This window comes from Bos taurus, chromosome X, assembly GCF_002263795.3.
Source record: "Bos taurus isolate L1 Dominette 01449 registration number 42190680 breed Hereford chromosome X, ARS-UCD2.0, whole genome shotgun sequence".
In the NCBI taxonomy this organism is placed as follows: Eukaryota; Metazoa; Chordata; class Mammalia; order Artiodactyla; family Bovidae; genus Bos; species Bos taurus.
The window spans coordinates 91,959,805-92,030,968 of NC_037357.1; the positions used below are offsets into that span (position 1 = coordinate 91,959,805).

At 45.3% G+C, this 71,164-nt stretch overlaps 3 protein-coding genes across 4 annotated transcripts; 2 read left to right on the top strand and 1 right to left on the bottom strand.

The window, feature by feature from the left end:
- The first annotated feature begins 859 nt into the window (after positions 1-859).
- Positions 860-5,819, top strand: TSR2 (TSR2 ribosome maturation factor). The gene is made up of 5 exons (NM_001035097.3): positions 860-958; positions 1,122-1,212; positions 3,793-3,884; positions 4,442-4,615; positions 4,842-5,819. Exons 1-5 carry the CDS (start codon positions 878-880, stop codon positions 4,974-4,976), a joined length of 573 nt encoding a protein of 190 aa, NP_001030269.1. The 5' UTR covers positions 860-877; the 3' UTR covers positions 4,977-5,819.
- Positions 5,779-44,072, bottom strand: FGD1 (FYVE, RhoGEF and PH domain containing 1). 2 transcript variants are annotated; one of them, XM_005228195.5, is made up of 18 exons: positions 42,964-44,072; positions 25,482-25,655; positions 24,999-25,176; positions 24,435-24,651; positions 23,060-23,149; positions 22,235-22,383; positions 20,179-20,335; positions 19,935-20,073; positions 15,426-15,484; positions 15,146-15,292; positions 14,652-14,744; positions 14,400-14,479; positions 10,372-10,402; positions 9,764-9,865; positions 9,279-9,404; positions 8,940-9,101; positions 7,223-7,366; positions 5,779-6,716 (listed from the first exon to the last, which is right to left on the bottom strand). In XM_005228195.5, the coding sequence occupies exons 1-18, from the start codon at positions 43,268-43,270 to the stop codon at positions 6,411-6,413; spliced, it is 2,661 nt and encodes an 886-aa protein (XP_005228252.1). In that variant the 5' UTR covers positions 43,271-44,072; the 3' UTR covers positions 5,779-6,410.
- Positions 44,073-66,276: 22,204 nt separating this feature from the next.
- Positions 66,277-67,820, top strand: LOC781001 (ras-related protein Rab-21; the record flags this gene model as incomplete). The annotated part of the gene is made up of 1 exon (XM_005228239.3): positions 66,277-67,820. A coding segment is annotated over one exon (840 nt), but the record flags the coding sequence as incomplete, so codon positions are not given.
- Positions 67,821-71,164: the final 3,344 nt, after the last annotated feature.

Here is a 71,164-nt window from a genome sequence, read left to right on the forward strand (position 1 = left end):
GATTTTCTCTATTGTTTTTCTACTTTCTGTTACATTTATTTCCTCTCCAATTTTATTTTCTTCCTTCCTTCTGCTTGCTTTGGGATTACTCTATTCTTTTTCTAGTTTCTGAAGGTGGCGTATCAGGTTATTCATTTAAGATTTTTCTTTTTTAATAGGGATGTTTATATCTATAAGATTCCATTTAAGCATTGCTTTAGCTGCACCTCATGAATTTTGGTGTGCTGTGCCTTAGTTTCAAGTTATTTCAAGATGTCTCGTTTTCCGTTGTGATTTTTTTTTTCTTTTACTCATTTGTTATTTAGAAGTGTGTTAAAATACACATATTTGTGAATTCCACAAACGCCTTTCTGTTATTGAATTCTAATTTCACCCCACTGTGGTTGAAAAACCATCTTTATATGGTTTTAATCCTTTTAAACTTATTGAGGGCTGCTTTAGGACATAACATATGGTCTGTCCTGGAACACGTTCCACTTGCACTTCAGAAAAATGTGTATTCTGCTGCCGTTGGGTGGAGTGTTCTGGATACATTATTAAATGCAGATTTGTAGGCATTGCTATCTGAGGTTGCTGTCCAAGGGCCTGAAATCTGCATCCTTAGTAAGTTCCCCACATCTTCTCTACGCAGTACCCTGTGTCCCGAATTCATGGACCTAGGGGTCCTCCACTCCTGGTTTCCTTAGATTTAATTATAGGTGAGCAACAGTGTTGGTGTCATCGATTCCTCGACAGACTTTTCTATTGCTCTTGTCTTGCTACCAGGTCAGCGGAAAGGCGAATCTGCATTCTCAGGCTCGGCTTTCGACTCCTTCTGTCTGGGCGGTACTGCGCAGGTATTGGCCCGCCTGGGCGTCACGTGGTCCGCGGCCGGATGATGGCGGACGCTGCTGAAGATTCGCGAGCGCTCTTCGGGGCGGCAGTCCGTGCGGCGCTGGAGGCCTGGCCCGCCTTGCAGGTGAGCGGAGTCGCGGCTGGGATAAAGGTTAGCGACCGGGAGAGAACAGGAGTTGGTTTAGCGAGCCGCCTGGGGCTTGGTTGGGCGGCATAAACAGCGGAATTCTGCGCCACTGCAGGCGGGCTCCCAGACTGACGTGATGGGCTTGGGTCTGTATTCGCAGATCGCTGTGGAGAACGGCTTCGGAGGTGTGTATAGCCAAGAGAAGGCTGAGTGGCTCGGGGGTGCAGTGGAGGAGTATTTCTTCCGCAATGGTGAGTGAATGTAAGGCTCTGGGACTTGTTTCTGTGGGGGCGTGAGGAGGAGGCGGCTGCCGATTCTAGTGAATCCACACTTCTTGAGCAATTGTCGGTTGGTACCTGAGGGCGAGGTGGAATGAACGCAGGCTTTGAAGTCAGAATCCTGAGTTCGAATGCCTCGTTGGCCGTGCCATTGACTCAGGGTATCATGCTGGACAACTATTGTCGCCCTGCCTCGATACTCAGTTTCCTAATTTGTAAAATGGATGTAAAAGTATCCACCAGCGTGATCCTATATATTAGTCGCATCATGTAATTTAAAATTTTTCAGCCGCCACATTAATAAAGTAAAAAGAAGCAGATGAAATGAACTGCTCACCTCAATAGATCCAAAATATTTCAACATGTAGTCAGTATAAAACGCTGTTAATGAGATGTTTTACATCCTTTTTTAGTATTAAATTTTCAAAATCTGGTGGGTATTTTGCAGTTTTAGCACGTCTCATTGTTTTTTTGCCTAGCCACATTTTAAGTGCTCAGTAACCACATTTGACTATTTGGACAGCAGAGATCTACATCTTTGATGCGTCTTGAGGGTCGTATAAGAACAAAGGGTCCTACAGGGAGTCTTTTACGAAATAAGGTTTTTTACAGTATTCTTCATTTAGTTTTTTAGTCTTGGAGGTGACATTAGGCAGAGTCCTTTCTCTCAAGGAAATTTACCATCTAGTGAGAGATCCAGATAAGTAAATAGGCATTTGCAGACAGGGTGATAGGTGTTCTAATAATGAGGAGCTCAGGATGCTTGGGTAATGTGAGCTGGGGGAGAAGCCGTCTTTCGGAGATCTTTAGGGAGTGGTGGGGATTGGGCTGAATCTTAAGGGATGAGAAGGAGTTAACAAGGAGGGGAGGCAGAGAGAGCAACACTCAGAAATAAGTCCTGTGGTATGAGGAGATTATGTGTTATATTTGGATAGTGGCAGGGAGCTCAGTGTTAGAATAGGGATGTGTGTGTGTGCTTGTGGGTATGTGGAAGGGAGGAATGGTGGAAAATGAAGATGGGAGATGGGGAAGCCCCTGGAAAAAGAGTGAGACATGGAAGGACTTATGTGCCTTTGATTTTTGTCCTTTAGGCCAGCGTTTGCCAGAATGCATGGTTTGGAAGACTAGTTCTATTAGATGTTCTGTGAAGAAAAAGCTTCTCCAGTCAAATTATATAAGGAAAGCTCTTTTCTTCAGCTCTTACTTAAGAGTCACAGTAATCATTAACATATTAAAGGCTTGGATAAGGACAAGAACCACCGAAAAGAAACCTGTTTACCTTTGTTTCCCTTTAGTTTTTTTTTTGAATAACTTCCCTTAAAATCCAGGAGGCCAGTTATTTTTCAAAAGCAGAATATGAAACACTGCAGTTAGGTGATTAAAAATTCATGAGCAGGATCTAATAGGATGGGGTTTTCTGGCTAGAAAGTTCAGAAAGTAGTCAGTATGGAGCATGGACTTTAGAGGGAAAGACTAAGGAGAGGGCTGTGTTTGTCTAGAGAACGACGAGGCCTGAATTAGGGCATTAGTTATGGGAAAGAAGGGATGGCTCTAAGGAAATTGTTTGACTGTAGAGGGGGAGGGAAAATGGGGCAGGTTTCTAGTTTCTAGTCACTGGGTGGCTTAGGTGCCTTTCATGGACTAGAAGAACACTGGAGAATGAAAATTAGGTTTGGAGGGTAAGATGATTAATCTGGCTTTGGATATGGAGGGTCTGAAGCACCTGTGGAACAGGTGGAGTGTAGCCTGGGTTGGAGACTGATTTGGGGGGTATTTGAATGGTAGGGAAAGCGAAGAGGGTGAATGAGCTCTCCCAGAGGGAAGAGAGAGCAAGGAGCTTTGTGGAAGACTTTCTTATTTTCTAATTCAGAAAAAGCAGAGCATGGGCCCCTAAGGTAACTGAAGCTGAGAGAGGAAGTCTCAGCTAAAGTCATACAATAGGACATTGAGGTCAAGGCTGTGATGATTTCATCATGGCAAGTACTGAACATCTGTTTCTTCTTACCTATCCCATTGGTGTGTGGCCTCCTGTGTCAGTGGAACCACAGTTGTGAAGTCTTTACATTTCAAAAACTTCAGCCCTTGAGTAATGGAAATGAACATGGATTTCCATTGTTCCAAACAAACAATGCCTGTGCTAGGCATTGTTTGGGTGACTTCTCATAACAGACCTTCAAGGAGGTTACCATTAACCTCACTTTGCAGAAGAGAAAACAGTCTTGGAGATGAGTAACTCACATGCTCAAGGTCATGTGGGGAGGAGGCTGGTTAAAATAGGCCAGCTGAAAAGAGGGTGAGTGTGGATGGAATGCTCCAGGAATAGAGGACTTGGTAGAGTGCAGGTTGGAAATTAGGTATTTAATGTTTGTTTTTTTTTCTTTTTAAAAATCATGTTAAAACCTGGAATGTAGAACACTTTAGCAAATAAAAAGCTCATTCAATCTTAATCCACCAATCAAATGTGGATCCACCAAGTAGGTACTTAAGAGTAGTGGGCAAGGGTGATGAAGTTGGCTGGTCTTTGACCAGAGGACTTTATCCTTTCATACTCAGCTGACTTGGAGCTAGATGAGGTGGAGGACTTCCTCGGGGAGCTAATGATGAACGAGTTTGATACAGTTGTGGAGGATGGGAGTCTGCCCCAGGTGAGCATGTCATGGATACAACTACCATCTTCCTGCCTGCAGCCTTTCTTCTCCCTAGCTGTCTGTTTTAGATGAACACTTTTGGCTGTAACCATTCTTTTCTTGAGTCCTGTGCAAGAACTTGCTATGACCCCCGTTGCCTAAAGGAAAATTTAGTCTTCCCAGGCCTTTCAAATCCTGCTTGTGTTATTTCTCTCCATGTATCATTCTCAGTCAGGTCTGTTTGTCACCTCCATCTCAGGGGCACACCATGCAGGTACATTTCCAAATGTTCTGGTTAAATCACTACTCCTGCTAGGATTGCTTTCCCTTTTTACGTCTTCTGTCTTTCAAACCCAGTTCTAGTGCCTTCTGTGGTAGGAGGGCCTCCTTCAACACTTCAGGCCCTTAATGAGCCCTTCATATGTGGTTGCTTCAGTAGTGAACTCCTTGGGGAGGAAAGATCCCCATTCTCTTCTGGAAAATTCCAGACCCCTCCCCACTCTTGTTGCAAACACGAGCTGGTTGTATTGTAGGTTCTCTAGAAAATCGAAGTTGGTTGAATGTTTTCTTGGTAGGTGAGCCAGCAGCTGCAGACCATGTTCCACCACTTCCAGAAGGGTGATAGGGCTGCTCTGAAGGAGATGGCCTCTCTCATCACCCAAAGAAAGTGCAAGGTCAGAGCCACTGCACTGCCGACAGCTGGAGAGACCGATGAGGATGATGATGCAAACAGCGTGGAGGAGATGGAGGTGAAAGGGGTGCAACTCTTGGGTGTGGAGATGTAGATATTTTCAGTCTTATGGGAGATCAGCTAATTTCGCAGGGAAGTGATGGGGGGTGGTGGTTGTATTATCCATAAAGGGCAGGAAATTTTCCCAAGGTCTCATGGCCAGTCCTGGCAAAGCTAGGAGAGCCTGGGTCTCCATTGGCCATAGCTGGGGGTTTATTTAGCTCTCTCTTGTATTTCTCCCCTAGGTTGCAGCTACGAATGATGGGGCAGCTACAGATGGGGTCTGCCCCCAGCCTGAACCCTCTGGTCCAGACTCCCAGACTATTAAGGAAGAGGATATAGTGGAGGATGGCTGGACCATTGTCCGGAGAAAGAAGTGAATGGGGCTGGAAATGGTCTGGGTCCTTGTATGTTAGTTGTTTGGGATTTGTTTGTAGGGTTTTTGTTGGAGGGTTGCAGACCTGTGGACTGGTTATCCCATATCCACCCTCTCCCCATTCCCTTGTCCAGCTCCTTCCAGGGGAAGAAGAGCCCAAGGGTCCTTGGACTTGGGGTGGTCTGAGTGATGAGGCCTGATTTCCTAGCAAAGTGCCTCTTGGGTGCAACCAGTGTGAAGAGGGAGGGATGAGTGGGTGTGGGAATGACTGGAGGAGAAGCTAAATGCTGGTTGATAGTAGGCAGGTGAATGTGTGAAGGGGGAGAGCCAGCAGGAGAACCAATATTCCTGCTGGGTAAGGAGTGGTGAGATGAGCTTGCAAATAGAAGAGAGATCAGTTGAAGATATGAAAGTAGCTGTGGTACCTGCTCTCCCCCAACCCCCACACAGAACAGCTCTGTGCTCCTGAACCTCCCAGGGATATTTCCTTCCTGCAGCCCAGGGTCTGGCCCTAGGTTCCTTCAGGATGTCTAAGACCTTGTCTAGGCAGTGAGTTCAGGGGACCTGGGCTTTGTTTTCTGTCTCCTCCAACCTCTTTCCAAACACCTCATCCCATTGAAGTCACCTCAATAAATAATACCTTATTGTTTAATTTGTGGCTTGACCTGTGAGTAGTTTTGGAAGCATCGTTCTGGGAGCTGAGCTTCGGAGCTCAACAAGGGAGCAGTTTCTGGGCCTACCCCAACAACCTGTTACTTTGGACAAACAAACAGATGGACAAATGGAGCACAGCTGCGCTCTGAAAGTTTCTGTAAGCTTGAAATAAACTGTATTTTTCTTTAAAAAACAAAACAGAGTATTCTTTGTCCTCCCCCGTGTTCCCCTGTCCTGCCCAGTGGCCCTGCCATGGGTCTAGACGATAAAATACTGGGTAGCCCTGGGGGCCAGGTAGAAGCTGTAAGCCATGGGAGAGGCAGGAGGGGTCTGGTCACCACCCCACATAGCATCATACATATGAAGACACTAGTTGAAGGGGCAGGGGTGGGCCAGGGCCATGGGGTCTGTGGCAGAGCTGGCACTTGAATCCAGATCTCCTGCCTCTGGTGCTTTGGAGGGAATTGGGTGGAGGCAGGATCTGTAGGGTATTGAGGGGTTGGGGGAAAATGGCCTAATTCAGGAAGGTCTAGCAACAGCCCCCACCCTCCCTGGGGGGACAGGGTTTAAAAAAAATTAACCACACTGTACGAATATTTTTTTTAAAAGCCCAGGTTTTGTGAAAAGATGAATTAAAAAAACCCGAGACCCAGCATTCAGGATTGAAAGTGCCCATGATGGGAGTTCAAGTATTGACTGAGCTGGGAGGGTGGGGGCTGGGGCCCTTAATTGGACATGGGCAGCTAGAGTGTAGGGCAGGGGGTCCCAGTTACCCACAAACCCCCTAGGTCTTATCTCGGGTCTGGGGGGCTTCGGAGGGTTCAGCAGTGGCTCCTGAAGCTGCCACTGGCACCTCTTCCATCTCCCTGTCCTCAGACAGTGTGGGCCCTGGGCAGAACGTGTCCCCACGGCCTGCCCGGCCAAGCACAGCCATCCAGCGCCGCTGTAGCTCCTCTGTCTCAGGACTGAAGTACCAGCTCAGGTGGCTCTGGGTGATCTTGAAGACATGCCGTCTGTCAGGCCGCTCCCCAGCCTCAGGAGGCCCCACCTCAAAGCCAATGAGGGGCAGGCTGCGCTGCGCTTTCACATCCTGGGGGACAGGGACAGAGCTAGGGTCACCTTGGGGTTGGGCTTCTCACTGGTTTTACATCTTCTAAACCCCTCTTTTTCTTTCCCTGCTCAAGAACCTTAAATGGTTTAACTGAGCAATAGGAAAATGAACTGGGGCTAGAACTGCAGGCTGATTCAAATACCTCTTTCCTTCCACACCCCAAGCCAGCTAGGCTAGTTTAGAGCCTATAATGTTTTCAGGCCTTTGCCCTCTTCTCCATCTTGCTCACTCCAAATTGGATTAAGCAGTATCTCGTCTCCACTCCAGCTTCCTTCCCCCATAACTCACCCGACTTATCCTTACATACGTTGATCCATAATCACTCCTTGTCTCGAGCCTGTCTTTGTCTCATAAGGGTGGGGGCTTCTGATTTCCCCTTAGGTTCACACTATCCTCCAAGGCCAAGGAGAGGTGAAGGACTGAGAGGAAAGGAGAGTAGCCTGGCTTTGCCAGGTGGCTGAAAGGACCAGGAGTAGGATACATACCTGAGGGGCTCCGTAGATGTACAGCACCAAGGGTTCGTTCTCAGGGACCACAAACCATGCCTTGTGCCAGCCTTTTCCACCCTTCTCCATGTAGTGTAGGAAGCTGCAGATGACACTGTTCTCCGCAGCCACTGAGGCCTGTTTCTGTGACCAGAGACATGAGGGGCATCAATATTGATAGGAGGCCTACCTTGGCTCCAGCACCCCCTCAGCATAGGGATTGCTATTCACATGTCTCAGGAGAATATTGAAGCTCAGGTGGCAGGAGTGATTTGCCCACTGTCAACCCAGTGAGGGAGAAGGCAATGGCACCCCACTCCAGTACTCTTGCCTGGAAAATCCCATGGACGGAGGAGCCTGGTAGGCTGCAGTCCATGGGGTTGCTAAGAGTCGGACATGACTGAACGACTTCACTTTCACTTTTCCTTTCATGGAGAAGGAAATGGCAACCCACTCTAGTGTTCTTGCCTGGAGAATCCCTAGGACGGGGGAGCCTGGTGGGCTGCTGTCTATGGGGTCGCACAGAGTCAGACAGGACTGAAGCGACTTAGCAGCAGCAGCAGCAACCCAGTGAGAGTTGAAATTCAAAGCCAGGCTTATCTGCTGGATTCGGGCCATGGCTACTGCCTCTAAGGCTTGGTGGGAGGGGTGTGTAACTCTCAGTGGAAGCCCCTAAATGTCAGTCAGGCATTCTTCCATCAGTCCATTTATTCCTCAAGTCATTTATGCATTTACACTTCATCTTTTTTTCAGTCTTCCATCACATGCATTCCCTATACTCAGTGAGAAGCAACTTAGCACCGTGGTTAAGGGGTTGGGTGGGTGGGTGGGTAAGGTAGTCAGGCTCAGAATCCCAGCCCTAGATGGAAATGTTGACTTGGAAGGAGAGCATATAGGGCTGTTCTGAGGATTAAATTAGTTACTATATGTAAAGTGCTTAGAAGAGTGCCTGGCATGGAGTTAGCTTTCTTTAAGTGTTAAATAAATACCTCAATTTAGTTACAAAGCATAAGTTTATGTATGTGCATGTATCTAGAAAGATAGGAAGCATAAGCATTAATGGTGGTAATCTCTGGGTCGAAGGAATTTGTAGTAGTAGTTTAGTCACTAAGTGATGTCCAACTCTTTTGCGACCCCATGGACTGTAGCCCACCATGCTCCTCTGTCCGTGGGATTTCCCAGGTGAAAATACTGGAGTGGTTTGCCGTTTCCTTCTCCAGGGGATCTTTCCAACTCAGGGATTGAACCTGTGTCTCCTGCATTGGCAGGTAGATTCTTTACCACTGAGTTACCAGGGAAGCCCTGGGTTAAAGGAATATGGTATTTTTATTATTTTTGGTTATGATGTCTAACTTTCTTCAATGCACATATCCATTGTAATAAGAAAAGGTATTTTGTTAGTCAAAAGAAAATCCCAGCTCTGCCACTCACTGTGTAACTTGGGCAAATATACCTCCCTGGGCCTCAGTTTCCTCCTTTGTAAAACAAGAATAGGAAAAGCATTGATAGATAAGTTACTGTGAAGATTAAACATCTAAAGCACTTAAATAAAAATTACTCTTTGATTCACTTTTGTACTCATTTTATTCACTCGAAGCCTGGGGTCACTTGTTCAGCGCATGCACATGGTATTACAATTTCAGAGATGCCCAGGCCTTAGTCACCACTGCGTGAGTGGCTGGTGCCCCTGTGGTCAGTTGAGGGGCCTGGGTCTTACCTCCAGGATGGACCTCCGGCGCTGGGGTGTATGCTGGCTGCAGGCTGGGCTGCTCCCGGGTACCCCATGCAAGGCCACGTAGCAGTCAGTGCACACACGGTTGGAACGGTTGTTGTCATAGACAAGGCGAGCCCGAAACTCGGAGCACTTCCCACAAACCACCTGGGGTGGCAAGTGGGTAAGAACAGCCTGATTCCAGTGGGTCTTCCCCTTCAGTGTACCAACTCCCACAGTGAACTTCACAACCTCCCCCCACTTAGAGGGTGCCCTCTTAGAAGTGGGCCTTTGGGTTGCCAGCCTGTCTGTTCCATAGCTCTGCCCCTGCCTCTCAACACTTACATGTCCACAGGCCTTGCAGTGGTGCCTGCGTTTTGTGATGGAATTGAAGGGCTCCTGGCAGCGCATGCACATGGTGACTTCCTTTTCTCGGATGGGCGTAGGTGCCCGCTTTCCAAGATCCACATTCTGGAGAGAGGGCCAGGTCTCCAGTCAGAGAGTCAAACTCAGACTCCCCAGCCCAGTCCATCCAGCCCTCGCCCAGGCTTGGATCATCATTGGTAGGCAACTGACAGATTCTGAAGACCTGCCTTTGAGTCCTGGCTCTGCTCTACTTCACTGTGCTATTGAAAACCTGTCACTTGTACCAATACTTTTCGGGCATTAGTTTCCCCAATAATTTCTCTATGACCCTACCAACAGAAGCCTGTGCTTCTGCAGTCATCTACTGCCTCTCTGGGAAGAGGAGAGGAGTATCTCAAGGTAAGGTGGGCACCTGGAGGTCTGGAGGGGATCCTGGTGCAGAAGGAGGGGATGTGGACTCTTACCGGAGAGTTGGGGGGTGTGTCTTCATCTTCCCTGTTTGTGGAGTTTAACAGCTTGAAGGTCTCCAGCGTCTGTTCGTGCTTCAGGAGGGTAGAGTTGATGGCCTGGGAGAGGTATAAGAAATAAGAGGTCAAAACCCAACTATCTATTTCCACCCTTACCTCACTGTCCTATAAACTAGCTTGGAGTCAGAAAAGTTGGATTCTAGACCCAGCTCTATACCTTGCTAGATGTATGACCTTGGGTAAGTCCCTTCCCAAAATCCAGGTCTCAGTTCTTATATTTGTGAAATGGGGGAAGGGGATTGATCAGTGGCTGAAAAGCCACAGAAGGCCTTCCTGACAAATGTCTGGGGTTAAATGTTTTACAGGGCTTAACTCACTGAGGTTACACCTTCAGAGGAGCCAGCTTTCTAAAGAACTGGGTAGTTTCTCCTTAACCTCTGGACCTCAGTTTGCTTATCTGTAAAATGGGGATGGTAAAATTTATTGGAAGGCAGATGTCCAGGCCCATTATGGTCAGATGTGAATATTAGGGTTGAGCCCCCCACCCCCAGAAGACCTGTTAATACTCTTCCAGCCCCCTACCACAAAGCCTTCTTAGATGTTACCTGGACCCAGTCTTTCTTCTCTTCCTCAGTCCTTGGGTAGGGAAGGTGGTGGGGGCAGGGGGAAAGAAAGATGTTGGGTTAGGCAGGCCAACCAAAAGCAATTGGAGTGGTAAAGAGCAGATGTTTTGGAGTTGGAAAGATCTGAGTTTGACCTTCTTGCTCCTTCACTTACCACTTATGTGACCTTTAGGCAAGTCATATAACCTGAGTTTACTTATTGAACAGTTATTAATACTTTCCAGACCCTGTGTTAGGAGCCTGGGCCTCAGAGCAGACCCTACATCAAGGAAGGAGCTCACGGGGGCAGACATGGACAATACAGGGGAATCAGTGCTGTGACAAAGGGAAAATGGGGCTGAGGAGCCCAGGAAACCTGTCCCATCCTGGAGTTTGGGTGGGGGCTACTAAAGATGTTTTCCTCAAGGAGGTGCTAGCCCTCAAGTAGAGGGGGTTAGGTTGAAGTGTGTGAATTAGCATATAGAATGTACAGGAAACCATGAACAGTTCCCTGTTTGTGCTAGAATGTCAAGTTTGAGAAAGGAGGGCAGTTTATTTTTCTTCACTTGTAAGAATGGATGATAATTATCGGCCTGGGTTCTGAGCAGTAACTGGAAAGTGAAAGTTGTTCAGTCATGTCTGACTCTTTGTGACCCCATGGACTATACAGTCCATGGAATTCTCCAGGGCAGAATACTGGAGAATTTCCCTTCTCCAGGGGATCTTCCTGATCCAGGAATCGAACTGGGGTCTCCTGCATTGCAGGCAGATTCTTTACCAACTGAGCTATTAAAGCAGTAACTGAGGTGATGTGTAAAGTGCCCAGCACAATCCTTGATACACTAGGTGCTCAGTCAGTGTGTTGCTCCTTCCCTTTGCCTTCCTTCCTCAACTCTCCTGTCTGCCCTGGTGCAGGCCCATTAACAGCTCACTAGGAGTAGGAGCCAGCCTCTTGGCTGACTCCCACCTGGCCTCCTCTAATCTCCTTCCACAGTTACACTCCAGTGAAAGCCACTCAATCATGTCCGACTCTTTGTGACCCCATGGACTATACAGTCCATGGAGTTCTCCAGGCCAGAATACTAGAATGGGTAGCCTTTTCCTTCTCCAGTGGATCTTCCCAACCCAAGGATCGAACCCAGGTCTCCCGCATTGCAGGTGGATTCTTTACCTGCTGAGCCACAAAGGAAGCCTTTGTTGATAGACTCTAGACATCAAAAGTATTTTTCTAATATGAAAATATGACTGTATCCTTAGGATCATTTCATGAAAAATCAAGGATGTGAGTCAATATTTAGCTACAAGAATATCCACTGCAATGCTGTTTTATTGTCATGAAAAATTAGAAGCAGTCTATGTGTCCAACAACAGGGGCTCAGGTTTTAAAAAAAGAAATGATAGTATATATCACTACTTCCACACAACATAAGTGAAAAAGCTGTTTATAATATGTTAACTCAAAGCAACATATATAAAATAAACATAGCATTCCCTTTTTGTTTAAAAACACATGTGCCATGAGTGTTTACATTTGTCAGAACTCATCGGTGGTACACTTAAGACCTGTGCATTTCACTCTGAAAATTTGCCTCAAGAAAAAGGAGGAGACCTTAAACAAATATTGAATGCTAGTTAATGATATGCATGCCAAAGTCTTTAGGGGTGAGGTGTATGATATCTGCAATTTACTTGGTGAAATGCATTAAAAAAATTGGATTGGTAGGTGGATGAAATGATAGATTTATGATCAAGTAAATATACCACAATATTAACACTTGAATCTACATGGTGAGCTTGGGTGTTCACTGTATTTAAACTTTCCTTTATTTTGGAAAATACTCATAATAAAATATGGAAAGGAAACATTGTGTGTTTCTGTGTGTGTATACATATGCAAATAGAGGAGAAGTCAGAAAGACTTTCTGCCAACACATCAGCACTGACTGTCTCTGGGTGGTATGGTTCTAGGGGATTTTACTTTATTCTGATTGTACTCTTTTTTACAAATTCTTTTTTATTTATCTATATTTTCTAACTTCTTTGCACTAAACAATATTGCATTTGATGTTTAAGAGCCACAATAGTGTTTTTGGCAGTTCATACTTAAGTATATAGGGGTGAAGAGTCATGTCTGTAATTTACTTTAAAATGGTTCAGCAAAATATTTATATGGCAAAAATATATACTGATTCCTAAGTCAGTGGTTCTAAACCCTGGTGCCAAGTTGAATCATACGAGCAACATCACCTTCTTTGTTCCTGCTGGCAGAGCAAAGTGAAAGTAAAAGTCACTCAGTGGTATCTAACTCTTTGCAACCCCATGGACTGTAGTCCATGAATTCTCCAGGCCCTGGTGCACATAATATTAAAATCATTTGGGGAGCTTTTGAAACTCCCCATCTTCAGGCTATACCCCAGACAAATTAAACCAAAGTCTCCAGGGGTGGGTCCCAGACATCAGTATTTTTTAAAGCTCCTCAGTTGATTCCTATGTCACCAAAGTTGAGAATCAGTTAAGTGGTGGGCATATGAGTGTTTGTATTTCTACTTTTGTGGTTATTTGAAAATTTTCATTAAAAACAACTTTTTAAAGGGCAAAAAAGCAACTGCAAAGCAAACTCTCCATGCCTTCCCTCTGCTACTAGGAGAAAACCCTACACTGCTCGGTGCACCCTTCTGGGCCCAGTATCCCTCTTCAGCCCTCTCCTTCCCATCCTAGCTGATGACCTGTCCCAGTCACTTAGGCTCTGTTGAGCCCTGACTGGGCCCCACATCTGCCCTCCCCTGGCGGTGCCTGTTGTCACGTTTGTTCTCACTTTTCTGGCTTCAGGCCTCTGAGATGCTTAGTCTCTCAGAGCATCAAACCCAACTCCCTTCTCTCATCTTCCAGGACACCCTCTAGCCCACATTCATCTCCTTCTCCTGCCTCCATGCAGTCCCAGCAATGAGAGTTCTGACTCTGATTTCTTAATTCTTTGCTGCCTCTCAGAAGTAGATCATCTACCCACGTGCATTCACTCTCCAGCCCTGACCATGGCCTCGATACCCTATCACCAATTCCAGCTCTGCTTCTTTCTAGCTGTGGGATCTTGGGAAAGGTGTATAACTCTTCTGTGCCTCAGTTTCCTCATCTGTAAAATGGGGTTGATAGTAACAGAGGCTACTTCAAGGGTTTTGAGAGTTCAACTATTAAATTTAAACTTAAGTTAAAGTTAACTTAAAACTGTGCCTCTGGCACAAGAGCAAGTCTTCATTAAATGTGAACTATTATTATAATCATTCAAGTAGAGAATGGATATGAAGGCCCCTTTGTTAAATGGCTGGAAATTATTCTAAAATTTGTTCTTTAAAGATTTTTTATTATGCAAGATTTCAAGCATACAGAAAAGTAGATAGGATAACACAAATACATTAAATATATATTCACTAAATAGATGCAAATTTAAAAAATATTTTGCTATATCTTATACATATGTGTGTGTGTGTGTGTGTGTGTATATATATATATATATATATAGGCTGATATAAATCATTTAAAAATAAGTTACAGATATCATCATACTAAATCATCATACATCACCAAAAAAAAAAAAAAAGGCCATTCCCCTATATCCTCGTATACCATTATCACACCTGAGAAAGTTAGCAATAATGCCCTGGTAGCTAATGCCCAGTTCATGTTTAGGATTTTCCCTACTGTCTTGAAAATGTCTCTTAGGGCTGTTTTTCTCAAACAAGACTCCTATCATGGACCAGGCATTGCATTTGGTTGTTATTTCTCTTAAATCTCTCAATCCACAATAAACTATTTGTGCTCCTGTTACTCATGTTTGGATTACTATCTCATTCTTCCCTCTCCTCTAACAAAACCCATCAGAAGAGCAAGCATCTTTGGGGAAAGGGACCCATCCTTTCTCTGGAATACTCTCTTCTCTAGGGAGGTAGCCAGTGCCCTGGCACTAGGTCTAGAATGCCTCAGCATATCTGAAGGCAACAGGAGGCTGGAGAGAAGATATAGGCAAGGGCAAGTACCTGGCCTGGAGCTCCAGGGAGCGCTGCTTTCCTGACACCAGGAAGGTCCGAGGCAGATTGAGGTTGGAACTTTCCTTCAGCTGGATGGAGAGAGAAAAGGGCTTGGTGAACTACTGAGCTCACCTACTGAGCTCCACAGGGCCCTTGCCCTCTGCACACATGCACACACTTGGGGTCAGAGTCAGAACATCTTTGTTTCTCCCAGCACCAAGGTCCCACGCCAGGTTCCCCTTCCCACCTCCCGGTGCTCACCTCCATGCCATCTACATCAATGCGTGCCCGCACGCTAAACTTCTGGCCAAGGAGCCGCAGCCTGGGCACACAGTAAAGGAGGCGGTCGTTGAACTAGGAAGGAAAAGGTTTTGGATGTATGTGTGGAGGCCCCACAAGGCCTATGGCTCAGCTCCTTTCCCTTATAGGACTCCTGAAGCTTTACTGCTGGGGACTCAAAGCAATAGATGGGGAAAACAGACCAGATTGGGCACAAAGGTTGCAAGGAAAGAGCCTAGGCATGGGAGTCACTTCCTAGTTGGTTGGCCTTGGGCAAGTCAGTTCTCTCTAAGTCTTAGTTACATAATCTGTAAAGTTGAGAAAAAAAATGCCCAGTATAGGTGGTAAAAATACAGTGCATTAGTAGAGGAAGGAATGGAGAGCAGGAAGTACAGCCTTGGGTGAGTACCGGGTCAATGTGGCATGGCAGGGTAGGGGTGGTGTAGCCCACTTGCACCCCTACCCCTGGCACTTACTAGTATGAGGTATCGGTCTTGAGTGGTCCCATTCTTTGCTGACAGCTTAAGGATGTGGCCTTCTTTTATGAGCTCTTTGGTGGGGCTGACAATGTCTTCCTCACCTCCTAGCAACTCGTATACCTTCAGCAGCTTGTGCATTCGCTCCTGGTAGTGAGTAAAGGGCAAGGTTTGAGGTTCCGGCCTCTCCTCAGATGTCCACAAGTTGCAAGCCTCCCACTCCCCAGGATGGAGATAGGTGGCTGGCCAAGGAAAGGCAGGGGCTAGAAGGGCCACTCACCATTTTGCGGATGGCAGCATTAGAGTGCTCTGCTGCTGTGGCTATCAGCTCCAGAGACTCTGCAGACAGAGTGGGAGGTCAGATAGGGGCTAGCAGAAAAAAGGCTTTGGGAGCTTTTCTGCTCCCTGAATACCTCCTCCTGGCCTGACCACACCCTCCCCATTCCAGAAAGTGCCAGCCTCAAAGATGTCCATAGCAACATCACTTAAAATCAGAAAACGACTCGATTAATGCCACAGTAGTAGCAGAACCACAGGACATGAAATAGCTGGCAGCCAATAAAATGCAAGCTTAAGATTATTATTACCACTAACAAAATAACTGTAATAGTTACATCTGTAACTGGAAGGACATATACCCATGTTTAACAAATTATCTCAGGAGCTTCCCTGGTGGCTCAGTGGTAAAGAATCTGCCTGCCAATGCAGGGTTTTATGGGTTTGATCCCTGTTCCGAGAAGATCCCATGTCAGAGGACAACTAGGCCCATGTGCCATAGCTATTGACTTGTGCTCTAGAGCGGTTAGCTGCAACTACTAAAGCCCACGCACCTAGAGCCCATGCTTTGCAACAAGAAAAACCACTGTAACTAGAAGCCTGAGCACTGCAGCTAGAGAGTAGCTCCTGTTCACCACTAGAGAAAGCCCACCTGCAGCAAGGAAGACCCAGTGCAGCAAAAAATAAATAAATAATTAAAAAAAAAAGTTGTCTCTGCAGCAAAAGAGACACAGATATATAGAACAGTCTTTTGGACTCTGTGGGATAAGGCGAGGGTGGGATGATTTGAGAGAATAACATTGAAATATGTATATTATCATATGTGAAACAGATCGCCAGTCCAGGTTCGATGCATGAGACAGGATGCTCAGGGCTGGTGCACTGGGATGACCCAGAGGGATGGGATGGGGAGGGAGGTGGGAGAGGGGTTCAGGATAGGGAACACATGTACACCCATGGCTGATTCATGTCAATGTATGGCACAAACCACTACAATATTGTAAAGTAACTAGCCTCCAATTAAATAAATTAAAAAAAAAGTTGTCTCTGGATGATGGGACTATGGGTGATTTCACTGTCTTCTTTTTCCAAATTTTTGACAAAGAATACGTATTAACTTTTATAATCAGAAAACAAGTCATATAAAGAAACAGAGACAGTTCTATTCTTTGTCTCAATAATTCTGATGATAGGAATCTATACTAAGAAAATACGTGTTCTGTGTACAAATACACTTTGTTGCAGTGGTGTTTACAGTAATGTCAAACCAGAAATAATGCAACTGTAGGGGTTCAGTTAAACAGAGTAATGTGCATTCATATAACACAATACTAAACAACCTTTGCAAATGATGCTTTTGTAGGATTTTTCGTGATCTGTGAAATGCTCAGGGTATTTTAGGAAAAGGAAAGGATACAAACTTGTGTATACCACATGATTTCAATGCCACAAATATATGTATAAAAAATACCAGTAAGGAATTATGTCAAAATGTTCCTCACTCTTATTCTCTTATTTGTATCATAGATGATTTTCTTCCTTGCCTCTTTCAGCTTTCCTGTATTTCCATACTTCCTATTGTGACTAGGTATCAGAAAAAAATACGAAATAAATCCCTATGCATCTCCACACACTAATGAATCTTGTCCATGCTTGAGGCCCAGCTGCACTGTACCCCACTCTTGTTTGCATGGTGCTGGATTTTCCCATTCAGAAAATATGCACAGGTGCTTCTGAAGAGAGTCCACATGGTTGACCAAGCAAGTGTTATTTTCCCAGGAGGCTGTCTCTCAATGACCAAGTCTTGGTGCTCAAGATCTGTGATCCCTAACCCAGTTCAGGCCTTTCAGGTGCCAGTCTCCAAGTTCCCAGCCCTTTTCCACCCTAGCTGTCAGAGGGCGCGTTTTTACACACAGCTTGCTGTCACTCCTCTGTTCAAATCTGTCAGTGGTTCTCCTATGCCTGCAGGGTAAAGACCCAGTCCTTTAGCCTGGCATTCTAAGCCCTTGGTCAACAGAGGCGTCTGTTGACCTCTCCAGCCTTCTCCACTTGCACCTCCCTAAACATGTCCTGTCTTGCTTCATCTGGCCAACTCAGTCTTCTGGATTCAGCTCACCTCCTCCAAAAAGCCTTCCCTCAGTACCCAGGCTGGGTTAGGACACTGTCTGGGTTCCCACCTTCCCCTTTGCTCCCTTCTGTCCTGCCAGTCACACTATGTATTCACCATGTATTTACCTATCTGTATCCCTCAGCAGACGAGGAGCTCCCTAGGATGGGGAAAAGGTTCTACCACCTTTTCCTGGGCTCCTGAATAGATGCTTTGCCTAGCATTCTTCAACCCTCATAACAACCTTATGTGCCTTGTTTGTCCAATGAGGAAACTGAGAATCAGAGAGAAGAGGTGCAACCCTAGGCTGTGTGCCCCAGGAGGCAGCAGAGCTGACATTAGTGCTGCCCTTTCTTCCACACATTCTGCATGGAGTATGCTGGGTCGTGGAGGTGGGCAGTGCCCAGGAAAGGGGGCAGGAAGAAGACTCTGGCAAGCTGTGGTCATATAAGCTCAGGCCTGTAGAGGCCACTGGGCTCAGACTAATTTGCTATCAGGAACTCTGTCTGGAGGTATCCTGTGTGAGGGTATAGATGGGCTTTTCCAGGGGTCCAGTGGGTACAGGCTCTGTCTGGTGATTCAGTGTGGGGATTTCAGTCCAGGATTTCTTTTGGGGGTTCAGGCTAGGGAGTGTGGTTTGGGGAGCTTTGTCTAGGAGCTTGGTAGTTTGATCTGGAAGCTCTGATGGGGCCTGGTCTGGGCTGGGCAGTCTAGGATCTTGGTTAGAGTTCAGTCTTGGGCTCGGGGGTTGCTGCTCAGGCCAGGAGTTCCAGCTGGCCTGGTTTGGGGAACTCAGTCTAGGGTCCAGGCTCCAGAGTTCAGTCTGGGAAATATAAAGTAGGAAAGTCACTGTGAAATCAGAGATACAATTCAGTGGGGCTCAGATCTGGAGGCACTTTCTGGGGCTCTACCTGGGGATTTTAGTTTGAGGGGTAAAAAAAAAATAGGGAGGTCAACTTAAGATCTTGGACTGGGGAGCCTAGTGAGCACATCTCAGGCTGGCTGTCCTTCAGAAATTCTCATTCTGAGCACCTCAGAAAACTGGACTGGGAAGTTTTCTGAGAGGCTCATCTTTGGGCTCAGTGTGGGGAGTTCAGCTGGCCAAACTCAAGCTCTGAAGTTTATTCTAGGAACTCATATAGGGCTGAGATTGGTATAAAACAGGAAACTAAGTTAGGTGAACTCAATCTGAGGGCTGATTTTAGGAACTCTGTACCTGCTATTGCTTCTGCCTGGGACATGCTCCTCCCTACTCAGCACATGGCTCTCCTCTTCTTATTATTCAGATTTGATTCAAATATCCTCTCTTCTAAGAGGTCACCCAGTCTAAGGTTGGCCCCCCCCAGTCATTTTCACATCACCCTCTCATTCTCTGAATCACACATAGCACCTATCTAATGTTCTCCTGTGTATTTATGACTTTTGTCTACTGTCTATCTCCCCGACTAGAATACACATTCCCTGAGTGAGATCAAGGACCTTGTCTGTCTTGTTCACCTTCCATATCCCCTGTGCCTAGGACAATGCACAGAGCACCAAGGTACTCAGTAAATAGATGAAGGAATGATCTATTATGTTAATGAAGGAATAAATGGAAATAACAGTCTGGGGAGAGAAAGCTGGGAAGACTCTGGGGAGCACTCTTGGGGTATAACCCTGAGGAGTGGGTCTCATATTGAAAGAATCAGAATGAAATCCTTGCTAGTGGTTCAATGTGTGAGTACTTGTCTAGGGAGGTGGTATTTTAGCCTAGAGATCCAAATCTGGGAGGCAGAAAATACGGAGTCCAGTCTGGGGTACTCAGTACTAGGGAGGTGATTTTATGGGGTTCTGATGAAAGACTTGGAGGTTCTTTTGGGAGGGTTATTCTGGGTAGTGACTGGTGGGTATGGAATGAAGCTCTAAATGTGGAGAATGGAAAGTCAGGGGCTTGATGAGACACGTCTCTTTCTGGGGAGCTCAGCAGTGGAGATTCAGTAAAGAAAACTTGGCGTGAGAGGGTCAGTCTGGGCTCTTAGCCTGTTGGCTCAGTCCCTGAGGGTTTAAGCTCAGCTTCATTTTGGATTGGGGACAACTTCATTTGAGAACCAGTCAAGGGGTCAGCCTTGGGGTCTTAACCTAGGGAAGAGATCCCTTTAGGGGATCTTTCTGAGTACACCCATCAAACTCTGGAGTTCCAGTTGGAAACTTCAGGCTGGGGGACTCATGAATGTCCTGTCTAGGTGCTCAGGCAGAGACCTCAACCTGGAGGTTCATCTTGGGGTCTCATTCCAGACACTCAAGGTGGGCTTTTCAGTTTGGAGGTCCTACTCTGAGATCTCAATTACATGGCAATGGAAGGCTGACCCTGTTAGTTGTCTTTGGCGGGGGTAGGGTGGGGAGGAGGGCCCAGTTGTATGTACTCACTTTGGGCGTCCTTGCTGTCCGGGGAGCCATGGGGCAGCTTTAACAGATAGTCCTTGAGAAGCAGCTCATAACGGGGGATGCGCTGCACGGGCTCCAGCATGTGGTGCTGCAATGTCAGGTTGCCACAGGCTTCCTCCTTCTGTGACAGGCAGAAGCAGGAGGGTTCAGGTCTGGCCAAAAACCCCTGACCAGGTCCCCACAGACTTGTCCATCTCAGCTGGTCCCATCCAGCTTCACTGCTTACCTGCACCTCATGGATGATCACTTTAAACTGGGTGGAGCGCTCTGTCCAGGTGTTGACCAGCTCCACAGCTCGGTCAAAGTTCTTCACATACTCGCCATACATTTTGAGGAAGGGTGCCAGCTTCTGCAGGATGTCTCCGATGCGTGGGTAGCGGTCCCTGGGGTGGAAACAGGGGCTGACCTGGTCCTGCTGATCCTTGTCCCACACAGTGCCCCCACTCTACAGGCTATTCTTATCCCAGTCCTGGAAATCTACTTCTCAGCCAGTCTGTTCCTTTGGAAATGCTGCTTATATTATAGAATAAGTAGGCTGAAAGGCTCAGCATGACCTAAGACCACAGCCTGGGCCCACCCACCCCAACTCTGCCCTGCCCTGAGCACAAGGGAAGACTCGTCCTGGGATACCTGAAAGGGCCACTTCATACACTGCCTATTGATTCTGTGCCCAGCCTTGTACTGGGTTATTCTGGTGACACAAATAAGCCACACTTAGCTGATCCCTGAGAAGGTCATGGTCTGGTAGGGGAGTCAAAGTAACCAGACCTGGTTGCACTCCTCAAGAGTCACAGTCTATTGGAGGACACACAGAACCAGACCTTCATTGGTCACAGTCTGCTGGGGGAGACAACAAGAAGTGGCCTTGGTTCAGCCCTCAGTGGTCATAGTAGTTGGGGAGATGTAGGAAGTGACTTCATGTAGCATGAAGATGCACTTTATCCTGTGGGTGTGGGGAGCATGGAGATGATTTAATCAGGAAGTAAAATGGTCTGGTCTGATTGTTGTTCAGAAAGACCATTATGGAAGGTGGTATAGACACTAAAGGATGAATTGGAAGAGGCGAGCCTGGAAGCCAGGAGACTGCCTATGAACCTTGCCTTTCTACCCCAGGACTCAGCTCAGATCTCACCTCTTCAATGAATCCTTTGTTAACCCCTAAGCTAGTTTTGGTCCCTTTGATTCCCACAGCCTCCCATTCTCAGCTCTATCATAGTACTGATGTGAAAGTGAAACACGGCTGCTCAGTCGTGTTTGTGACCCCATGAACTATAGCCCACCAGTCCTCTGTCCATGGAATTGTTCAGGCAAGAATACTGGAATGGGTAGCCATTCCCTTCTCCAGGGGATCTTCCTGACACAGGGATTGAACCCAGGTATCCTGAATTGCAGGCAGATTCTTTACCATCTAAGCCACCAGGGAATAACAACAACAACAATCATAGCACTGATTAAAAAATGGCTCACATTCACTTCAGTTCAATTCAGTCACTCAGTCGTGTCCGACTCTTTGCGACCCCACGGACCGCAGCACGCCAGGCCTCCCTGTCCATCACCAACTCCCGGAGTCTACCCAAACTCATGTCCATTGAGTTGGTGATGCCATCCAACCATGTCATCCTTTGTCGTCCCCTTCTCCTTCTGCCTTCAATCTTTCCCAGCATCAGGGTCTTTTCAAATGAGTCAGCTCTTCGCATCAGGTGGCCAAAGTATTGGAGTTTCAGCTTCAACATCAGTCCTTCCAATGAACACTCAGGACTGATCTCCTTCAGAATGGACTGGTTGGATCTCCTTGCAGTCCAAGGGACTCTCAAGAGTCTTCTCCAACACCACAGTTCAAAACTTAGCACTTAACTATATACTGGGTACTATTTTAAGCTCTCTACATGTATCAACTCATTCAGTCCTTAAAATAACCCTACAAGGTAGGCCATTATTATTACCCTCATTTCACAGCTGAGGAAACTAAAGCGCAGTAACTTAAGAAACTTGCTTAACATTACAAATTTAGCAAGTGGCAGAATTGGAATTTGACCCCAACCAATTTGGCTCCTAACCTTATACTTTTTAGGGCTTTGCTATTCTGTTGTAATTTTCTGAGTCCTGATCTTGTTTCATTCTAGATTGAGAGGGCCTGGAAAGCAGAGTTCAGGCCTGATTCTTTTTGTGAAAGGCGATGAGGGGAGAGGGCAGGTAGGAACAAACTCTAGTGCACACATTGGGCCTGGGCTCAGCAGGCAAGTGGACAGGAAGATGGGCAGCCTAGATCTGGGGCCCCTCACCATTCCTCCATGCGCTTCTCTAGCTCAGGCAGCAGGAACTGCTGGTGGAAGCAATAGATGGAGCAGATGTTAGAGAAGATGCCGTGGACGACGTCAGCTGGGAAGGAACTGCGGTTCCGAGCTTCTTCTAGCAGCCGAGCGCAGAACACCTGTGGGGCAGGGCATGTGTGCTCAGCCCAGTGGGGCCTGGGGCTTGGCTGGGAAAGGAGCAGCTTGCAGGTGAGGGCAGTGTTTGTGGGCAGCTCTATGGAGCTTTGGGATCAGCACTGATCTTGATACTGAGGAGTGAGGGAATGGAGTGAGGCTTGTGTGTGGGGTTGATTTCAGGTTGTCAAGGTTAGGATCTAGAGGTAGACATTGGAACAATTAAGTCAGGATCAAGGTCAAGGTAAGAATTTGACTCAGGGTCAGAGAGAAGGTTGGAATTAGATCCATTCATTTAACAAATATTTTTGAGTGTCTACTGTGTGCCAGGCAGTGAACAGACAAAAATTCCTACCCCTAGGGATTCTAGTGGATTTGGGGGTCAGGAATAGGGCCAGGTTTAGAATGAGGGTCAGAGTCTGGTTCACAGCCAGGTTAATTCAGGATCTGGATTAGAGTTGTAGTTAGGGCTTAGGAATGAGGGTTGATACAAAGATCAAGCTTAGGGTGATGAATCAGAGTTGGCTTTAGGGGGACAGGATGGGGGTCAAGGTCAGAGAGGAGCCTTACCACCTCTAGATTCTGGCCCCACTGATAGGGTTAGGCTCAGGCCCTCTCACTTCCTCTTTGGCACCCACCTACCAGATCCTGGTGCCCTGGTGCCCTTGCAGGACCATTCACCTGATCCAGGAGATGGAGCCTGGAAACATAAGCCTTCTCAGTTTGCAGGAGTTCATTGGCAATGTGGAACACCTTCTGCTGCACAGTCAACTGAAGAGAGAAGAGGCAACTGCTGGTCTATCATCCTGTACCCTAACCTTCACCCAAACCCCTAGAATTCTCAGAATACCATAAATGCTGCTCTATACCTAATGCCACTTAAAGATAACTGTACCTCCCATCCCTGAAGCCATAAGCCCCACAGCTTCACTCCAACTCCCCTGTGTGTCATAAAGGCCACCCCTCAATTCTGATACTGTGTACTTCTCATTCAGCCACTCATTCACCAGGCCACCTGCTCCCTCTATTCACTCTGCATAGTGTAGTGGGTAAGGTGTGGGCTAGAAAGTCAGACTTCCTAGCTAGGTTCAAATTGTAGCTCTGCCATTTACTAGCTTGAATAAGTTGTATAAATGTTCTGTATTTAAGTTTCTTCATCTACATATACAGATAATAATAGGACCTAAGTCCATTTTTAATTTAGTCAACTAAATGATTTAATGTAAGTGAAACATAGCACGCTATGGATTAAGTAGACTATAAATGTCAGTTATTCACCCACTCAGTTCATTGTCAGTAAAGGCTTGCTGAGTACCTGGGGTGCGAGGAAAACCCAAAAGAATAAAAGTGTATAAAACTCATTGCCTGTTGGCCTTCTTGCCTGTTTACTGGACACACATTTGCTGAGTCCCAGACCTTGGCTCCCACATCTGAGCTGGGTTCTGGTGACACAGGTATTCTGGCTACGACCTAATTAAGTGCAAGGATACCTCAGAAGCAGTGTTAGGCTGCTGGGGCACAGAAAGGGATTCCTGCTGCCAAGAGCTTTTGTCCCACAGCCTCAGGCTCCTAGGGGGCTCTAAGTTCTTGTGCCCTTCCAGAGGCCAGCTGTCTGGAAGTCTCTCTGGATGTGACTTTCCATTTTACAAATAAGGAAACTAACATTATGGTGGGGCAGCAGAGACTTGCCCAACCTCACATAGCTACTGAATCTGGGGATTGTCCAGCTGGAGCAGGACTCTAAAGATCCCCAACCAGAATGCCCATCTTTAAGATGGAAAAACTGAGGCCCAGCTGGTGGTTCTCAGATGAGGGTACAATTTTCCTCATGGGCACTTGGAACTGTGAATGGTCATTTTTGTAGTTACAGTGATGCAGGGACACGGTACAGGTCTGCTACTGATATTTAGTACCAGGGAACCAGGGAAGCCAAACATTCCAAGTGGAAACAATGCCCTATTTTGAGAAATACTGAGCTGGGGAAAGAATCAAGTGTAAAACCCAGGCTTCTGGTTTCTCCACACAGTCCTGCCTCTCAGTGAACGTGGGTCAATACCTCCACGGACTCCTGTCTCTCCACCAGGGGTGCTGGGACTTCTCTGTCCTTCTCATCCTCCTCCTCGTCGTCCTCCTCCTCCAGGTCACTATCAACCTCCTGGGAGCTGGGCCGGTGGGGGTCGGCCAAGGCAACAGGGACACTGGCCAGGGCAGGGGGCCCAGGGCAGAGGCCGTGGCTAGGGGGCCCGTCATCACTGATGAAGCAGGTCTCCTCGCTGTTGGATGGTGAGCTGATGCTGTCAATGCCGCTGTCCCGATTGGGTACCTTCTCGCCATCCCGGGGCCCAGGAGCCAGCAGGAACAGGCAGCGGGATGCCTCGCCCTCGGGGAGCTGGGGCACTGGTGGCTGTGGGGGTGGCTGTGGCAACATGGCTGGCTCTGTGGGACTTGGGCTGGGGCCAGGGGCTGGCCTATCCGAGGCAACAATCACAGGCTCTCTGAGGTGGGTGGTAGACACACATGGAGGCAGGGCATGAGCTTGACTGAGAGGCCTGTCTTACAACTGTCCTTTCTATTCCAGGCCCACCCTCCCCCCACAGGGTCCCCTGGGAGCTGGACTCACCTTTCAAATTTCTCAATCAGTGAGGATACTGCTGCAGAACTGGGGCTGGCCTCTGTCCTGGAGGCCAGGCCCTTGGCTACTCGGGGGTCTGCAGGCAGTGGGCGTGATGGTGGGGGTGGGATGGGCTCAGGTGGTGGGGGCATCCGGGGCATCTGCAGGTAGCTGGGCTTCGGGGGGACTAGAGAGATGGATGGGATAAAGAGGGGAGATCCCAATAGGCTGAGTTTGAAGTTGGCTGTTGCAGCCAGGCCACAAGCCCCTCCACAAACCCCCGGTCTGCACCTTTGCCTGAGACAGGCACAGAACTGGCCTGAGGTGAGATGCCAGTATGTGCTCATTAGCTTTAGGTCATAGCCCTCTGCTCCTAGACTGTGGTGCTTCCTGTCCTTCTAACAAGCCTTCTCCTTGGCCACTGGCAAACCCTTCCCTTCCTCTGTCCCCTCTCCTGGGACATTTCTTTATCCCCTCTCTGGAACCACTTACCCTGTGGCTTTGGGCCCGGTGCCCGCTTCAGTGGCGAAGGACGCTGGCTGGGGGTTTCAGTGGGGGGGCCTGGGTCTGAGCGAAGTCGCTGGGGACCTTCTGGATGAGGCTCAAGGCCCTGGCCAGGGTCAAGGGACAAACTTTTAACCAAGATCCGGTTTCCCTGGTGCATCCCTGCAGAAAGGGAGAAACTGTGTGTTAAGCAACTGATTATCCCAAAGGAGACTGGAAAGTTGTATGTCTTAGCAGGTACCTGTGGTATCGAGTTCCTCTGAACCCCTCTCCTGGCTACATTGTCTTTCTGGGAAACCTTTACTCCAGCAGTCAGATGGGGAGCCAGGCCCAGGGTTGTGGCTAGCTGTTTTCATTAATAGACAAGAGTTCTTTGTGGTTAGTACATTGATTTCTTGTATGTCAGCAGGCATCATTACTAGGGAGTTTAACCAGGCTGGGGGCAGGCACGAGAAGCCTACGGTTTGTGTACATGCTTGCACCGTTTTTTATATAGTCATAGTGAGATGCTGAGCCTAAACCGTTCTTCACATTTTCTCTTCAGTTCCTGAGGATATCTGGACTCCCTTTTCTACAATTTTATATAGCTGAAAATAATGAAATTATATTTCATGAATAAAAGTTTTGCTTCTTAAAATCCAAGCTTCTCACTAATCTGTACTATCCTCCTCTATTTCCACACCTACACACACCCACACACAGCCAGCACACAGAGTTCAGGTTACAGGAACATCTTTAGGACACCAGGCAAAAAAATTCAGTAAAGTGAGGCCTTTCTGCATTGTCCCTCTTCCTTCACTGTGGGGTCCCTAAACCCACCTCTGTCTTTGGTCCTGGGGGAGATGATGGTCACCCTGAGGTGAGAAGATTCAGTCTGGGAGGTGTGAGGGGACCTCTGCACCCAGAGATGACACATTATAAGGCAAAGAGTGTGGCAGGGATCTGTGTGTGGCAGGTCTCAGATGATAGAGAAGTCAGGGAGGAAGCAGAGTAGAGAGGGCAAGCCCCGGATGGCAGTTTGATGAGCTGGGTGACCAGCCTGTGGGCAGAAGAGAGCTATGAAAGACCATCGTGTAGGGAAGGATGCAGCAAATAGGTGTCAGGACAAGAGAGGGAGTGGCAGCCAAGAGCCCCCAGAACTCACACCCACACATGGTGCCAATTTTGCCATGCCACAGTCACATGACCTCTCATAGCCACCGAGAGTCTGTTACCCTGTGTCACAGTTTCATACGTGACCAGTCACAAATGGGTTCACTCAGTCACAGAGACACAGGTGTTATTCACACTGTTTCACTGAACTTTGGGGACACAAAATTCAAACATCCAATCGTGCCAAAACGCTTCTGAAAGCCTGGTCACACATAGTCACAAAGATCCACAGTCACAGCTTCACATATTATCATACACCCTCACAGTATTACATGCACTGTCAAACATGGCCATGCACAGTCACAAAGACATAAGTCACACAGTGGCAAATCTACAATTTCACACATAGGCTCATATAACAATCACCTAACCACTTACCATCGTATACCCACTTATATACTCCTCAAATATGGTTCCACTGAGTCACAAAGATATACAGTGCCATTTACACCGTATCTCACAATCTCAGGGCCACAGTGTCATACACACCAGGATATGGTGTTACAGGTTTACACCTGCAAATGGTTCACACAGTCACAAGACTATAGCCATCGGGGGTTATTATACCATGTCATACACAACCTTGCACAATGACTAAACAATACAAAGTCACCTGCCACCATGTACCCAAAATCACAGACACACAATCACACATGGCGTAACTTACTATGTCATACTCATGAAACAAACATGTCCGTGGAGCCCCTGGGTCTTAGGGGCTGAGGTATACACACGACATTTGCCTCCTGGTCTATATAGTCATGGTGTCACATGCAGCCTCTGTTGCAAAAACATACAGCTACAACACAGAAATACTCTACTGGGTCACAGGCAAAAAGAGGAGCAGGAAATTTCAGGTCTCCTAGTCCTGGAGGGAGGGAGTAGCCCAACCTACAGGGTTCCAACAGGTTCCCAGGGTCTCTGACTCCATCAGGCCACAATCCAGTCACAAAGACCCGGGGGTCTCAGGCCATGGTCCCCTCCCAGCCCTGAAGGAACAAGGTGCCCTAGGCCCTGGGCTGAGCCCCCCTCCCCCACTCAGTACCTGGCTTTGGGTGCAGTTTCCTCACTTCCTTTCCCATAGCAGGCAGGGCCCTGGCTGGGAGGGAGGAGGTGCTCCTCTCAGCTCAGCTGGGCTGCTTACCCTGCTCTGCTCAGCATATCCTGGCCTGGTCCTGCCCTGCCCTCCCCCTGGGCATGGGGTTGATGAGGATGAATCACCTTGAGGGCGGCACATACAGAGACATACTTTGAGAGACCACATGGCCAGAGAAAGTGAAAGACAGAGAGAGAACAGCTGAGAGGTCCAGAGATCCACAGAGCAAAGCCAGACACCCCACCATGCAGACCCCTCTCAGGGTAACACACACGGGTGCCAGGGTCCCAGCAGGTACCTTTTGTCTGCCTCCTTGGGCCTGGAGGCACTCACCTGGCCCTGTCTCCATACCTCAAAGAAGGCAGGCCTCCCTGGGTAAGCCCTCCCTACCCAGTCCATCCAGGGTGGTCAAGCCCCTCTCTAGTTAGGACCCCTCTCTCTCTCTCCACTGTTTGTCCTGGGGATAGGGTAACCATGCCACCCTCTGTGGCCCTGCTCTGGCTCACTCTCTGCTCCCTTCCCACCCACTTCACCTGGGAGCTCACAGGTGAGCTTGCCTCTCCTTTCTCTCTGTCTCCTTGCAGGCAGCCCTGCAGAATGGGACTGATATATTCAGGGACACCCTGGATTCCTAGGTGAGAGGGGCAGATTCTAGCAAAGAGACGAAGGCAGTGAGAGGAGCAGTGACTTGCCCAAGGTCACAAAGCAAGTCAGTGACAGACTTGCAGCAGACTGATCTGAGACCAGACTTCTTAACTCTGCTTTCCAAGAGGTAGCTGGGAAAGAGGGGAACCTACAGGGGCAGAGGTGTGCCCCAGTGCTTCAGAAAGTCAGGAGCCAGTGCAGCTGGTGAGAACAACACCCCCAAGCCTGCCCACAGATTATGACAACAGGGTTTCAATTCAGGAGCCTGAGCCTGGCCAAGAACCAGGCAGGGCTCCACTGAGGGAAGAAGATAGAAGATCCCTCTCTTTCCTATTGCAGTGTTCCCTCCATGTTCCTCTGCCTACATTTTCCTGTCTCCTCCTATGTTTCCCCTTAGTGTCCCCCATGGCTCCACGTGTTGCTCCCTGTAAGTGGCTAACGGACCTCCAGCTCAAGTCATACCACTTATCTGCATAAGAACCTGCCATGAACTCCCCATTGCCCATGGGGAAAATAGAAGCTTCCCAGCTAGTTCTCTATGGCCCCTCACGACCATGCTGAACTCTCTGGCTTCCCTTGGCTTAGTTTAGTCTCCCGAATACTTCTGAGCCCTGCTCTGATCCTAGTAGACTAGGTGCTGGAGAAGGTGAAAATTCTATCTCTGCCTTCAGGGAGCTCCCAGGGGAGGTCTTCCCCTGCCCTAGATACCAGAGCTCTTCCCACTGCCCCATCCCATCCCCACCCCCTTAAGTCCTGCATTGATTTTCTCCAGTCCATTTTTTAAATTAAATTAATTTTTTTGGGCCAAGCTGCTTGACATATGGGATCTTAGTTCCCTGACCAGGGTTGAGACCTGCACCCCTTTATTGAGAGAGTAGCATTGAAACATATTGAAAGCATTACCATATGTAAAATAGATAACCAGTGGGAATTTGCTGTATGATGCAGCAAATTCAACCCGGTGCTCTGTGACAACCAAGGGTGGGAGGTGGGAGGGAGGTTTAAGAGGAAAGGGACATTATATATACCTGTGGCTGATTCATGTTGATGTGTGGCAGAAACCAACACAATATTGTAAAGCAATTATCCTCCAATTAAAATTAATAATAAAAAAAAAACCCACCTGTGCACCTTGCAGTGGAAGTGGAGTTTTAACCACTGGACTGCCAGGGGAATCTTCCAGTCCATTTTTTATGGTTGATAATCCATAATATTCTCTCTCACACTTGCACCCACACCCACACACCTGACAAGGTCTTCTACCAGCACTGTCCCTTGACCACTGGGTTTACCAGAGCCCCCAGTACCCATTAGAACAGAGGCCACAAAGGGCACGCCCCCATAGAAAGTCACTTGACCAAAGGCTTTCACTGCAGGGGTCACAGGTTTGGTCCCTGGTCTGAGTGGGGGGACAGTGAGGAAAATTGCAAAGACCCATTGAGAACCACAGAGCTGCTCACAGGTCCACATGCAACGTGTGCAGCACAGGGTGTGCACACATACTTATGCTCAGACATCTCTGGTTGCTAATGGGAAACATGCCCTGGGCACCCTAGGATGCCTAGGTGCAGCCCCTGCTCTGCTGTGGGGTGGGGCAAACCCTCCAACAGGCCCTCAGCAGGCCGAAGGGCAATCTTGATCCTGACCCTCAGGGAGCTCCCAATCTCAAAGACAAGAGACTCTCATTCAGGAAAAGCTAAGTTCGGCTCAGGAAGTGCAAGGGGGTCAGCCTGTCGGGACTGGGGAAGCTCAAGGGAGGGAGAGGCCAGGGACAGGATGGCCAGATAAAATACAGGATGCTTGGTTACGTCTGACTTTCAGATAAGCAATGAATAATTTCTTAGTATAAGCATATGTCATGCATACTTAAAAATGTATTTGTTGCTGTTGTTTATTGTTTTAGTCGCTAAGTCGTTTCTGACTTTTTAGCGACCACCATGGACTGTAGTCCACCAGGGTCCTCTGTCCATGGGATTTTCCAGGCAAGAATACTGGAGTGGGTTCTCATTTCCTTCTCCAGGGGATCTTCCCAACCCAGGGATAGAACTTGCGTCTCCTGCATTGGCAGGTGGGTTCTTTACCACTGAGCCACCAGAGAAGCCCCAAAGTGTATTATGCTATACTAAAAAATTTTTGTTGTACATTTGAAATTCAAATCTACTTTTTTGGGGTGAGTTCCAAAAGCTCTAGTCAAGAAGGGATTCTAATAAATGAGGAGAAGCCAGGCCTCTGAGGTGGCATGAGGCAAGCTGTGGGTTCTACCCAATTTCCCTTCAGTGGGTGCCTGAATGCTCATGACAGTGACATTATTTCAGGTATAACCTTGAATCTGGTCTTATTTACTAAAAAAAAAAAAAAAGTCAACAATTTAAAAACCTGTGGTACTTGACTATTCCAAAGAAGGGTGGCTTGATCACACTTGCTGACCAAACTGCATGGATTAAGATGTTGTGAAGCCTTCACTAGGAATATCTGGCTCAAGAGTAACACAGACCTCAGTTAAATCCTAACACCCTCACTTACTAACTGTGTGACCCTGGGCAAGCCTCTCCATCTATCTGAGCCTCAGTTTCCTTGTGTGGAAAATAGGATAACAATCACAGCCCCCTGGTTTTGAAGAGTCCATGAGACAAAGAAGGGAAAGCACATAGTGCCCCCAGCCCCCCAGCAATGTGGCTTGAACTTGAAAGCCAATAGAACTGCACATCCACAAAGAAACAAAACTATGCACACAGATATATAAACCCAGGGGCCACAGGCTGCAACCCAACACAAAGCTATCAACATACTGAGAAACATGTGCAAACCCAGTCACAGATGAACACAGAATCCAGCCCCACTCTCTGACAGTTCCTCAGATCAGGGCAGGATTTCTACTAGAGACAGAGTGGCAGAGAAAAGACAATGGTACCCCATCCTCCATTCAAATTCAATTAAAATATAGAAACCAAATGCAATCGTAAGTTTCAAGAAGTATAACAGAGTTTGGAATTTTCTCATGACAACTTATTGGTACTGAAATAGCAAAATCACTCCAGAAATTGTTTCTGGTAGCTTCACGGCACTGATTGGCAGGTGCCCTGAGCATGTGCTTCTGGGCTTACTGGCAGAGCAGGTCTACCCCATAGCTGAGTTTGAGGACAAGGACTTTTCCACTGGAACTGGACCCTCACCTCTTTCTGGGAATTTCAGCTCCCAGTTCTCCCCTTCCCTGGCCAGCAGCACCCCCTCTCCCTTCTCCCAGATGTAGCCTTGGCTTAATCTCAAGACAGCTAATAGGGCTGCAGACTGGAACTCAGCCATTAACTCCCTGGTGACCTGGGGGATTGCTTCACAACTCTGGACCCCAATTTCCCCATCTGCAAAATGGGGAGAGTATGTGTGTGCTTCTCATTGTAGGAACTGGTGAGATGCTACTGTGGGCAGAAGCCAGCCCTGGCACTCAGGCCTCCTGACCCCCAGTGCATGTTTCTCTCAGCAACCTCCAGATCCCTGCCTCTCTAGGGTGTGAGATAGGCCCCTGAGACAGCTGAATTCCTGGGGGTGGGGTGGGGTGGGGAAAGAAGAGGGAGTGGAAAAGAACAGCAAATAAGAAAGTGTCCTTTGGGAAGCCAGCTCTGTTGGGGGTGGGGAAGGGGAGCCCCTCAGCTTGAGAAAAAAGCAGAGGATAAAGGTGGGGTAGCTGCCCCACCTCTTTCCACCAGCCCCTTGAATGTGAGGTCCAGCCCAGCTGCACTGCTCTGCTTTTGCAGCCAAACTTGTTTGGCCTGGCAGATGTTCTCTCTGAAAGTTTCAACACAAAGCTCTGTCAAGTATGAGAAGTGCAGGGGGAGCTGTCTATAGGAACCCTGTGGCTAGCTCAGAGTCCTTCCTTGAAGTAGACTGGTCTTGTGAACATAAGGACTCTGCAGAAAAATGGAGGCATCTTCTGCAGAGTGAAGGCATTTTAGGAAAGTAGGAGCCATTCTGGCAAGTAAGGAGCTTCCTAGAGTGTTCCCTTTTGAAAACTGGAGAAACATTCTGTAAAATGGAGGTCTCTTTGATAAAAAAGGAAAAAAATTTCTTCAATTTCTTTGCAATATCCCATTTCTGCAATGTGGAGAAGGTTTCCTCAAAGTGGAGTGACATTCTATAAAGTGAGGAGCGTTCTATAAAGACCCTTTTGTGAAATGCATGACATCTGTAAATGGAATCTGACGAAATACAAGACTGTTCTGTAAAATGGAGGAACTCTTTTGTAAAATGAGATTCCTTTTGTAAAGTGTGGATTCTTGTGTAAAGTGAGGATCCTTGTGTAAAGTGAGAACCTTTCTGTAAAATGGGACAACAATAGAGGATGGTGAGGGTGGTGGTAAACTAGAGAGCATATGCCTCACTTAAAGCAGGGACAGCAGCTTCTCCCCTTTATCTAATTGTCACCTTGCAGTAACAGGGCCCTTACATTTTCAGGTCTTCCAATATTTCAAGAAAATCAGAAATCCAGATTTTGTGTGAAATTTTCTAATTTTAAAAACACTGAGTAGGTCAAATGAAATTTGTGAGTTAGATTCAACTTGTGGGCCACCACTTTGCAATATCTGAGTTGGATGGTCCTTAAGGCCCCTTCCACATCTGCTGTTTACTTCCTGCCCTATCTGACATGCTATGGCCCTGGGGCAGCAGCTTTGGAGTCTCTCCTCCACCCTCTGGAAGGGCCCAGTCTCCTAGGGACCTGAGGAGTTTCAGAGAGCTGGCTCATGCAATACTTGTCAGCAGTTCCCTGAACTGGAATCTGCCTTTTGTTCTGTCTTGTCTTCTGCCCTGTTTAGGATGCCTGGTGAAAAAAGCAGGAGATTGCAAGAACTTTTAGAACTCTCTGGAACTCAAGGTGCTTACTTTTTTATGGAGGATATAAGGTATGAGGATTCAACTGTTTGTTGAGCTCCTACTCTGCTCCAGGCATTGTTTCCTATATGGCACTGTCCTAACAACTCTGTATGCTCAGTTCAGTTCAGTCGCTCAGTCATGTCTGACTCTTTGTGACCCCATGAATCGCAGCACACCAAGCCTCCCTGTCCATCACCAACTCCCGGAGTTCACTCAGACTCACGTCCATCGAGTCAGTGATGCCATCCAGCCATATCATCCTCTGTTGTCCCCTTCTCTTCCTGCCCCCAATCCCTCCCAGCATCAGAGTCTTTTCCAATGAGTCAACTCTTCACATGAGGTGACCAAAGTATTGGAGTTTCAGCTTTAGCATCATTCCTTCCAAAGAAATCCCAGGGCTGATCTCCTTCAGAATGGACTGGTTGGATCTCCTTGCAGTCCAAGGGACTCTCAAGAGTCTTCTCCAACTCCACAGTTCAAAAGCATCAATTCTTTGGTGCTCAGCCTTCTTCACAGTCCAACTCTCACATCCATACATGACCACAGGAAAAACCATAGCCTTGACTAGACGGACCTTTGTTGGCAAATTAATGTCTCTGCTTTTGAATATGCTACCTAGGTTGGTCATAACTTTCCTTCCAAGGAGTAAGCGTCTTTTAATTTCATGGCTGCAGTCATCATCTGCAGTGATTTTGGAGCCCAAAATAAAGTCTGACACTGTTTCCACTGTTTCCCCATCTATTTCCCATGAAGTGATGGGACCAGATGCCATGATCTTCGTTTTCTGAATGTTGAGCTTTAAGCCAACTTTTTCACTCTCCTCTTTCACTTTCATCAAGATGCTTTTTAGTTCTGTATTCTCTGTATGCTTTTAGCTCCATTTTACAGATGAGGAAACTGAGGCACAGAGAAACAAAATAACTTGCTTGAGGAAGTGGTTGAACTGAGATTGGATCCCAAGTGTGTTTGTGTCCAGAGTCACAGAGCACATCCTCACTCAATGTCTGCTGAATTGGGGAAGAAATCACATTGAGGAGAGGGGGAGGGAAGAGAACTTTCTAAAGGAAACGGGTTTTGAGTTCAGTCGTCCAGGAAGTGTTTTTTCATGTATAGATGGACTGGGCACAGTCCTGCAGGCAAGGGAAGAAAACTGAGCAAAAGTTTGGATACTAGGGGTGGGGCGGTAAAGCATGTGTTTGAAGGGCACAGTGAATAGAATCCTGGGTTTGTAAGAATAGGAAAGAATAGAAGGAAGGGGCCGAAAAGGCCACAAGACAGGCAGGCGCTCTCCTCCTCTACCAACCACTGCTACCAAGATCCAGACCCATAGGGGCCACGCAGAGATAGGCACTAGTACAGAAACACATACACACAGTCTACATACAGAGAGACCCACATACAGAAACAACTGGAAAAGGCTCAAGGGTTCAGACAGAGCCAAGGTGACACAAAACAAGAATAAAGGAACACTTAACATATACAGACCTAGAGACACACACAGACACACATGGGTATATAATATACACATGGAAATACATAATAACAAGAATATTAAGATATACACAAAACAGACCCATGGAGACAAAAACAGTTAGGCAGCCAGGCACATGTGCCCTCATGTGCATACATACACACACACACACACAACAGCCATAAGGGAGCACAGACAGCCTATCTCTCTTCTAGTTTCTTGATTACTGTGAGGGCCTAACCAACTCCTCCCAGCGTCTCTGGACCTGAGGCCAGAGAAGGCTGGGAGTGGTAGCTCCACCCCCAGGGAGGGGCTGGGGACTTAAGAGGACAGGAAGGGAAGGGAGTGGAGCTGCAGCTGGGAGCACTGGGGGCAGTAATTACCCGGTGCTGGGGCTGCCACGCTGGCTGGGATTTCCCTCCCCTTGAGGACAAAGCCACTGGGGAATGGCCCCTCTGACCCCTGCTGTGTGTGACCCCAGAGCCCCCAACACTTACCCATCCCTCCTCCCCACTTCCCCGAGACCCAGTCAAAATTGAGATTTCGTGACACAGAGAAATCATGAGGGGAAAAAGACAGAGAGAGACCGGGACAAAGACAGGAAAACTACAGAGACCCAGAAATTCGGACAGCTAGAGAGGGAGTCAGGAAAAAAGGGGTGGGGCGAGTCAGAAGAGAGACAGTGACACTGAGAGATGCAGGCCCAGAGAGGCAAAGGGGACAAAAAGGGCAGACCAGGGCCACTTGTTGAACATGGCTACAATGTGCTCTACTTGTGGCATTTAATCCTAACCACCCTAGGAGGTGAGGATGCTAACTCCATTTTGTATATGAGAAAACTGACGTTCAGAGGGGTGAGGTGATTTGCTCAGGATCACATGAAAGTAGAAAGTGGCAGAGCTGGGGAGGGGGCTCTCACCACTGCCTGCCCCTGCCAGGGACATGGGAGAAAGGGGTTCTCCGGAGACAGAAGCTGTCTGGAGACTCAAAGTCCTGAACTCCCAAAGAGATGCAGTGTGAAAGAGCCCAGCACCTTCCCTGCCCCCCTCCCCTGTGTCCCCGGTGGGGGAGGGGGCCGTGGCTACACCTGGAACGCATTAGGCAGGGAGGCCCAGTCTAGGCGAGCAGGGAAACTGCAGAAGGGGGAGCAGGGAAGGTGAAGGTGAAGTTGAAGGCAGCAGCGTGGGAGGTGGCAAGGGCCTAGAAGGCCCAGGCAGAAGAGCTTCTGTGCCAGCTTGAGCTTCTTGGGGCTGTGCTGCCAGTCCCGCCCTTCCCGCTTTCTTCAGGAGCCCTCCCTCCCTGACTTAACCCCTTCTCAGTGGAAGTGCCTCTGAGGGCTGAAAGCTGCCAGCAACAGCAATGGGAAAAGCCTTCAGTTCCCTCTTTGGGCCTCAGCCACACACCTGTGCCCCTCACCCTCCCGTCCTTAGTCTGGGGCCCAGATGGACACAGTTGACACTGACTGGGCACTGCCACACAGATGCCCCTTTTCCAGGCTCCTCACACTCAGTGCATTCTAAACCCCAGCTCTACCCCAGCTCCTAGTGGCTCCTCCTCCTGCTTCCCCACCCCAGGAACTGCACCTCCAGCCACCCAGTTCCCAAAGCCAGAGATTTGGCTTTCTTGGAGACTCCTCCTGCTCCTTCAACTCACTTGAGTCCAGCCAGACCCCAAGTCCTGTAGACTCAACTTCTTTGGAGGGCAGGAATCCATAGGCTATTTTTCCCAGTCCAGCCTCCTAATCGGTTTCCCTCCCATCCTCAGGGTCCTCCTGAGGTATTCTCCACACCACAACCAGCTTATGAAAACACAATCCCCTTCAATTTTTGCAGCCTGGTGGTGGGCTCCCATTGCCTCTGGAGTGAACTCCAAAACTGAGTGCAGGGACAAGTAAGGCCCAGCTAGAGAATACTTCCCCACCCCCACCCTCCAGGCACAAAGGCCTCTTGTCTGTTCCTCGAAAGTGCTCTCCTCTGCCTGGGGCTTTGGCACATGTCATTCTCGTGGGCCTGAACAGCTTTTCTGCTTCTCCTTACCTCTGGACTCCTATTTATCCTTCAGATCTCAGCTCAAGTGTCCTCTCTTTTACCTGCCTGCCCCCTCCTCATCTGTTCCTGCAGCATCTGTGCTTGGAATTACCTGTCATGTCTTCCCTGCTAGAAAGGAGCTCCACGAGGACAGGGACTGAGCCTGCCTTGTTGTCCAGCCAGCAACTCAGAGGGCCAAGCAAAAAGTAGGTACTCAATAAACATTTGTTAAATAAAGAAATGTCCTCCTCCCTCCTCTCTTTCACTCTGCTTTATCTGCTTACCAAGAACTTATTGATGCCCTATTATATACCAGACAAATGTGATGAACAGGTCCTCCTTGTTACATATGGGGAAATGAAGGCGTTGTGGTGGGAAGGGAAGCCTGAGGGCACAGTGAATTAGGAGTGCTGAGTTCCTTCTGCTGCTAGCCTCATCCCTGTCTCCAGTCCTCTGTGTTGTGGTATCTTTTGGAGACGTCATGCCTTCCAGGTCCAAGGAACTGGGTATTGGACCCTGGAGAGGCTGGACTCACTATTCCAGGGAAGACTGCTCTCTACAGTTGAGGGCAGTTAACTCTTCCAGGCTGGGCATCAGGAGACTACACTTCCTGTCCTCTTTCCAGACAGGTCCTAGCCACACCCAGACAGTGTCTGGCCAGCTCCACATCTGCCTAAGGCATTTAGCTAACTGGCCTCCAGAAAGCCATGGCTGGCATCTGTCTGGGGCACTGTTAGCTACCACTCACCCTTGAAGGACCAAGTAGCCCCAGCCAGGCCGTCCCCTAGAGGCAGAGGAACCTGAAAGGGTGGAGGAATGGGGGCGCCAACCATCTGCAACTGGAGACTTCAATTCTTTTAGTCCTTTTTGTAGCTACCTTTGTTGTATTTGTTTGGGAGGTCCCAGGTGACTAGGAACTAAATCTGGGTCCTTTCTCAGACACTCCTCTGGAATCTCAAACTGCTGATCTCCAAAAACCACCAGCAGAGCCCACTGCCCCCTCCTTTCAGGAGTCCTCTCTTCTTTCCATGAGCAACCTTCCTCTAAGGCCTCTCAGGATGCCCTCAGCAGGGAAAACATGGAGGGAGTCACAGGAATTTACTAATGTTTGGTTTGCTTTTCAGGAATACTCCCTTCATTCTGTGCAACAGCCAATACCCTGGGTATATGTGAAATGGATCTCAGCTTTATGCAAATATACTTTAAAAACTGCTCCTCCCCCTATCCCAAATGGCATTTCTAAGGCAAATTTTGGGCAAGTAATGAATGATTCACCAGAAGGTGACTCTGCTGACCTCACTATCTATGTCTTCAAGGATGGGACTGGCCCCCAGAACCATGTACACTCTCCCCATGAGCTGCTGTGTGGCTGGTGGTACTCATTGGTGGTGGAAAAATGCCCAAACATCTCTGGCCTAGAACTCTCTTCAGAGCTTTCCAACCCTACATCCAAATGCCTGTTGGCCACATCCACCCAGGTGTCCCTCCAGGACTCTCAAATGCAACAGGTTTCAAATGTACCTCAGTATCTTCCCTCAAACCTGCCCCTTCTCTTGCAAGTAGGTGGCCCCACCACTATCTACCAGGTCACTGTAGTTGATTTCAGAAAACAACTCAGAAACATCCTGGACTTTTCTCTCTTCCTCAGCCTCTACATCCAAGATCTGTCCATGTTAGCACCAAAATACCTCTCAGATCTTACCTTCTGCACCTGCCATTTCTCTAATCCAAACTATCATCACCTCTTGCTTGGATGACTGCAATCTCTACCTGCCTGTCTCCGACCCCACTCTTGTGGGGTCCTACCATCCACTCTTCCACATACAGCCATGGAGAATTCTTAAACACCCATATCTGAGCACATCAAAATTCCCCTTTGCCATCAGGATAAAGTTCCTTCACCAGCCTTATCTTTCTGCTTCTCCCAATGTCAGCCCCTGTGCCAGGATGCCTCATGTCTCAGTGCCTTTGCTCATACTGAACTTCCTACCTGAACTGCCTCCATGTTCCTCCTAGCTCTGAAAACCTTGCTGACACCCTTCTAGAGCCCTTCCTTTGGGCCAGGCCTTGTGCTGGATGCTGCTGATACCAAGGTTTCCTCTGTCCCAGAGTCCCAGAACTGTAACTGCCTTCCAACTTGAATGGCCAAATGGCAGCCATTCACAAGAGCTGGGCATAAAGGGTAAACTGAGGCTCCCAGTGTCTGTGCTTATATGGGTGAGAGGTTGACTCACTCCCTTTAGCTTAGATCCCATGCCTCCCTTCAGGGTTGGAAGTTATGGTGAGGTGGCCAAAAAAGGGCCCTGGGAAAACAACGTCAGAGTAGAGGCTGATGTGGTATCCTAATGATACTGACTCACTGTAGGATCACAGCTAAACTGCCTCTCAGAGTCTCCATGGTCCCAGCTCAAGAATGGTGCCCATTCTAGGCTATATATCAGAATCACCTGGGGAGTTTTCATAATTGATTCCTGGGTTGCAACCCCAAGATTCTGGAGCTCTGAGGTAGAGTCTGGAAATCACATTTACTTTTTCAAAGTCAACAAGGGATTCTGATTTTCATCTAGTTTAGGAAATCCAGGACCAGATTGTGACAAGGGACCTTTCCAGCTCCAATTCTAACTCTTAGTGTGTCAGATGATGCCCTAGGCTCCAAATCAGGAGAAGCCAGCCCCTCTTGCTGCCTCCCTCAACTCAGTCCTTCCACTACCCAGTTTAACACCAGGCTTTAATGCTTTGCAACCCTTTCAACTGAGCTAAGGTCAAGTCCCAAGCTATCTCCCAACCAGCATCTAGAAAGATATTCCCAAAGCTGAGGAAGAGGGTAGGGTTCTTCCCAAATCTCTATGAACAAACCTATACCTGGGAACTCCTTTCTGACTCTCTCAAAGCACTCTCTTGTATCTCAGAGAGGTTATCTCAGTAACCCAATAAGGCCTCACATTTTATTAACCTGGGAAATGGGCATAAAAACAATCATCCAACCCCTGGATAGGAATCAGGGTAACTAAAAGACAAAGCACTTTGAAGCAATTCAAAGCTTTCCCATGGATAAGATATTAATATATTATTTTAAAAAGCACCCCCCCGCACACATATACCACCAGGATGGACCGCTGGCTCCTAAGGATGGTGATTCTATAAAGGCTTCAGCAGTCTGAGGGAGGAAGCCAGGAGGCACACAGAAATGTTAACATATGGACTAAAAATGTTTCAACCCTTTAATTGAAACTTAAGACTCTCTCTCTCTCTCTCTCTCTCTCTCTCACACACACACACACACACACACACACACACACCCTACAATCACCAACCCTGCCCTCTTTGGGCCAATTATAGGCGAGTCCTGTAGAGAAAGAAGCAAGTCACTTGTGCCTACTCCTGGGTTGGCCAGGCAGTGGGGGAGGAGGGCTCTCACGCCCCATGCTGCTGTGAATCACATGGCTCAGTGCTTGTCTTGCCAGGGCCTGAGTAATTCCTCCGCCTCCACTTCAGAAGGTTTTTCTTTTTTTAAATTTTATTTCATTCTGCAGGCTTTGCAACCACTATCTCATAGACTCCTCATGGCATTCTATAAATGAGGAAATTTGAGGCTCAAAGAAGGAAAGTCACTCACCCAGGGTCCTACAGTGAGTTAGTGAGGAATGGTTGAATGAGAGGTCAGGTCCTTCCCTGACACCTTTCTTATTCCCACTTCTCATCTTGAAGTGAAAAAATAGAAAAAGACACCCACCAATGACTAAGGCCTTTTAATACTGTTTGTCAGTCCTAAAAGAAATCAGCCCTGAATATTCATTGGAAGGACTGATGCTGAAGCTCCAATACTTTGGCCACCTAATGCAAACAACTGACTCATTAGAAAAGACCCTGATGCTGGGAAAGATTGAAGGCAGGAGGAGAAGGGGATGAGAGGATGAGATGGTTGGATGGCATCACAGACTCGATGGACAGGAGTTTGCACAAGCTCCAGGAGTTGGTGATGAACAGGGAAGCCTGACATGCTGCAGTCCATGGGGTTGCAAAGAGTTGGACACGACTGAGCAACTGAACTAAACTACTAAGGCAGGGACTTCATTGGGAAAAAAGAGTGTAGGAAATTTGTGCTGCTTTTTGTGGGGAGGAGGGGAGTGATTCATGATGGGTATTGTGATTGTAATTTGGAAGGACTGGTGGAGTGGGAAGAATCACTGCTGTGTATTGATCAGAGGCCAGAGACCAGGGGCCCAGATGCTGCCCAGCTACTGACTCCCATACCAAGAGTATCTGGAGGGCAAGAGTTCAGTTGTCCTTCTCTTAGACAAATAGTTACTGAGCTCCTACTATGTGGCCCCTTTGTATCTGTTTAGGCATTTGTTCAACAAGGATTTATTAAGCATCTATTGTATGCTAGCCACTATGCCAGTTGCTGGGGATCCAATGATGAACAGAACAGATACAATCCCCTTGCCCTCATGGAGCTCACATTCTAGTTGAGGAAGACAGGCAATAAATAAATAGACACATAGAATAAGATAACTGCATATGTACCAAGTGCAAGGATGGAAGTGCACTGGCAACTTCGATGGACACCCACAAGGGCCCCTACCTAAAGTGATCAGGGAAGGTCTCTCAGAGGAGTTGACATTTGAGCTGAGACCTGAAGGGTAAGAAACAAGCCAGGTGGAGAGCTGGGGGAAGAGCTGCCAGGCAGAGGGAAAAGCAGATGCAAAAGCCCTGAGGTGGGAGTGCTTGTGGCATGTTTTGGAATCTGAAAGAAGGTGCTGCAATAAAGTGGGTGAGTAACCTGCTCCACACAGTGTCTGTCAAGGGGAGTTTGGAAAGTCAGCAGGAGCAACATGCAGGCAGGGTGTTAAAGGCCTATTGTTAGCTGATTTATCTCCAGCCCATTTGGAGGGAGCCCCTGAGGTTCCACGACTAGCTCAAGGTCACAAGAGCAGCAAGGGACACAAGTTGCTCATACTTATATGCTTTGCTAATGCTACTTGGTGCTGGTCCACAGTCCCCTAAATCTGAGGAGCCTGGGATGTGGGCCCTGGGAGGTCCCAGAGGCTCAACAGCTCCTTCATTGTTGCCTAGTGGAAGGCACTGTTCTTCCTCCATGGCTCCTGGGCTCAGGTCCACATGGTATGTTCCCAGATAGAGGAGGCCCCGCTGGACTCCTCAGACACTCAGGTCTTTGCAGCATGAAGGCCTCTCCAGGCAGTGGTCAGTGGTCCCAGCTTGACCTAGAGCCACTCCAATCTGCAAATCCAAGTTCAAGCATCCTGACTTCTCACAACCAATCTTGTAGTCCTGCACCTCTCCAGCTCTGCTACAACTGGCTTTTGCACCGCCCCCTCCAACCATCACCACCTTTCTGCTATCTCCCTACCTATCACCACCTCCAGCCCTTCCCTCCAACTTGATCTCCAAGGTCCACCTCTTAAGACCACCTTTCTCTCTCATCAGCACCTTTCACTCCCTCCTTCCCTTGTCCTCCTGCCATACACACTGGCAAAACCCCAACCTTGGATCAATCCACCATCCCTCTTTTTTTTTTCCACTCATACTCCAGAGCTGCTGAATAGTACAGGAGAAAATCACATAAGCAGAAGGCTTGGCATTACTTTCATGGTCTCCAAGCTCAGTTTGGGGAAGCAGAAAGACCATAGACTTTGGACTCAAACAGATCTGTTTTGGAATCCTGTCTCCATACTAGCTGTGTGACCTTGGACAGGTTACTAAACTTCTCTGAGCCTCAGTTTCCTCACCTACAAAATGGGGCTAATGATATCCACTTCACAGGAGGCTCCTGAAGATGAAATAAAAACCCATGTAAAGCATCCAGCCCGGTGCCTGGCACAACGTAGGTGCTTGGCAAATGGGAGACTCCTTTTCTCCCATTCCCCCAAACAAGCCCCGGTTCCTCCAACCAAATCCCCCTTCCTGCCTTTCAATCCTACCCTTTTTTCTTAGAGTGCTCCCTCTCCCATTAGCCTCAGCAGATAGAAGAGAAGGGGGTCGCAATGGTTGAAAGGGCACAGCGGACAGAGAGGAGGCGGGAGTTGAGGGTGGGGGTGGGACTGGGGTTGAAAGAATTAGAAGGCCGAGGAGCGAGGGAAGGGGTTGGAGGTTGAGAAGAGTCGAAGGGCTGTGGTGAGCGAGCCGGCCCTGAGAACAAGAACCCGCTCCCAGGCCCACGGCTGGGGCTCCCATTCTCTCTCAATCACTCACCAGGCCGGGGCTGCGAGCCCTCCAGGTGGTAGGAAAAGCGTAGGGCCCGGTGGTGCTGTGGACTGGGGCCGCAGGGCAAGACCCGGGGGCCTGGAGCGACGCCCAGGCTGGTGTCCGAGGGTCCGGCAAACTGGGGATCCAAGAGGCTGCCGAGAGCCGAGCCTGAGCCCCTGGGCACCGGCAGTCCGGGTTCCGAGGCTCCAGGGTCCGAGTCAGCATAGGCCGGTGACGCGGCGCCGGGGGAGTTCGCGGTTGGGTGTTCGGGCTCTGAAGGCCCGGCGCCCCCCGGGGCTCGGTGGCCGTGCATGGTCCGGGCCTGGGCGCGGGGCCCGGGCTCCCCGCTTGGCTCCAGCTCCTGGGGCGGAGGCACGGGCGGAGGAGGCCCGGCGCCCGGCGGAGCAGCGGCCTCAGGCTCGGGGGGCGGGGCTGCGGGCTCAGCCCCACTGCGGAGACTCTAGCCCCCAGCCCGGGCCCGGGCCAGCAGCCGTGGCAGCGGTGGCAGTACCAGCAGTAGCCGCGGCCACCGCCGCGGCGGTGCCAGGCATCGCCGGCCCCGGCCCCGCGCAGGGAGTGGGTTCGGCGGGGCCGGGGGCCCTCTGGGGAGCGCTGTCTATGCGGCAGCGGCTGAGTGAGGGTCGGGGGGTAGCGCTCGGCGTGGGCTCTCTCGCGAGCAGTGAGCCACTTCCGTGGCCCAGGGGCGAGTGGCCGGTCTGTTCCGAGTTCAGGGTCTCTTCTCTCTCCCCAAATGGGAATCGATCTAGGCTCTCTTGGCTGGTCGGAAAGGGTTCTTCCTCCCGCCGCAGCGGAGGCTAGGGGGCGGAGGGGAGGAAAGGAGAGGGAAGGGGAGGGAGGGAGGAGAGGATGGCGGTGGCGGGGGGGCGCGCCTGTGTGCCGCGCGCTCGGGCTGCGGGGCTCTCCCTCAGCCAATGTCTCCAGACGATGCTCCAGCAGCGGGGGCAGGGAAACAGTCTAGGCCCGGCTCCACCGTCCTCCCCAGCCTCGGCCTGGGTCTCTGCGGTGGCGGGCGGGAAGGAGCCTGGAGAAGGGGGGTGGAGAGGCGGGAGTCGTCGCTGAAGCAGCCACAGCCACAGCGGCGCTGGGACCCAGTTGCCTCGGTCCCGCCCCCTTGCTCATGATTTGAGCATGGCCACGCCCCCTAACTAGGGCCGGCCTCTATTCTCGCTACGACCGCCCTCTAGGCCCTCCTCCTTAAAAATTCCGGCTCAGCCTGCCGTTCGCATCACCCCCTGGTACAGCATAGGCAATTCAATGGGCTCAACCGTCCCAAATCTGCCTTTCTGTCCCATCTTGGGTCTGTCTCTCTCTGCTCATCCTCAGTCTCTTTTCTATCAACCTTTCCAAATGTTCCAGTTTCTCTAGAGCTTGGCTCATAGGGGACTTGCCTTTCATACTCTTCACTCAGCTCAGATCAGACCTCGTGGTCATTTTGCCACCTTTGACCAATAGCCTCAATTCCCAGGATTGTCGCATCTGCCTGGCAACGTCCCAACCTCGAATCTGCCCAACTGTCCATCTTTTCTATGCCTGTGCCCAGGCAACTAAACACTGCGGGAGAAAACTGTTCAACCTCACAGATTTGTGCCACTATAAACTCATGGTTCCCAGCTTCTACCAGGTCTTCCGTTCTGATCCACAACCCTTCTGTGCCTTCCCGACAGCCCCCTCTCCCATGCTCCACAACAGCCATTTCTAACGTCCCTTCTCCTCAATCCCCCTTCTTCATCTAATCCTTGACCCTCAGCAGATGACCCCACCTCCTACTTCATAAAGTAAACAGAAGTCACCAAAAAAGGAAATTCTGGACTTTTTGCTACCAAACCTACAGAGTCTGTCCTTTGCTCCTTCCTATTAGCATTTAAACATACTCAGGTCTCTTCCTTCTAAAAATAATTACCAAAACATCTTCCTCTCCAATCACCTCCCTCTCTTCTCTCTATAAATGTCTCAAAAGAGTCACCTGCACTTAACTGTCTTAATTTTCCCACTTCCCACTTATTTTAAAACCCACTCCAATCTGCCTCTATTTGCCTGATACTGCTCTCTTATGAAGGTCTACCATGGCCCATGTCACTAAATCCAATAGAATCTTTTCAGAGGTTATCCTTTTTTTTTTTCTACTTGACTTCTTGGCAGCATTTGGCACTAGTGAACATTCCCTCCTTAAACCACTTCCGTGGCACCATACTCTTGTTTTCTCCTACTTCCTTGGTAACTCCTTTTTACTTACCAGTCTCCTTGTCCGACTGTTAAAGCTGGTGCTCTTTAGAGTGTTCCCTGAGCTCTCTTCTCTCTCTCTGCTCTTTTCTACAATTATTAGTCATTCCCATAGTTTCAACTATCATTTATTTGCTGATGACCCCCAAATTAATACCTCAAGTTCAGATATTTCTTCTGACCTATGAATTCAATAGGTTAATAAACAGCTCTACCTGAATACCCTGGAGACACCTAAAGCTTCAGCTTCTCTCCAACTCATGGCATCCTCCCTGCAGCCTTTTTGTCCATCTTTGACCTTACCTTAGTGAATGACTCTAGTTAAGACAGAAACCTGAGCTATACCCTGACTCTTTTCTCTCCTCCACCCCCAATGCAATCACCAAGTCCTGTCATTGTTATCTCCTGAATATCTCCCCAATTTATGTAGTCTCTTCATTTCTGCTGCCACTACTCTAATTTAAGCCAGCACTATTTCTAACCTGAATACTGTCATAGCTTGTTTCATTCTTGTTCCCTGGCATCTAGTCTCTTCACTGTAGGCAATGTGACTTTTGAAAAGGTAAACCAAATCATATTACTCTCATGTTTAGAACCCTTTAGTGAGTCCCTCCCAGCTCAAAAGGAAAGCTGCCTTCCTCAACAGGCAAAATTAAACTGGGCCCTTCATGATCTGACTCCCACTAGCCTTTCCAGACTCCATGCTTGAGTCAAAGCTGAAATTCTTAGACTGCTCCTTAGTCTGACTAGCTTTGAAGGCTTTGCATATGCTAAATCTGCAAGAAATTTTCTCCACATCTCCCCAATTCCATCTGTTCTTCAGATCTCTGCTCATTTGATGAATGCCTTTTGGGCACACACTTAGGGCCAGGCACACTGTGAGGCACTATTTATGTAGTGGTGAATTAGACAGATATAAACAAGATCATGGTGAACAAACTTGGCCCTCAGAATTTCAGTCTGGTGCTGGAGAGGACTTGAAGTAAACAAATACATAATTACAACTTACAAACACACAAAATTACGAATTTTGATAAGGCTATAAAGAGCCAGGACAGGGTGATAGGAAAGAGAATATGGGGGCAATTTAGCCTCAGAGTCAGGCAGATTGTGATATTTAAGCTGAGTGAAGTGGGAGTTAGCTTATGAAGAGTGGAGGCAAAAGTGTCCTAGGCAGAGGCCATGGCAAGTAAGAAGGCCCTGGGAAGAAAGGGAAATGATATACTCAGGGAATGTAGGAAGACCAGTGTGGCTGGAGCATAGAGAGCTGAGGGCAAGAGGATGGGATGTGAGGTTGAAGAAGTAGGCTGGCAGAAACCAGCTTATGTTGAGCTTTATAGGCCATGGTAAGAAGAACAGATCTTATTCTGTGAGCAATAAAAAGGTACTGAAGCAGTGCTTTTAAATGTGGGTCAAACTGAAGAAGGTATTGAAATCAATTTGATAAAAGAAAATATCAAAATGTATTATAGGATCATGTAGGAAGGGTAAGCATGTCTCATGAAACTTTTGTTTCAATTTGTATCATTTATAATCGTGGTGAAATAATATCTCTTTTGTAGATACTTCACACACCGCAAATGCTGAAATACACTACATTGAAGGTTTTTAAGCTTGGGGTTTACATGGTATAGTTAATATTTAAAAAGATTACTTTGGCTGCTGTGAATTGAATTGGAGATAGACAAGATTAGGAGTCTACTGCAATCAGAGATGATGGTGAGTGCGACTAAGGTGGTAGACTGTGAGATGAAGAGAGGTAGATAGATTTGAAAGATACTTAGAATTGAAAGGGCTTGGTGTGGTGGCTTGGGGGTGGGAGGGAGAGGTAGGAATCAAGGATGCCTCCCAGGGATCTAGTGATGTGAAGCCAGGTCATTCATTGAGATGAGGAAGATGGAAAGAGGAACAGGTTTTCAGGGGACGATCAAGAGTTCAGTTTTACCTGCCCTTGAGATAGCCAAATGAAGAAGTCAGGCAGATAGTGGTATATAGTGTATAGAGGAGAAGTATGGTTTCAGATATAAATGAGAGTTGGCAGTATAGAGATAGTATTAAGAACCATGAGAGAAGTCAGTCTGGGACAGAACAAAGAGAAAGGAAGAGGACTCATGACCAAGCTCTGAGGAATTTCAACTTTAGAGGTCTGATGAAGTAGGAGGTGGCAAAGAGACTGAAAACAGGTAAACAGGGACATAACTAGGGCTAGGAAAACCAGAATGGATAAAGAATGGATACACCATTGGTGGGAGTGTAAACTGATACAATCTCTCTAGAAAATGTTGGGCATTTTCTAGTAAAGCTGAATGATGCACAAACTCTAGGACCAGCACTTTTAGGTGTCTATCCCAGAGCAGTAGTTCCCATAGTGTGGTCTGGGGATCCTGAGGGCAGGGATGGGGAGTGGGGGTGCCAAAACCATAACTCTAGAAAGGTGTTATTTGCTTCTTTACTGTCATTCTCTCAAGCATGGAGTTTTCCAGAGGCAAACATGTGAATGTGATATATCATAACAGATTGAATGCAGAAGCAGATATGAGAATCCAGCTGTCTTCTACTAAGCCATACAGTAAAGAGATTTGCAAAAATGTAAAACAATGCCACTCTTCTCACTACATTCTTTCTGGTTTGGAAAATATAGTTATTTTTCATAAAAATGTTACTTTTGTTAAACGTAATGGGCTTATTTAAAATTAATATATTTACATTTTCTCAGTTTTAATTTCTAATACAGCAAGTATCAATTGGTATAAGCCAATACATCAAAGCTCTTTGGGGTATGCAATAATTTTTAAGAATGTAAAGGAAGTCTTGAGACCAGAAAGTTTGAGAATTTCTCCCCTAGAGAAGTCCTTGCACGTGTGTACTGGGAGACACTACAAGTGTTCACCAAAGCCTGTTTGACAACATGAAGCAGAAACAAGAGCATAATAAGATTAATAAATTGAGACACGTTTATACAATGGAATACCACAATGAAATAAATGAATGAACTCCAGTTACATGTATCAACATGGATGAAACTCAGGAAACCTAATACTCATTCCAAAAAGTTATGGAAGAATATGTTTCTATAAATTTGAACAACATGCAAAATTATACAATATATGGATGCAGTCATATGTTGTAAAACCATACGGAAAAGCAAGGCATGAAAAATGACAGTGGTTGTCTCAGGGAGGGGAAGGAGATGTGATTGGGGAGGGCTACACGGTGGGTTTTGTCATTCAGAAATGATTTTTTAAAATAAGTTTATGTATTTATTTTTGGCTATGCTGGGTCTTTGTTGCTGTTCGGGATTTTCTCTAGTTGTGGTGAGTGGGGACTACTCTTTATTGCAGTGTGCAGGCTTCTCATTGTGGTGGCTTCTCATTGCAGAGCACAGGCTCTAGGGCATGAGGGCTTCAGTAGTAACGGCACGTGGGCTCAGTAGTTGTGGTTCCTGGGCTCTAGAGCACAGGCTCAATAGCTGTGATGCACAGGCTTAGTTGCTCAACGGCATGTGGGATCTTCCTGGACCAGGAATTGAACCTGTGACTCCTTCTTTTGCAGGCAGATTCTTTACTGCTGAGCTACCAGGGAAGTCCAGAAATGATCTGTTTTTGAAACTGGGTGATGTATACAGGTACATAGGTATTTCTTCTGTAATTTATTCAAACTGTACAGACATGTATATTCTAAAATTTATAATGTATTATCATGAAAAATAAAGTTAAAAAATAGGAATAATTGGATAGAATGCTGGTGGGAGGGTATATTGTTTTAGGACCTTTCCTGAGGTCAGAGGAAATAAAACACTGCCCTCCACTCTGCTGAAGTGGAGCTAGGTGTGTAGGCAATTCCCTTTAGAAACATGGCTATGAATGGGAACAGAGCCCAGAGAGTTCAGGTGATGGTAGGAGGGGCAAAAAATGACTTTTTTTTAAAGACGGGAGATACTAGACTATGCTTGTTTGCTGCTGGGAATGACCCAGAGACCATAGAAAGGGATAGGATGGGAACACAGAAGAGAAAGCAAAGAATGGAAAGGAAAGGGGGGGCTGGGATCTGGGGTACTGGGCCTCAGAGAGGAGGAGAGGTCCTCAGGCCCTTCACTGTAATAGAAAGGAATGAGACAAAAGATGAACACAGATACTGGGAGGTTTAGAGAGTCAGTGGTGGGAAGAGGAGGGTCTTGGAACAATGTCTGATGGCTTTTATCACTGAAGCACGAGATAAGATCAATTTTCTGTAGAGAGACTAGAAATATTAGTCAGTCTTTCTTAATAGCATGGTTGATAGAAATCTGTTTTTCACTATTGATAGTTCAGAAAAGTTTCAGCTTTACAATAATGTACATTTTTAGGACTATGATCAAATGTGGGAAAACCTCTGTTTAATTTCTTTCAAATATGAACTGTAAGATGTCAGGGCATTTCAGTTTTTTTGTAGAGTGAAGAGTACATATCTTCAGTACACTTTGATTTTTCCCTGATTGTTAAGCAGGGCCTTGGAAAAGACCTGTGCAAATAAGGGACCCTGAAGCTTTGTTGACTACCATGTAAACCTCTCTTTGGCCTCTTTGAGGCATTCTCCTCCAGGAAGCATTCTCTGCTTTTCCCTGGCTGCTGTTCTCCCACAGGGCTTTATTCCTTCCACTCACAGGACTTTTCTCAGTCTCTCTGAAGTAGCCAGGTCATCCTTTTTGATAGAGGGAACTCCAGAGGGTAAGGAGTCAGGATACACTTACCTTGGCTCAGCAGTCTTCCATTAGTCTGTGAGTGAGTCTGCACTGGAGTAGTGTGGCATGGTGGACAAACATGCAGACCTTGGAGTCAGGCAGACTGGAATTTGATTTTTTGCACTTTGGGTGCACAGATAGAACAGGGTTCATTCTAGTCCTTTGTTCATGACATACTCTCACCATTGGTTCACATAGGGGACCAATTGGTCCTAGCTCCTCTGTGTGATCCTGGGTAAGTTACTCATCACTCAAAGTCTCAGATTCCCCATCTGTAAACTGGGGATGATAATACTATCTACCACATCAGAGTTGTGAGGATTCGATAACATAATCCATGTAATGCATGCACAGTCCCCAGTACTTAATGTTTAATAAGCACATGATTGGGAGAATATTGTGGGTGGAGAATACATTATTGCATAACAAAGGCCCAGGCCCTGACTTCCTGAGTTCACAGCCTATTGGGCACCACACAGTCTGGTGCCAGCCCTGATATATCCGAGACTTGTGAATGGTAGTTGAATCAAAATTACTTCATCTTGTGTCTCTATTTCCCTTTTATTTTTTACTGTCACCCCAGTTCACCATCACTGTCACCACTTCTCAGAGGTCTCCCATCTGTCTTATGCTGCTTGCTTGCCTTTCCATTTACATCTCTCTGGTGGTTTCTCTTTCCTGTCTCCTATTCTCTTTCCATCTCTCCTCTTCTTGCTCCTGCTCTCACTTTCTCTCTGTTGCCTCTGTTGGGGGTTGACTTGTCTCCATTTTATTCTTATTTAACTTACGGCTCTCCTCTTGGTCTGTCTCTGTCCTCACATACATAATACCACATTACCCTTCCTCATGTATTTCTGAATTTGTGTTCCAAGATTTCAGTCTTTTCTGTTTTTTTTTTTTCAAATTTCCTTTGGCTCCTTGGCCTCTTTTCTGTCTGCCCCTGTCTCAATCACACTCTACCTATTTATCTTACCTCTGGCTGTCTCCCAGTTCTCATCTTTCTATTTGTATTGCTGCATCCATCTGTCTCTGTTCCCCACCTATCTTTCTCTATTTCTGTTCTCACCTTTCTGTTCCAATCTCTGTCTTCACCCCTGTCCCCCCAACTCCCCCCAGAACTAACATTTACATTCTCTGTTTCTGTCTCACACACATACCTCTCTGTTGGTCTTATCCTTTTCCCCTCTTTGATACTCTCAGCTATCACCCCTTTTCTACCTCTGTTACCATCTCTCTTGTTGGGTGGCTCTCCTCATGTGCCTGTCTCTTGCCTCCATCTTTCTGTTCCTATGTGTGTTTTATCTGTGTGCTATCTTGTCTCCAGTTCCCTGTCTGTCTCTATCTGTCACTGACAAAGTTGAGAGCATGGTCACTGATGTTAGATTGTTTGGACTCCAATCCTAGTTGTGTCCTCACCTGTAAAACAGCAGTACCTACTTCAGTGTTACCAAGAGCATTAAATGAGATAACACATGTAAAGTTTGTAGAACTATGCCTCAGACAAGTGCTCAAAAATATTAGCTCCTAAAATTAAACAACAAGGACCTATGGTATAGCATAGGGAACTATATTCAATATCCTGTAATAACCTATAATGGAAAAGAGTCTGAAAACACACACATACACACACATATATGTACATATAACTGAATCACTTTGTTGTACACCTGAAACACTGTAAATCAACTTTACTTTCATCAACTTCTTCCTCCTCTTCCTCAATACCATCTCCATTTCTGTCTTTATCTAATCTCAGTCACTCTCCCAGTCACTACCTGGCTGTTATCATCTTTCTGTCCTCATGTTTTATGTAACTGCCTTTCTAACCCCATTCTGTCTGTCTCTGTCCCCCTCTCTCCCACTCCATACATTCCAGTCTCATTTCTGTCAGTCCCTCTTTTTCTACCCTGCCCATTCCATCTGTCTATACACCTCTCTGTCCCCAATCTTGTTTCTTTATCATCATTTATTAGTATCTGTTGCTACCATTCAGGCCCTATTTCTTGGTCTCTGTCTCTTAGCCTCCTGTTCTCATTTCTCTACCTCTTGTTCCCACATCTATTTTTATTTATGTATTTGTTTTAAAAACCTTATTCTGTTTCTTTCTCCTCATTTCCATGTGTCTTCTTCTGGCCTCTCTGGACAATTTAGATCAGAATTGGTCTGGTAGATAACGTGGAGCTATAAAAGGGTTTAGGAGGAAGATGTAGGCCTGGCAAGAGGCGAGTGGCAGGGTGTGGAATTTCATGGCTCTGCCAGATCCTCCTGAAAGACACTGCCTCTGAGGTCAAGGTTAGCATAAACCTCCTTAACTCAGTCTCTTCAGGAAAGACAAAGAATGCTGCAGTTATTGGGAGGACCAGGAAGGGGTATTTTTCTGAGTGAAATTCCATCCGGAAGCTGGAATCCAGAGCATTTCCTGTTGTAATGTTTCTTCCAGACTTGGAGAGTCTGAACTTGCCACGTAGCATGTGCACTGCATGCATATATTTCTACAGTAAAATACAGAGATGCATACATAATCCCCCACCCGCAGGCATGTACAGAGACATAAAGATACACATAGAATGACGAACCCTCACAGTTGCAGATACTCAAACACATGGAAAAACACACAGAATGAATTACCAGCTGGCAGAGATGCAGATGTACACAGGGACATTAGAGACCCATGGAAATACCGCCATCACAGTTCATGGACCCATGCAAACAGATACAGAAAAATAATTACCCAGAAAAAATTTTTTTAAATTACTCATTTTCAGCCTGACATTTTAATATAAACAGAAACAAACCAGAGCATCATGTATAAAAACACACCTTTATAAAAGTGTACATATTCATTATATAATCACAAATATCCAAAGCAACAGAAAATCACATATAGCCATTGCTCTGCTGAAAATGCAGAGGTAGTCAAACTTCCTATGCCCCCAAAAGACAGACATACTTCTCCTCTTGTGCCCCTCTCTTTGTGAAGGCACCGCCAGGTACTAGACAAATAACTGGAAAGATCTAGGTAAAGTTTTTTCCTAGAAAATGTAAAATGATAAAAATGGCATAGAAGGTAGAAAACTTGAAAAGGCCACTAGGCATTAGTGAAATTGAAAGGGTAGGTAAGGATCTCCTCTTCCTCCAAATCCAGGCCCAGATGGATTTACAGGTATAGTGTGCTGGATTCTCAAGAGTTATTTCTCTTCTTACACAAGTTATTCGAGAAAATAGAAAGGAGAGAAAGTTGCCCAACTCATTTTATTTGTCTAGTAAAATCTTGAAATCTTGATTTTAAAACCAGATAAAGACAATAAAAAAACTCCATAGACTCATTTCACTTATGAATATAGATGTACAAGTCTTAAACAAAATATTAGCTTATCTAATTAAACAGAATGTTAAAAAATACATCACAATTCAAGTGGAGTTTAAGACTCCACGAAGAATGCATTCAACCTCAGAAAATCTATCAATGTAATTTACCATGTGAATAGACTAAAGGAGAATAATCATATGATTATCTCAATTAACACATAAAAAGTATGTTACATGCCTACTTATGGTGAAAACTCTTTAAAAGAATACGAATAGAATGTAAATTTCTTAACTTGTGAAGGTTACATACCAAAACCCTACATCATATTGCAAAATATGATGTAAATGGAGAAACTTAAGATGCTTTACCTTGAAGATTAAGAATAATACTAGATACTTACTTTCACCAAGTACTGTTTAACATAGAACTGGAAGTCTTGCTTAATACTATTAAGGGAGAAAAAGAAATGAGAATTGTAAGGATTAGAAGAGATAAAATCAACAGATTCAACTGACATACTATTAGAATTAAAAAGAGTTCAGCAAAATCAACTTACAGGACTTCCCTGGTGGTCCAGTGGTTAAGAAACTGCCTGCCAATGCAGGGGACATGGGTTTGATCCCTGATGTGGGAAGATTCCACATGCCATGGGCAACTAAGCCAGTGCACTATAGCTACTGAGCCTGTGCTCTAGAGCTGGTGCTCCACAAGAGAAGCCACTGCATTGAGAAGACTGCGCCCCACAACTAGAGAATAGCCCCCACTTGCCACAACTACAAAAAAGTCCGCACACAGCAACTTAGCCAAAAATTAAAATAAATCACTTTTTAAAGGTCTTGCTATTTAGACTAAATCAACTTATACAACTCAATAACATTTCTTTACACTAGCAATAGATAATTAGAAGAAAGTAACAAAAGATACCTAAAATTAATCACTAGACTAAAATTAATCACGGTGGACAGTGACTGCAGCCATGAAATGAAAAGATACTTGCTCCTTGGAAGAAAAGCTATGACAAACCTAGACAGCATATTAAAACGCAGAAACATCACTTTGCCGACAAAGGTGCATATAGTCAAAATCTTTCCAGTAGTCATGTATGGATGTGAGAGTTGAACCATCAAGAGGGCTGAGTGCTGAAGAATTGATGCTTTCAAACTCTGGTGCTGGAGAAGACTCTTAAGAGTCCCTTGGACTGCAAGGAAATCAAACCACTTAATCCAAAAGGAAATCAACCCTGAATATTCATTCACTGGAAGGACTGATGCTGAAACTGAAGCTCTAATACTTCGGCCACCTGATGCAAAGAAATGACTCATTGGAAGAGACCCTGATGCTGGGAAAGATTGAGGGCAGGAGGAGAAGGGGGCGACAGAGGATGAAATGGTTGGACAGCATCACCAACTCAATGGACGTGACTTGGAGCAAACTCTGGGAGATAGTGAAGGACAGGGAAGCTTGGTGTGTTGCAGTCCATGGGGTCACAAAGAGTGGGCCATGACTTAGTGACTGAACAACAACAATCACGAGACCAAAATATAAACTTCTCTAAATGTCAGGACAATTGAAAAAAAAATCAAAACAGACTACATAAGTAATATGCTTTTTTAAAATTTGTAATATTTGCAAAAAGTTTGTCAAACAAAAAATAACCTAAATGTCTATTCAGATGAATGGATAAAACAAATGTGCTATGTCCATATGATGGAACACTGCTGCTGCTGTTGCTGCTAAGTCACTTCAGGCGTGTCCGACTCTGTGCGACCCCATAGACGGTAGCCCACCAGGCTCCCCCATCCCTGGGATTCTCCAGGCAAGAATACTGGAGTGGGTTGCCATTTCCTTCTCCAATGCATTAAAGTGAAAAGTGAAAGTGAAGTCACTCAGTCATGTCCGACTCTTAGCAACCCCATGGACTGCAGCCTACCAGGCTCCTCCATCCATGGGATTTTCTAGGCAAGAGTACTGGAGTGGGGTGCCATTGCCTTCTCTGTGATGGAACACTACTCAACGATAAAAAGGAATTAACTATTTATACAGAAATAATATAGATGAATTAAAAATAATTACACTGAGTAAAAGGAGCCAGACAATAAAGAGTACATAGATCATGATTCCATTTATATAAAATTCTAGAAAGCACAAATTAGTCTATAATGAACAGAAGTAAACCTGTGACTGCCTAGAACATGCTTTTAATATACAAAAATATAACTAAAAAAGAAAATAAAATAATGTGACAATATTAAAATCAAACATCTTTTGTATCAATATAAATGAATGATCTTACCAGCTGAGCCACAAGGGAAGTCCAAATGATCTTAGCTTACATATTTAAAGGAAAACATTTTTCTATTGGATCACTGAGCAAAATCCAAGTACTATATTCAGGAGAGTCGACTAGAACAAATTGATTCAGAAAGGTTAAAAATACAAGAAGGGCAAAAGTATACCAGTCAAATGCAAATAAAGGAAGCAGAGGTTGCAATATTAATTATCAGACAATTTAGAAACTCAAAATGAAAGGCATTAATTGACTGTCAAGGTCATGAAAAGACAGGAACTGTCCACAGTTTGGAGGAGATATGATGACTAAATGCAATGTGGGATTTTGGTTTGGACCTTGGAACAGAAAAAGGACATGAGTGGACAAACTGGTGAAATCTGAATAAAGTCAGGAGTTTAGTTAATAGCAGTATACAAATGCCAATTTCTTAGTTTTGACAAATGTAGTCATATAAGATATTAACACGAGGGGCAACTAGATGAAGGGTTCTATAAAACTAAAATTATTCTAAAATAAAAAGCTTATTACAAAAACATTAATTGAGACAACAATAAAAATATAAAGTTATGACTATTTTTGTATCAAATAACACAGCAACTTTCACAAAGCTGAAATGTTAAGAAAGACAAGGAGAAATAGATAATAGATTGAAACACTCTAAAAATAGGAGAAATTTAACTCACCCTTTCCATTCTAAGACAGATCAATGAAATAAAATAACATCAACAAAAGCCCAGTAAGAATATAGAAAACATAAACAAAATCAGTATTAGGCCAAGAAGAAAATCTCAGTAAATTCCAAAAGGTAGAACTAATATTGATAAATTTCTTTGGTCACAACTGGATAAAATAAGAAATCAATGTAAAATCTTCCATCTAAATATATAAAACTTCTCTGTCAAACAATTCTTGAGTCAAAGGGCAAACTCAAACCGAAACTGCTGAATTTCTGGACAATAATGATAATGAAAACATTACATACCAGAATCTACGGATGCAGATAAAGCAGCAGTCACAGAAAAGTACACTGCCTCAAGATATATGTATTAAAAACAGGGAAAAAATTAAATGAATAAGCACTCAACTCAGAAAGTCAGTGAAAGAGAAAGAAAATAAGGGGAACAGAAGGAAAGAATTAACAAATAAAAGTTCAAATAAAGGAGTTAGAAAACAGATAACAGTAGAACTCTCCTTCATGGATCACTGCCTTGTTGTGGCAAAGGGGCTTGTGTTAACACAATGAAGCTACGAGCCATGCTATGCATGGCCACCCAAGACAGATGAGTCATAGTGGAGAGTTATGACAAAACGTGGTCCACTGGAGGAGGGAATGGCAAACCACTCTGGTATTCTTGCCACTAGAATCCCATGAACAGTATGAAAAGGCAAAAAGATATGACACTGGAAGATGAGCTCCCCAGGTTGGCATGTGTCCGATATGCTACTGAGGATGAACAGAGGGCAATTACTAATAGCTCCAGAAAGAATGAAGTGGCACTCAGTTGTGGATGTGTCTGGTGGTGAAAGTAAAGTCTGATGCTGTAAAGAATAATACTGAATAGGAACCTGGAATGTTAGGTCCATGAATCAAGGTAAATTGGAAGTGGTCAGACAAAGACAAAGACGGCAAGAGTGAACACTGACATCTTAGGAATCAGTGAACTAAAGTGGATGGGAACGGGTGAATTTAATTCAGATGACCATTATATCTACTACTATGGGTAAGAATCCCTTAGAAGAAATGGAGTAGCCGTCATAGTCAACAAGAGTCCAAAATGCAGTACTTGGGGGCAATCTCAAAAATGACAGAATGATCTTGGTTTGTTTCCAAGGCAAACCATTAAGCATCACAGTAATCCAAGCCTATGCCCCAACCACTAAAGCCAAAAAGGCTGAAGTTGACCACTTTTATGAAGCCCTACAGCACCTACAACTAACACCAAAAAAGATGCCCTTTTCATCACAGGGGATTGGAATGCAAAAGGAGGAAGTCAAGAGATACCCAGAGTAACAGGCAAGTTTGGCCTTGGAGTACAAAATGAAGCAGGGCAAAGGCTAACAGAGTTTTGTCAAGAAAACACGCTGGTCATAGCAAACACCCTTTTCCAAAAACACAAGAGACATCCAACCAACTGTGGAAAATTCTTAGAGACGGGAGTACCAGACCACCTTACCTGTCCCCTGAGAAACCTGTACATGGGTCAAGAAGCAATATTTAGAACCTTATGTAAAACAATGGACTGGTTCAAAATTGGGAAAGGAGTATGACCAGGCTATATATTCTCATGCTATTTATTTAACTTCTGTGCAGAGTACATCGTGTGAAATACTGGGCTGGATGAATCACAAGCTGCAAGATAGCTGGGAAAAATGTCAACAACCTCAGATATTCAGATGATACCACTCTAATGCAGAGAGTGAAGAGGAACTAAAGAGCCTCATGATTAGGATGGAAGAGGGGAATGAAAAAAGCTGGATTAAAACTCAACACTCAAAAATCTGTTGGCATCTGGTGATGCCATCAGGTCCCATCACTTCTTGGCAAATAGAAGGGGAAAAAATGGAAGCAGTGACAGATTTTATTTTCTTGGGCTCCAAAATCACTGCAGACGGTGATTATAGCCATGAAATTAAAAGACACCTGTTCCTTGAAGGAAAGCTATGAGAAACTTAGATGGCATATTAAAAAGCAAAGACTTTGGGACTTCCCTGTTGGTCCCATGGCTAAGACTCCATGCTCCCAGTGCTGGGTTCGATCCCTGGTCAGGGAACTAGATCCCGCATGCCATAAGTAAAGATCCTATGTGACACAACTAAGACCCGGTGCAGCCAAATAAATAAATAAATATATAAAGTAAAGACATCACTTTACCGACAAAGGTCCACATAGTCAAAGCTATGGTTTTTCCAGTAGTCATGTAGTCACGTATGGATGTGGGAGTTTGACCACTGAATGCTGAAGAATTGATGCTTTTGAATTTTGGTGCTGGAGAAGACTCTTGAGAGTTCTGTGGACTGCAAGGAGAACAAACCAGTCAATCCTAAAGGAAATCAATCCTGAATATTCATTGGAAGGACTGATGCTGAAGCTGAAACTCCAATACTTTGGCCACCTGATGCAAAGAACTGACTCACTGGAAAAGACCCTGATGCTGGGAAAGAATGAAGGCAAAAGGAGAAGAGGGCAGCACAGGATGAGATGATTAGATAGCATTACTGACTCAATAGACATGAATTTGAGCAAACTCCGGGACGTAATGAAAGACAGGGAAGCCTGGTGTGCTGCAGTCTATGGGGTTGCAAAGAGCTGAACATGACTTAGCAACTGAACAACAACAGTAGAAGTAATACATAAACAGATGAACTAATTCTGTGAAAAAGAAATATATAAGCCATAAATAATAATCAAGAAAAGAAGAAAGCACAAATACAAACCAGGAAATGAAAAGTTGGACATAACCACAGTACAAAGACATTTTACACATTTTTTAAAGGATTACTCATACAACTCTATTCAAATCATTTTAAAGACTTTGAAGGAATGGAAAACATCCTAGGAAAACATAATTTACCAAAACTCTAAAAAAGCAAAGTTCATATAGACCAATTTCCATTGAAGAAACAGAAAAAGTTATGAAAAGCTACTTTGCTCCAAAAGCACTGGGCCATTATGATTTCACAGGGGAAGTCTACTAACACTGAAAAGCAGATGATTTGATGCTGTTCTTATTTTTCTGAGCCTAGACAAAAGTGGAACACTTTCAAATTCCTTTTATGAAGTGAGTATAATATTGATACCAAGATCTAACAAAGACTCCACAAGAAAAAGAAAATGATAAAGAGCAATTTTTACTTATGTATATTAATACAAAATCCTAAATAAAATATTAGCAAACAGAATCCATGATTATGTAGAGTTTATTCCAATCATATGTAGAGTTAATTCAATATCATTCAAATCATTAATATAATCTAACATTGTGAATCTAAGGAGAAAAATTATATCATCATTTTCAGAGATCCCAGAGAACCATGTGACACAATTCAATACCCATTCTTTATTAAAGGAATTCAGCAGAAGAGAAATATATGGTTTCTCCCTTAACATAATTATGTGTATGTGTATGTATTTATATTTGTATATGTATGTATATGTATTTATATATGTATTTATATACATCTCCCCAAATCCAGCACTTAACTGGGGAAACACTAGCAGTGTTTATATGCTAAAATCACAAGGGTATCTACTCTCTCCACTACAAATTAACATTATAGTTAAGGTAGCAGAAGCATTGTGAGTAGAAAAGAGAAAGAAATTACAATTGGAATGGAGGAAGTAAAGCTGTCATTACTTATAGATAAGACTGTATAGTCAGAAAACCCAAGTAAATCAATAGAAAACAATTACAAACAGAGAACTCAGCAAGGTAGCAGGATATAAAATTAATTATAGAAATCATTCAGTTTAGACGATGTACAGAAGAGAAGTCCATTTATCATAACAGCAAAAAGACAAAATACTGTCTTGGTCTGTTGGGGTTGCTATAACAAAACACCATAGACTCAGACTATAAGCCAACCAAAACTTATTATTCACAGTTCTGGAGGCTGGGAAGTCCAAGATGAAGGCCCTCATAGATTTTTATGTCTGGTGAGGGCCTGCTTCCTGGTACATAGACAGCCATCTTCTCACTGTGTCCTCACATGGCAAGAGTGGCAAGGGAGTTCTCTTGGGTCTCTTTTATAAGGGCACTAATCTCATTCACGAGAGCTCCAATCTCATGATCTAATCACCTGCTAAAGGTCCTACCTCCAAACAGTATCACCTTAGGTTTCAACATATAAATTCGGAGGATGGGGGCAAACACAAACATTCAGTCTACCTAGAAACAAACTTATCAAGAAATGTTTAAAAGCTTCAAGAGAAAACATTTATAACACTCTGAACAAACAGAACAGGCAGGGACAAATAGAAAGGCCCCCATTTTCTTAAGAAGACTAAAAATTATAAAGATATAAAGTTAATTTCTAAATTTAGTATAAGCTAACTAAAAATACCATTTTTTCTTTCTCTGAAACTAGACAAGCTGATTTAGAGTTCAAATGGAAAAATAACAAACAAGCACAACCAGGATATCTCTGAAAAGGAAGAATAATGATGGGGGACTATTGCCACAATAATTCTCTGTAAAAAACCAAAATGAATATTTAGATACCCAAACTTAGACATAGTTTATGGTCAAGCTGAGAGATTCTGTGCTCTGAATCAGGCTCTGTTGATGTCACTGCTAGTTCATGGGTTTGCACTAAGTTGGTGGCTTGGCTAGAGGTTGGTTGTTATAGGATGCCTTGGCTCAGAGGCCTAGGCTCATTTCTAAATGTCCCTCGCTGTAGTAGGCTAGCCTGGGTATGTTCTCGTAGCAGTGGTCGGGGGTCCAAGAGAGGAAGCAGCATATGCAAGAGCTTTCTCAAATCTCTGCTTATATCAAGTTTACTACTATTCTGTTGGTTGAAGTAAACTGTAGCCAAACTCAGTCAGTATGGGAGGGTACTACCAAAGGGTATGGAGACACATGAAAAATTGGAGTCATTAATCCAATCTATCTCAGAAGTACAAATCAAAATCTAGAATCCATAAAATAAAACGTGGATGAATTTGTTTACATAAAAATAAAGTAAAATTTGCTTGGAAAAAATACAATGGAAAAATCAAAAGAACAACAAACAGGGAAAATAATATTGACAACTGATATCATTCACAAAAGTCTAAGCTCTTTAATTTAATAAGCTTGTAGAAATTGAGGAAAGGTAAATAACTCAACAGAAAAAAACCGAGCATATAAACAGACAACTCACAGACAAAAATGACCCATGTTTATATGAAAAGATGCTCAATGTCACTCATTATAAGAGAAATATAAATTAAAACTACAGTGAGATAACATTTCTAACCTATCACATTTTCAAAAACTTGAAAATTTTTAATAATATACACTTCTGCGTGAGGTTGTGGTGAAACATAAACTCATATATGAATGGTAAGTGCAAAATGGTACACCTATGGAGGGAAATTTTGGCAAAGTTACAAATGTGATTCTTACAGCTAATTCTATAGATGTATATCTGTATACATATAAAATGTCTATTCATCATGGCACCATTTGTAATACCAAAGGACTGAAAATACCCTGAACATCTATAAGTAGGGTACTGCAGTCATTAAATTAACTATTATCAATTCAGTTCAGTTCAGTCGTGTCCGACTCTTTGTGACCCCATGAATCGCAGCACGCCAGGCCTCCCTGTCCATCACCATCTCCCGGAGTTCACCCAAACTCACGTCCATCGAGTCGGTGATGCCATCCAGCCATCTCATCCTCTGTCGTCCCCTTCTCCTCCTGCCCCCAATCCCTCCCAGCATCAGTCTTTTCCAATGAGTCAACTCTTCGCATGAGGTGGCCAAAGTACTGGAGTTTCAACTTCAGCATCATTCCTTCCAAAGAACACCCAGGGCTGATCTCCTTTAGAATGGACTGGTTGGATCTCCTTGCAGTCCAAGGGACTCTCAAGAGTCTTCTCCAACACCACAGTTCAAAAGCATCAATTCTTCGGTGCTCAGCTTTCTTCACAGTCTAAATCTCGCATCCATACATGACCACAGGAAAAACCATAGCCTTGACTAGACAGACCTTTGTTGGCAAAGTAATGTCTCTGCTTTTGAATATGCTATCTAGGTTGGTCATAACTTTCCTTCCAAGGATTAAGTGTCTTTTAATTTCATGGCTGCAGTCACCATCTGCAGTGATTTTGGAGCTCCCAAAAATAAAGTCAGCCACTGTTTCCACTGTTTCCCCATCTATTTCCCATGAAGTGATGGGACCAGATGCCATGAATGTTTTCTGGTCCCATCACTTCGTTTTCTGAAGTACTGGAGTACTTCAGTACTTCAGCTCTGTTGAGCTTTAATCCAACTTTTTCACTCTTCTCTTTCACTCTCATCAAGAGGCTTTTTAGTTCCTCTTCACTTTCTGCCATAAGGGTGGTGTCATCTGCATATCTGAGGTTATTGATATTTCTCCCGGCAATCTTGATTCCAGCTTGTGCTTCATCTAGCCCAGCGTTTCTCATGATGTACTCTGCATAGAAGTTAAATAAGCAGGGTGACAATATACAGTCTTGATGTACTCCTTTTCCTATTTGGAACCAGTCTATTATACATCCACATAATGTAACAGTTTGAGGAAGTACTCTATCTTTGCATTTCCATATAGTGTCTATGTACTGGAAACTTTCTAATGCTCTGATATGTAAGGACCTGCAGGATGTATCAAGTGAAAAAAGCAATATATATAACTATATAACTATATATATATATATATATATATATATATATACAGTATGTTAACTTTTGTGTAAGAAAGAGGGAGATGGAACAGGATATACATTTATACTTGTTTGTAAGTGCATAAAGAAACACCGGAAGAATTTTAAAACACTGGTAACTATGGGCAATGTGTATGGTAGCAACTGGGAAGAATGGAGAAAGGTTAAGTGACAATCCTCAAATTATAATTTTTATATAAGTTTGCTTTCAAAATGCATGTGCATTATCTATTCAAAAAGAAATTAAAATATTCACAATAGTAACAAATAGCGATAAAGCTACTAGAAATTAAATTAGTAAAATACATAACAATTCTAAAGAAAAAACTTTAAACTCTTAATAAACAGCCCAGCTAAAAGGTGAACTGAACAAATGAGAACATTCCATACTCTTGGATGGGATGAATAAATATTTTGATGGTGTCAACTCCCCTAAATTAATCTATAAATTTAGTGCAATCCTAATAAAAATTACAGTTGATTTTTTGAAGAGCTCAATAAACTCTTTTTAAAATTTATGTGGATAGTTAAGACAACCCAAAAGAAGACTAAAGAGGAGGGACTTGCCCTATCAGATTTCAGATACATTATAAAATATTAAAAACAAGGTGGCATTAGTACAAAAACAGAAACCATCTATTTGTGTACGTTTCATAATATATGAAAAAGGTGGTATGGCAAATCAGTGAAAAAGGAAGGACTGCTTAGTATTTGGTGGTGGGAAATGTTGCTATGTGGAAAAATTAAAATTGCATACCTACCTATCACCACATATGAGATGGATTCTAAATGGATTAAAACCATGAAAGGTAAAACTATAAAGTTAATAGAAAAAAAACAGCAGAATATCTTTGTAACTTAGGAGGAGGGAACTACTTTTTAAGTACCCCTCCAAACCCAAAACCATAAAGCAAAAGTGTGATGAATTTGATTACAGTAAAATTAACAGTTTCTGTTCAAAGATGGCTATTATGGGCAAAGTTAAAACAAGGAAAGAATATTAGTCCCCTGAACTGAAAGGGGACTAATAGCTAGACTATATATGGAACTCTAGCAGATCAATAGGAAAGAAAGGAACCCTAATAGAAAAATGGGCCAATAATACAAGCAGGCAATTTACAGAAGAGGTATTTAACATACATCTAAAGAAATGCTCAAAAACTAATTAGTGGGAATTCCCCAGTGGTATAGTGGTGAGGATTCTCTACTTTCACTGCTGAGGGTGCAGGTTCAATCCCTGGCCAGAAACTAAGATCCCACAAGGTGCTCAACAGTAGCCACCCCCAAATTAATTATTAATCAGAGAAATGTAAACTAAAACAAGGTAAGATATTACTTTACACCTATTAGACCAGCAAAAACTAGAAAGCTGGAAAATGTCAAGTGTCAGCGAGGATGGAGGGGTCCAGGAATCTGTACACTGAGGGTAAAACTGGACTGGTGCAGCCATCCCAGAGAACCATTTAGTAGTATTGGTATTCTTAGTTAAACTAAGTATATGCACACTATGATGCCATCATTCTGTGCCTGAGTATATATTTCAAAAGAAATTCTTATACAGGCCAATAAGGAGACATGTACAAGGATGTGCATCACAGTATTATTTGTGGTGTCATGGAGCTGGAAGCAATCTTGCTGTCCATCACTGGGGTAATATTCAAGAAAAATGTGGTGAAGGCACACTGTGGTTAGCATGGTGGTATGGAGAAGGCAGTGGCACCCCACTCCAGTACTCTTGCCTGGAAAATCCCATGGATGGAGCGGCCTGGTAGGCTGCAGTCCATGGGGTCGCGAAGAGTCGGACACGACTGAGCCACTTCACTTTCACTTTTCACTTTCATGCACTGGAGAAGGAAATGGCAACCCACTCCAGTGTTCTTGCCTGGAGAATCCCAGGGACGGGGGAGCCTGTTGGGCTGCGTCTGTGGGGTTGCAAAGAGTCGGACACGACTGAAGTGACTTACCAGCAGTGGTTTAGTTTCAAAGTCAAGTCCAACTCTTTCAACCCCATGGACTGTAGTCTGCCAGGCTCCTCTGTTCATGAGATTCTCCAAGAAAGTATACTGGAGTGGGTTGCCATTTCCTTCTCCAGGGGATCTTCTCGATCCAGGGATTGAACCGGAGTCTCCTGAATTACAGGCAGATTCTTTACCAACTGAGCTATGAGGGAAGCATGCTGCTGCTGCTGCTAAGTCGCTTCAGTCGTGTCGGACTCTGTGTGATCCCACAGACGGCAGCCCACCGGGCTCCCCCATCCCTGGGATTCTCCAGGCAAGAACACTGGAGTGGGTTGCCATTTCCTTCTCCAATGCATGAAAGTGAAAAGTGAAAGTGAAGTCGCCCAGTCGTGTCCAACTCTTTGTGACCCCATGGATTGCAGTCCACCAGGCTCCTCCATCCATGGGATTTTCCAGGCAAGGGTACTGGAGTGGGGTGCCATTGCCTTCTCCGGAGGGAAGCATGAGCAGTTTCAGTTTCTAATTGTATTAGCATGAGCAGTGGTTAGCATGAACAGTTTCTAATTGCCTTAATGTACATACAGCAATATGGATACTTTCAAAACAAAAGGATGAATGGAAAAAAGTAAAAAACAGAATGAAATGCCATTTATATAAAACAAAAATACACAGACAGAAACCATTCTCCACAGTGGGACAACCTGATGTTATGTGCTCCTGAGAAGATACAATATAAAGTAAATGACACCCTGTATGTACTGTTGTTGGAGAAGGCAATGGCACCCCACTCTAGTACTCTTGCCTGGAAAATCCCATGGAAGGAGAAGCCTGGAAGGCTGCAGTCCATGGGGTCGCTGAGGGTCGGACACGACCAAGCGACTTCACTTTCACTTTCATGCATTGGAGAAGGAAATGGCAACCCACTCCAGTGTTCTTGCCTTGAGAATCCCAGGGATGGGGGAGCCCGGTGGGCTGCTGTCTATGGGGTCGCACAGAGTCGGACACGACTGAAATGACTTAGCAGCAGCAGCAGCATGTACTGTTATTGCTGAAATTATTTAACCTGAATCTAATCATGTGGAAAGAGGTGAATCCAGATATTCTGTGGGACACTATAAGAAACTGGCCTGAACTTTTGAAAAGTTATCAGTGTAATATCACATGCACACAAAATATAGGGGTACTATTCCAGATTAAAAGAGGCTAAAGTGTTACAATAACGAAATGTAATGCACAAACCTTGATTAGATACTGGGATCAAAAAAATCAGAGATGGAGAAGCTCTATACAGTCAGCAAAAACAAGACCAGGAGCTGACTGTGGCTGAGATCAAGAACTCCTTATTGGTAGGAGGAAGGAGACGCCATTAGAGGGAGGCGGAGCGGGCGCTGCTCGCCTCTCCCCAGGTTCCTGACGTGGTGCCCGGGGCCCTGCACTCTCGGACTTTCCCCTCGGCGCTTCCAGGCCTCTCCCGGAGGCGCAGTGGGGTCGGCGTCCGGGGCGGGGGGGGCGCCGGTGCGTGGGGGCTGCGCGGGCCGCGGCTGTGAAGGTGCCGCGGTGGCTGTGGGGAGCTTGGCGCGGCGGGGACGCGACGGGATGGCTGCGGCCGGCGGCGGCGGGCCGAACCTACTCGTTCAAGGTGGTGTTGCTGGGGGAAGGCTGCGTGGGGAAGACATCGCTGGTGCTGTGCTACTGCGAGAACAAGTTCAACGACAAGCACATCACCACCCTGCAGGCATCATTCTTAACAAAGAAGTTAAATATTGGTGGGAAGAGAGTAAATCTTGCTATATGGGATACAGCAGGTCAAGAGAGATTCCACGCATTGGGTCCCATTTACTACAGAGATTCAAATGGAGCTATTTTAGTTTATGATATAACAGATGAAGATTCTTTTCAGAAGGTTAAAAACTGGGTGAAAGAATTACGGAAAATGTTGGGAAACGAAATCTGTTTATGTATAGTAGGTAATAAAGTAGACTTGGAGAAGGAGAGACATGTTTCCATTCAAGAAGCAGAATCGTATGCAGAATCTGTGGGAGCAAAACATTATCACACTTCAGCCAAACAGAACAAAGGAATTGAGGAACTCTTTCTTGACCTTTGTAAAAGAATGATAGAAACTGCACAAGTGGATGAGAGGGCAAAAGGCAATGGCTCCAGTCAGCCAGGAGCTGCAAGGCGAGGTGTACAGATTATTGATGATGAACCTCAAGCCCAGAGCGTTGGCGGAGGGTGCTGTTCTTCTGGATAACTGTTCACCCCTAAGAAAGTAAAAAAAACAAACTGTGGATCATTGCCCTCAACATGAAGACTGCCATATTCCAAGTCACATTATTTTACCGATGGAGTTACGGAATTAACAGTATTTTAAATTACGTTTATAACTGCAGAGACCTTAAGTGCTAAACTTAGTGGAGTTTGTGACCAGAGAATTGGCATTTTCTACAAATGTTAACAAAGCAATTACCAATGGCCTTTTTACATATTTTTTTCTTTAATAAGAAATAATATGCATGTAGAAAAGACCTACTTAAAGGCTTCATTTATATTCTTTTAAATCAAATCTTTATTTAATAACATATATGTTGTTGGAATGGTATACATTTTTGCAGTCCTTTGTATTTTGTGGTAGTTGAATTGTATCCCTTCTAAACAGCAAAATGTCTTTTGTTTTCTTTTTTTTTTTTTTAATTAGCAGATACCTGAAGTACTATTTTTGCAGGGTTTGCACAGGCCCCTAACTGTCTACTACACTTTGATATAATTTATATACATCCTGTATGCTGAGGTGGTAAAATACAATGTAAATTACATATTAAATATTTTATCTGCTTTTACAAGTGCAAGGTGCAAAAATACATACAATAGTCTCATTGATGACTGTAAAGTGAATTAACATTTGGTGATAATGCCTAAGCTTTTTGACTCTGATATAAAGATCATAGCTCCCCTTCACTTCTGTCTTAACTTAAAAGCGGTGCGTTTAAATTTTCTCGTATACTTTACTTGAATTATTGCTGTTGTCATGTTTTTTGCCTCTAAATCCATCTGATGATTAATTGAGCAACAGCATTTGCCTTTGGGTTTTGGGTTGTTTTGTTCTCTCTGGGGTTTGTTTTTTGGGGGACAGGGATAAAAGAGATGACTTCTGCCGTTTTTGCTGTAGAGTGGTTACCTTAGAAGTATTTGAGTGGAGCATGCTGAGTTTCACTTATGCAAAGCTTTAGTTTTCTCTTACGCTTTATATGAAATGGATTCACTGGTATGAGAAGAGAGGAAGAACTTCCAGATAGTAGCCACTCACCAAGACTTACACAGCAGCATGTTAGTGGTAGTTTCTGCTCCAGAGGCAGCACTTCTGGATCCTTCCTAAGCAAATTGTATTTGTTCATTGCTTGCCAGAGATGAACAGAGAAAGTTTTGTTTCATTTTGTAAGCGCTATCCTTCTGAGTTTCTTTGAAGGGAAACATTTCATGTAATGTAGTTATAGCGAACACTGGAAAGATTTATTATAAAATTATATTCTTGTATACTTTGTAAAAAAAAAAAAAAAAAGAACTCCTTATTGCCAAATTCAGACTTAAATTGAATAAAGTAGGGAAAACCACTAAACCATTCATGTATGACCTAAATCAAATCCCTTATGATTATACAGTGGAAGGGACAAATAGATCTAATCAAGGGATTAGATCTAACAGATGGAGTGCCTGAAGAACTATGGACAGAGGTTTGGGACACTGTACAGGAGGCAGCAATCAAGACCATTCCCAAGAAAAACAAATGCAAAAAGGCAAAATGGTTGTTTGATGAGGCCTTACAAATAGCTGAGAAAAGAAGAGAAGCGAAAGGCAAAGGACAAAAGGAAAGATATACCATTTGAATGCAGAGTTCCAAAGAATAGCAAGGAGAGATGTCCATTGGCAGATGAATGGATAAGAAAGCTGTGGTACATATACACAATGGAATATTACTCAGCTATTAAAAAGAATGCATTTGAATCAGTTCTAATGAGGTGGATGAAACTGGAGCCTATTATACAGGGTGAAGTAAGTCAGACAGAAAAACAACAATACAGTATATTAATGCATATATATGGAATTTAGAAAGATGGTAACGATGACCCTATATGCAAGACAGCAAAAGAGACACAGATGTAAAGAACAGACTTCTGGACTCTATGGGAGAAGGCGAGGGTGGGATGATTTGAGAGAACAGCATTGAAACATGTATATTATTATCATATGTGAAATAGATCACCAATCCAGGTTCGATGCATGAGACAGAATGTTCAGGGCTGGTGCACTGGGATGACCCTGAGGGATCAGATGGGGAGGGAAGTGGGAGAGGGGTGCAGAATGGGGAACACATGTACACTCATGGCTGATTCATGTCAATGTATGGCAAAAACCACTACAATAATGTAAAGTAATTAACCTCCAATTAAAATAAATTAATTTAAAAAAAAGAAGAGGTGGCAAGAATACACAGAAGAACTATACAAAAAAGATCTTCATGTCCCAGATAACCATGATGGTGTGATCGCTCACCTAGAGCCAGACATACTGGAATGCAAAGTCAAGTGGGCCTTAGGAAGCATCACTACGAACAAAGATAGTGGAGGTGATAAAATTCCAGATAAGCTATTTCAAATCCTAAAAGATGACGCTGTGGAAGTGCTGCACTCAATATGCCATGAATCTGGAAAACTCAGCAGTGGCCACAGGACTGGAAAAGGTCAGTTTTCATTCCAATCTCAAAGAAAGGCAATGCCAAAGAATGTTCAAACTACTGCACAATTGCATTCATCTCACACACTAGCAAAGTAATGCTCAAAATTCTCCAAGCCAGACTTCAACAGTATGTGAACCAAGAACTTTCAGATGTTCAAGCTGGATGTAGAAAAGGCAGAGGAACCAGAGATCAAATTGCCAACATCCACTGGATGATCAAAGAAGCAAGAGAGTTCCAGAAAAACAACTACCTCTGCTTTATTGACTATGCCAAAGCCTTTGACTGTGTGGACCACAACAAACTCTGGAGAATTCTTAAAGAGATGGGAATTCCAGACCACTTGACTTGCCTCCTGAGAAATCTGTATGCAGATGAGGAAGCAACAGTTAGAACTGGACATGGAAAAAGAGACTAGTTCCAAACCTGGAAAGGAGTACATCAAGGCTGTATATCGTCACCTTGCTTATTTAACTTATATGCAGAGTTCATCATGGGAAATGCTGGGCTGGATGAAGCACAAGCTGGGATCAAGATTGCCAGGAAAAATATCAATAACCTCAGATACGCAAATGACACCACCCTTATGGCAGAAAGCAAAGAACTAAAGAGCCTCTTGATGAAAGAGAAAGAGGAGAGTGAAAAGTTGGCTTAAAGCTCAACATTCAGAAAACTAAGATCATGGCATCTGGTCCCATCACTTTATGGCAAATAGATGGGGAAACAATGGAAACAGTGAGAGACTTTATTTTTTGGGGTTTCAAAATCACTGCAGATGGTGACTGCAGCCATAAAATTAAAAGATGCTTGCTCCTTGGAAGAAAAGCTATGACGATCCTAGACAGCATATGAAAAAGCAAAGACATTACTTTACCAACAAAGGTCTGTTTACTCATGTATGGATGTGAGAGTTGGACTATGAATGCTGAGCGTAGAAGAATTGATGCTTTTGAACTGTGGTGTTGGAGAAGATTCTTGAGAGTCCCTTGAACTGCAAGGAGATCCAACCAGTCCATCCTGGGGGAGATCAGTCCTTGGTGTTCATTGGAAGGACTGATGCTGAAGCTGAAACTCCAATATTTTGGCCACGTGATGTGAAGAACCGACTTATTTGAAAAGACCCTGATGCTGGGAAAAATTGAAGGTGGGAGGAGAAGGGTACGACAGAGGATGAGATGGTTGGATGGCATCACTGACGTGATGGACATGAGTTTGAGTAGGCTCCAGGAGTTGGTGATGGACAGCGAGGCCTGGCGTGCTGCAGTCCATGGGGTCACAAAGAGTTGGACACGACTGAGTGACTGAACTGAACTGAAGAACATTTTGGGCTTAACTGGAAAATCTGAATATAGGGTATCATTTATGATATTATGGAATTAGTAAGTTTTCTTAGGTGTGATAATGGTACTGCAATTATGTAGGAAAATGTCCTTATTCTACAAGATATGTGCTGAAGTTTTTAGGGGTGAGGAGGTGTTATACTGCCTGCAGGAAAATGTACACATACACATATAAAGAAAAGTAGAGCAAATCTGGCAAAATATTAAGAGTATACTCTTTCATTGTACTA

What these genes read in the sequence shown, in the direction of transcription:
- TSR2 (NM_001035097.3), top strand. Translation starts at nt 878, where the DNA reads ATGGCGGACGCTGCTGAAGATTCGCGAGCGCTCTTCGGGGCGGCAGTC. An exon ending in GGAGTATTTCTTCCGCAATG is followed by an intron (nt 1,213 to 3,792) that starts GTGAGTGAATGT and finishes TTTCATACTCAG; the next exon opens with CTGACTTGGAGCTAGATGAG. An exon ending in AGGATGGGAGTCTGCCCCAG is followed by an intron (nt 3,885 to 4,441) that starts GTGAGCATGTCA and finishes TTTTCTTGGTAG; the next exon opens with GTGAGCCAGCAGCTGCAGAC.
- FGD1 (XM_005228195.5), bottom strand. Translation starts at nt 43,270, where the DNA reads ATGCACGGCCACCGAGCCCCGGGGGGCGCCGGGCCTTCAGAGCCCGAA. An exon ending in ACCGGGCCCAAAGCCACAGG is followed by an intron (nt 25,177 to 25,481) that starts GTAAGTGGTTCC and finishes CCATCTCTCTAG; the next exon opens with TCCCCCCGAAGCCCAGCTAC. An exon ending in GGCTCCATCTCCTGGATCAG is followed by an intron (nt 22,384 to 23,059) that starts GTGAATGGTCCT and finishes CCTGCCCCACAG; the next exon opens with GTGTTCTGCGCTCGGCTGCT.